The sequence below is a fragment of the Hippoglossus stenolepis genome, chromosome 10 (genome assembly GCF_022539355.2).
Source record: "Hippoglossus stenolepis isolate QCI-W04-F060 chromosome 10, HSTE1.2, whole genome shotgun sequence".
Lineage (NCBI taxonomy): Eukaryota > Metazoa > Chordata > Actinopteri > Pleuronectiformes > Pleuronectidae > Hippoglossus > Hippoglossus stenolepis.
The window spans coordinates 10,389,634-10,460,808 of NC_061492.1; the positions used below are offsets into that span (position 1 = coordinate 10,389,634).

Here is a 71,175-nt window from a genome sequence, read left to right on the forward strand (position 1 = left end):
AGGGTATCTTAAAAAGTCTTTAATCCAAAATCCATATTTTAGGAGAAAAAATGTCTGAAACACATTTTGACAAGTCTTAAACATTGATTGGATTATTTATTAGGAAGTTATTAAGTTATTACCCTGTAGATAACCTGTGAAGAACTGAGCACCTTCACTGGAGGGTTAAATCTCTCTTCTGGTCCGTCTCCTAATGTGCCTTTTGTTTGCGTCTCAGCTCCAAAGTCTCCAGGTGAGCGGACGCGGTACGACACCTCCCTGGGCCTGCTGACCAAGAAGTTTGTGGGTCTGATCGCGGAGTCTCCCGATGGAGTTCTTGACCTGAACTGGGCCACCGAGGTTCTGGAGGTCCAGAAGAGACGCATCTATGACATCACCAACGTCCTGGAGGGAGTGCAGCTGATCAGAAAGAAATCAAAGAATAACATCCAGTGGCTGTGAGTAGAAATAAATCAACAGAGATTTAGTTTTGGAATTGCAGCTAATAAAAGACGTGTAGAGAAAAGACCAGAAATTAAAATGCATTTACTTTCTGTAGTCTGATTGGCTCTTTTAATATATCCATCAACGTCTAAATTTTATAAATATTTGAAATAGTTGAATCAACCACTCTGACAAATAAAACTACAGTTCACAGTTGTAACTGCAACTCAACTCAACTGTATGTATTCCTGCTCACACTTAGCTTATCAGCCCCCTAGTGGCTTTAGCTAGACACTACAATAGAGTCTCCACCATGTGGAATGCTTACTACCCATTACACTCTCTGCCCTTGTTTTTGAGTCGTTACGACAGCTACCTCACTTATTTTAATGCCATCAAATCCTCACTGGTTTCTGTTTTTTGTCTCTTTATATGCTTTGTGCTGGGATTGGCTCCGTCTCCCCCCACGTTCCTACAAAGAAAAAGCAGTATAGATAATGTGGATGTAAACTGTGTGATGTTGCAGGGTTGGAGACGTATTTGAAGGCGGTGCAGGCGGAGGAGAGAAGGCGTGTGCCCTGAGGAAAGAGCTGGGAGACCTGGAGAGGGCGGAGCGGTCTCTGGACGAGCTCATCCAGTCCAGCACCACGCAGCTCAAACAGCTCACTGAATATAAAGACAATCAGAGATATCCTTCACATGCATCTTTGTGTTTCACTACATTTCTATTGCAACTCGTCTGTGTTTGCTTATACATAAAAATATCCGCTTGATACCTGCTGCTGCTGCTGCTGTTGTTACCCTTGACCCCACACGGCACGCTAGGGTACGTGACGTACCAGGACATCCGCTCCATCGGCAGTCTCCGAGACCAGACGGTCATCGCTGTCAAGGCCCCGGCTGAGACCAAGCTGGAGGTGCCAGACACAGCAGGGGTGAGAGAGCATCTTTGTATTCATTTTACACTGTGTTCCTGTTTCCTCCATCTCGCCTGTTTCAGGCTACATCCACATTTTAACGTCTTAGTTTTAAAATGTAAACGATCTCTGTCAAGACATGCGTTCTAGTCCAGTATCGCAAGTAATTGCTGTCCATACTGAAACATGTAGATTCATGCATTCATGGCGTGTGCGTGCCGGTGTAAACCGAAAGCAGTTGGTTGCTTATTTACAGATAATGCAACAAATAAGAAACACAGCAACGGTGAAAAGTAAGAAGAGCAGGGTTTTCTATTTTAGGACCTACAACGAGGTTAGTTTATGCCCGTCAGCACCGAAGTTAAAGAACAGCTTTAGGTGCTCCAAAACTCTGGAGAAGTCTGGACACCAGGTGAAGACGTAGCATCAGTGATTTAAAAATTAAATGTAGTTGTGTGAATTGAGCCTTTATAGACCACTGCTCTCCCATGTACATTTTTATCATGTGTCAATATTGCTGTCAGATGGAGGTTAAATCTTTTGGCAAATTAGTTTGTCAAGGAAACAGTAACTAGTGACTGACAGTACTCTGTTTCTGTGTCCTTCTCTCCCCACAGCAGGGGTCATTACAGATCTACTTAAAGAGTAAAAACGGCCCCATCGAAGTCTACCTGTGTCCGGAGGAGGGTCTAGAAGATGCCAGCCCCGTTAAGAGCCTTGTCACCCCCAAGGAGGAGTTTCCTCTGCCGCTCGGTCCTCCAGCTGCAACACCGATGGCACAAACAAGTTACAGCATCAAGGAGGAGCCTGTTGAATGTAAGATGGGGTTTCAGATACGTACTGTGCTGTGGATTCAGACTTTACCACAAACTGCATTATTTTAGGTGTAAATTTATAAGCTTTATGTGCTTTAAAGATTAAAATAACATTTTATCATCTTGCAAAATGCACTTGTTTAATTTCTTGCAGAAGATAAGAAGGTCATGCATTAGCCAGGAGGTAATTAGATGCGCTCAAGATGAAGAGTGGAAGTAGCAGTGAACAGCTAGTTCAAATATATACTTTGCAGAACCCCTAACACTCAAACCTACCAAGCAACTTTTTGTAGAAATGTTGAACTATTCCATTAAGATGGGTAGTAAATCAACTAGTCCAAACTTTATTTAAACTTTATTTATATAGCAAAATAGGTTAATTTATACACAAAAATAAAAACAAATCGCAAGGGTGGAGTTTTCGAAAGGTTTTGAACTTAAAAAGAAAAGTTAAAGCAACAATCCAGAGGTTTATGTTGTGCTAAGTTCAGCTTAGTTCAGTAAGAACCCACAGATCAAATTAAACTGGAATCTCTCCTCTTCTCTGTCCTCTCCTATAAAACAGCCAACCTGTCGACAGCTGCAGTTCCCGCCGCCTCCTCGGCTTCAGCCTCCACTTCCTCTCTGCTGGACGTAGAGAGGCTGTTGGGTTTGCCCCCCAGCCTGCTGCAGATCACCGAGGACCAGCTCCCCGGCACCTCGTTCGCCCCAGATCCCAACACGCCCTTTGTCAGTTTCTCGCCACCCTTGGACCACGACGATTACCTCTGGAGCCTGGACGATGGCGAGGGAGTGTCTGATTTCTTTGACACCTACGACCTCGGGGATCTGTTGAAGAGCTGAGGTATCAATGAAGGAAGGGGGGGAAAGAAATGTAGGCAGAGGAGGGGGGGAATATTTAATCGAATGCCTTCTCAAAGTAGGAAATATTACACTATGAAGCCATCTCTCTTTTTTGCCATGCCTGTTTTAATGTCAGTGATTCCAAAGGGTGATTTAAACCCTATGTCAATGTTAATTAATTAAAAATCCCAATTGTACATATTGTTGTAAAAAATCTCTCAGTCTGGGAGGAAGTTTGAGACTGAGATTGGCACTGATGTGTGTGTGTGTGTGTGTGTGTGTGTGTGTCATCTCCGACCGTAAAGAAACACTGTTTAAAAAGCAGGGACTTTTTCACATTGTGCTGCAAAGATAAAACATTTGTAGTCTCACACAAATCTGTGAGTTACTATGCATCTTACCAGCAAAAGATCTGGTAGACGTTTGGGTGCCAAGCCGGTGTTTACAGTGTGACAACTCAGGAAATGTGCTTTTCTTCCTTGTTTCCAAAGTCTAAATAATTGTGCCACTCTTTGGCCCATAGGGGGCAGCCTTGTATTAAGTCAGCTTTAACTGCCGTGCAGCTTTTCCAGGATTCAATCAAAGTGGATGAGAGTAAGCTAAAGCCACCAAGAACCTCACACAGGGTCCTAGTATCTTCAACCTGCATCAAATGAAACTGTGAATGACATGTCCTCGTAGATCCACTGGCATCTACAGCTCGTATGTACTGTCCCGTGAAATCTGAGCGTAGATATTGGACGAGCAGCTGATTTGAAATGTTGGGTCTGTCTAATCAAGTTCGCTCTTCTACTGCCTCAAGCTTTTTGTCAGGCCTTGTCACCTGTTTGGTGTTCGCATCGTGTGCCAAACCTCACAGGCTGCGGAGGCCGGTTCTGGACTCGGAGCCGGAGATTGTGAGCGATGAATTGGTGCTAATCACACGCTTCCGTCGTAGGTTCGGCAGCATTGTTTCAAATCCAGTTGCTCCTGTGAAATAGCTGATTTTAACCGATGCGTGTTTTTTTATGAAGTGGTGTCAAACTACTGTTGTATTTCTGAGGAAATAACCCAAAAGAATGAAATATAGCATCTGTGTTGCAGATGTGATGGAAGGTTGGTTAATTTATGTAATTAAGGTTTCATTAGATGAGCAATTTCTTTCGTCTCCATTTGTTCTGAAATGGAGTTTGTTGATTAAATAGAAGCAGAGACCATGAGGAATTTAACTGTTTGGATTTCAGGCCTTTGAATTTTTTCCCCCCTCGTGTTTTGGTGCAGCCCCTTTTTAAATAGTGCACCAGAACCAGAAGAGCAGCTGTGACTTTTACCTGTTAAAGAAATTTGAATTTCACGCCGATGCATTTTTGGCTTTCCCTCTACGTCGCAGAGATAAGCTAACTGTCCTGTCCTAACAAAACTTGAAAAACGTGTGCTTGTGTGTGTATTTGATAGTTTGGGAAGTGGGTGTTTACAGTGTGTTTCGTGTGTGTGTGGTTTTACAAATGTAGGTTAGAGAATGTAAATTCAGAATTTGTAGGGTGTTTTTTTTCAATGAACATTATTTTTCTGGTATTTGTACATAAGTTCTTTTTGTATTTATACCTATTTTTTTCCCTGAATTTGTATTTGGATGTTGATACTGGCCTTTCTGCAGAGGCCACAACTGTTTTTGTATGACATGCAGCACTTAATATTTTATAATATTGTGTGGTCTGTTTGAAATAATAATAAATAAATTGAAGCCATGGTTTACACCTTGAATTGTGCCCTGTTTTTTATTTTGATCACTTTTTAAGTCAAGAACCTTCAAGTTTCTGTTGTAATTTAGACAAAACTGTAGTGGCTCTATCCTCACATCAATAAATGGTAGAATGGTTATCCAAGCCAGTTTGACCTGACCCTGAAAATCAATATTAATCAATATTAAGGCCTAAGTGAATCACCCCGGCTCAAATGAAAATATTTTTTCTGTGTAAAAGCAGCGAGGGAACGACCACTGACGACGCTGATCTAATAAGAATTGACTTTCCCTCAGGAGGGAGAATGCGTTGACACGAAGAGCGACAATGACACGGAGGGAGTCATTAACACGTTCGGACAAGTGGACAAAAGCCAGCTATCATTCTTTGTGAGTTGGTTGCTTTGGAAACAAGCTCACAAAGGGCAGGGGTCACAGGGTCAAGGTTCAGGGGGTCACCGTGGAATGTGTGTCAACGAAGGACATGTTTAAGGAAATAAAGCACTAGTCAATATAAAGAAAATGTGTGTATAGGTTTGCATTTCTGTTTTTAAATCTTTGAAATCAGTCTCTTGAAATAAAAGGTGAAGATGAAGGAGCAGGGTTCGCTGACCTCTCTTTGGTAATAATAATAAAACTTTTTATTTATATCGCCCTTTGAACAATGCTACACTTTACATAGGTTAAAAAAAGCAAATCAATGGAAATACCCTTAAAATATAAAATACACGTCACACAAAAATATAAAGTATATGTCATAACATAATATATAAAAAATGTCATAATCAGACATTAAATTATAAAAATTACAAATAGTATTCCATTTAAGAAATCCTACAACACACTTCGTAGTCACACATTAAAATGTAAAATATGCATCATATTCACATATTGAAATATAAAATACACCTTGTAATGTCCCATGGCCTTCATAGTACTGCTATACAAGCCAGTAGCCAATCAGATTTGCCTTTAGCGTTCCCTCAAGATCGGCCTGTATCATTGATTACACGGCCAAAAGACAGTTCTGATGAGATGCATTTTTCGTAATTTTTTGGAGCTCATGTCTCTTTTCCCTAAGGAACTTTCAAAAACTCTTTGTTTGCCTAGTCCTTCATGCAAATGTATTAAACGTTCAGCACTGATTTCAAATATTGTCAATGGCTGTTGAGTGAGAAAAGGAGACACTTCAGCTTGTGCAAGTGAAATAAACTCCTCATGCTCATCTGCACCAGTTCTACATGCAAACTCAGGCATCTGCTTCTGAACATCAGGTGTGTATTAGCCTTAAGTGTCTATAAACAGATGTTGCGCACAACAGCTCATGTGTTTAACAAGATGTCGTAAAGCTGGAATACCACACGCACACACACGCACGCACACACACACACACACACACACGCACACACACGTAGCCTGTGACTGGGTGCTTTTTAATTCTGTCTAAACAACAGATCAGTTCTGTTTCATCACACCTTCAGACCAACTGCTGTGACAACAAGAAACTGAAGTAATTATCGTTGTAGCTGAACGCTGACTTTGGCAAAAAGGGAAAATGCCTCCCTGTGTTCGGCCTTCACATAAAATAAGGTGACAGCTCGTCCATGAGCAGTGGTCAGAACATTGCATGTCATTGTTGAAGGCCGCAGCACACAGAGAGCTCCTATAGCTTTTACTAAGGGTGGAAACGATTTCGTGACAATAGTTGGTGTGTTTAAGGCAACACGCAAACTCGTTAACAGGTACAGAATGTCTTGAACCGACAGACTGCCACAATATTTGATTATAGATGTCTGAACAGACTGTGTTTGCACAAAATGTATGCACTTCTTTTATTCGTCTGGGAGGTTGAGAAGCTTTTTTATGTGCTACCAATAGATATTGATAGATTCAGCAGGTGGGAGGAAAAGTTCCAGGAAAGTATGACTTTAACTGATTGTGAATCCTACGTAATGTTGGATTTATTATGAACAATGAATCACAAACAAGTTTGACTGTCACCAGTCTGGAAAACGTTTAGTTGCTATACCAACTGTGTTGACGCGCTGTAGGAGATGTCTGTCTCAGGGTGGGGTTGATGGGCAGGTATGTTGTCAGCTGAGACCAAGCAAGCAAGCAAAATGTATCTACGCAGCAGTGGTGGGATGTAACAAAGTACATTTACTGAAATTACTGTACTCAAGCACATTTTTCATGTATTTGTACTTTACTCATGTAGACTTATTTGGGGTATTTTTAACTTTTACGCCTGGATTTACATTTAACATCCTGCTTTAACATTTATATTTAACATTGATATTAAACATTCTGATTCAACATTTATATTTAACAATTAGATTTAGATTTTATATTTAGCTTAAATTACTTAGATTTAATACTCAGGTTTAAAATGTAAAATGTAGGTTATAAATTGATAAATAAATATTCAATTAAAAACCTTAAAAATACACACCACATTTAAAAAACGTTTTGGAGCTAAATGAAGTGGCAGCTTTACAATCAGAGTCTCATTTGATATGTATCAGCAAATATCTGTACTTTCTACTCCCCTACTTTGCTTACTTTCCATTTTTACAATGTGTTGTGGCACAAGTTCACATTGTTTCTATATATTTTAAAAACATATCAATAAGGGGAATGGATTTGGTCCAATGAGAGCAGGCGGGTAACTTTAGAGCCCGCCTCCAGCAGCACAGGTGAAGAAGAAACATAAAATCGATGGATGAAGAGGCCACTGCAGAGACTCGGTCATTAATATGACAATGTGTTTTCAGTAGCATCATCTGCAGCATTATTTTATTAATATGTCAGAGTCTGTATTATTCCAGTATTAAAAATAATGTATAGTAGGTAAATATGATGTAGTAAGCTAAACTCAGCAAGTACTTTTAATAATTTTAATGTATTTAAAGGCAGCAATTTACTTACTTTTACTCAAGTAGAAAAGTTGATGTGGTACGTGTACCTTTACTTGAATACATGCCAGTCTATTTATTTGTACTTGTATTAGAGTCAAAGTAGGATGTACTTCCTCCACCACTGCATGCAGGACACAGGTCTGATGCTGCTCTGTCAGCGAGTCAGGGTTGAAGTATTTTTCTCAAGAACAAGCTGTCAATAAAATGTCACAGCTCCTTTTGACATCACAGGTGTTTCCCAGGAAGTATCCTTGGTGCAGTGGTTGAGGGTTCCCGGGGTCAGTGGTTTTCTATAGAGGCCCTAACCCGAGACACTTCATATGCCTATTCCAGTGGGAAGTCCGGTGTTCAACAATAAATCAAACCCCCTCTCTCTATCTCTCCTTCTCCCTCCAGTCCTCCCATTTTCAGTCATCCGTGTCGAACCAGGAGAGGGGGTTGTTACGGTAAGCCAGGGCCTCATGGCTTGACAAGGGTAGTAAATTGATAGCAGAACTAGTGGAGCTGAGTCAACATGCACAGTGGTGAGGGAGAGGAGGGAAGTACTTTTTTTTCTTTCTGAGCGGACCTTGTGCTACTCGTCTGTGCTGCTGGGAAGCAGCGAGGAAATCCTGGCAGCCTAATCTTTACTGGAAGATGTCGGTGTACGGCCTCTGTGTGGCTGTGTGCGTCAGAAGAGAGATGGTGCATTTGGTGTAAACCTCACTTCTACCGAGAGCCAAAAACGTCACCGCTCACCGGCTGAGCAGGAGAGTTTGCTCTAAAATATGAGGTGAAGGAAGACAAAAGACCATGTTCGTGGCATAAAGACAGAAAGAAAATGAAAAGGCTCAGAGGCGGGAGACAGTGTGTTGATGTAAGTGACAAGTGAAAAGGTGCAGCGTGTGGTGTTTAGGAAGGAAAGGGGTGGCGGCGAGGAGGGAAGACATTAAGTGAGTCACTCCACTGTGTTTGAGACAATAAAGTGTCTATCTCTTTCTCCTCTCTCTCTGTCCTTCCACCTTTGTCCTCTCCACCCTCCCACTCTCCCCTCCACCTTCCAAAACTATTTTCCTCTGTCAGTTCCCCCCATTCCTCCTCTCCACTCTCCCTCCCTCCCTCCCTCCCTGTCCTCGGACGTGTGCTCTCCACTATATGTTTAGTTCACTGCTCGAGCAGACCGGTTTGCTCAGTTTTACAGCAGGGCCCGAGCCAGAAGGCTGGCAGACGCACAAAGGCTCTGCTTCTTTAACTAGGGGGCTGCAAAGGAAACTGAAGGAGGGTATTGTTGGGACATGGCGAGCTTCTGCATTACATCAGCTCTGACATGCAGGCCCACAAAAAAAAAAAAATGAATGTGTGCAAAATGAGTTCACATATGTTGCACACACAAAACAATGATATATACCGACATTTATCTGTGCAAACTTGTCTTCACTTTTCTCCTCCTCTCACTGACGTTCTTTTGTATGCAGGCAGACAACAGAAACAATAAGGAATGAGGCCCTGGGAAACTGGGTCACCGAGCCTATTTACGTGGCTCTGGACTGTTTGGCGTTTGTCGCGTGCTCCTCACTTCCTTATGGGAGTAGAGATCTTTTCTTAATGATTAATAGGGTAGAGAGTTTGTTTCCTCTGCAGGGAGTTTTACATTACATGTGGAATACTTGCAGTCGTGAGAGGCCTTTGTTTCATCCCCAGCGAATTTTCACTTTGTGCTTTCAGAGGGTCACATTTGAAGCCTTTTCAGTGGGTCTGGAGTTATTTGCTAAGTGTGGCACAAAAAGGAGTTTGTCCGTCTCTGTGAACGTAAACACAGCAGCAGTGTGAGCGTGCACAAAGTTCAGATGCGACGTCCATTCTGCTCTATTCACTGAGTGGCAGTAATAAGCAGTTTCAGAGAACAGAAAAAACCCGTTCACCACAAAGTGCAGTTTTATGTTTTTTGGCTGAATGTGTTTAAAATGACCTCAAGTTGTCTGAAGAGCTGGGACTAATTTCTCCTTTTATGCAGCTAATGCAGCTTTGGTTTTGTGGTGCACGACCAAAGGGAGCCAGTGTATTTGATGCTGCTTGTGAAAACCACCCATCTGCACTTCATAGTGTATCGTATCGCCGCTCTCCCCTGAGGCTAAGTTCAGTGATACTCTTCTCTTTGCATTGTGACAGGCTTGACAATGCTCGGCATGCAGGAGTTATGTCCTACACGCAGCTCTCGCAGGTTTGCCCCCCCCCCTCCCCCCCCTCTCTTTGCTTTCACTTTGTCAGATGATTTCTGGAGAAGGTCGGCGAGGAGGAGGGACTGACGAAATCCTCGCTGAATGAAAAATTCCTTTTCATGAGATGAAAAGGCAGCAGAAGGAGCTTTGGAGCCTCAGCCAAGCAGAGGGAGCAAAGAGTTTACACACATCTAAACTAATGATACATTAGCTTTACAGTTGTGTTTTGTGCAAAAGCCCCGAATCAGTCTTTGAAATGGGTGTTTTCATCTCTCACACAAGTTTTTGCTTATCGAGTGGATAAGCCTCACAGCAGTTCTGCGCCTTGACAACATCACCTCATCCATTGAAATTCCTCTCCTTCAGCTCAGTCTGTGAATGAGGCTTTCTGCATTACCATGGCGACCACACTGCAGATTCTCTGGAGTCTGCATAGAAATGAGAAGTGACAATGAAAGAGAGGAGGGCACAGACACACACACACACACACACACACACACACACACACACACACACACACACACACACACACACACACACACACACACACACACACACACACACACACACACACACACACACACACACACACACACACACACACACATTGTTGTACTTCTATCTTAGTGAGGACAGCTTTTGGCATAATGCATTCCCCAGCCCCTCATCCTAACTTTAACCATCGCAACGGAATGCCCAACCTGAACTCTTAGAACTCGTATCCTAAACCTGACAGATTGTATATGAACCCATTCATTTTCATTTTTCACTTTTTAATTCTACATCCTAACCCATTGCCTTGTCCACTAACCCAAAACCTAACCCCAGTGGTCTCTACGTAACAGGGTGTCAAATATAGATCTGTGCCTGCGCCTACTGAAGACCTGCGGGTGTTTGGATGTATCGTCCCCCAACCTTAACCAAAACTAATTTGAACCCAAACAAAAAAGCAAGTTGTCAGGGTCTTAACCCTCAAACAGCCCGTTGAGGAAGTGAGGACCAGCCAAAATGTCCTCACTTAGTGTCTGTGGTCCACACAAACACACACACACAGACACATAATGCATTCCCTAGATCCTTATCCTAACCTCAACCATCACAAATAAATGCCTGGTCCTAACCCTGCACACACAAACAAACCTAATTCTTACTCCAAAGTCAAGTCTTCAAACAGCCAATTGAAAGTCGGTCAGATAGTGAGGACCGACCACAAGTGTCCTCACTTTCCCAAAATGTCCAAAACTATTTTTATTAGAACTTTGCATCAACTTCCACATATTGTGGACGGTTTAATCCAAAGCTTATCCATAACCTTGACTATTACCAATTCAGTCCGAACTCTAACCACAATTCACATCTTACCACCAAGCCAGGACCTCAGAAACTAGGTTTTGCCTCGTTAGGACCAGGCTATGGTCCTGACAAGGTGTCAGGGTTTATCCTGGAAAAGGTCCTGCAGAAGTAAAGAATACACAGGTTTGTGCAGCCATCATTATTAGGACTTTGCATTGACTTCCATTCATTGAGGACAGCCTAAACTAAACTGTGTCCCTAACCTAAACCTTGACCAATTCATAACTAACCCCAAACTGAACCTGATCACTATTAACCCAAAGAGGAAACAAAAATGAGCACACACGCACACGCACACACACGCACACACACACACACACACACAGAGCACCAACATTCCCACGTGATGCTGGAGTTTGCTCCCTCCCTCACTGGGCGCACAATAGCGCGCTGATTCACCTCCACGCTCTCAGATTGGCTGAGCTCTCTCACAACTCAGGTCTGTTCTTTAGGAAACTTTCCCCCTCAAACCCACTTTTCAGACGACCCACACCGAGAGGACCGGACCTCAGCCTCCCTTCACTCCCCGCTCTGTGCGCAATGGAGGATTAAACTGTCCCTGCTTCTTCAAATGGGGATTTACTGGCGCGCGTAAAACTTTGCCTCACTTTTCTCGCCAGGGATTCTCTGGATCCGTCTTCGCCCAGAAAACATGCCGGAGCGGATCAGCATTTCCGACTTTGTGGTTCTGACGAACGAGGATCTGTCTTCACCGGGGACCTCGAGCTTCCAGTCGAAGATGAGCGACTGTCGCAGCACCGTGTCCACCGTGGAGGAGGTGAGGGGGGGTGGTGCAGGGTCGTGCGCCTTTTCTGTTGTTTACCTGTACAGCTGCGCTATTTATTGTGCTTCTCACTGCCTCACCTGTGGAGCAGGCTTCTCTTAGAACACTGCAGAGGAACCTTCTTCTTTGTCCAACTATATGTACACATGCAATGGTACAATGACCCACTGCTCCTGCAAAAACCTTATAATAATAATATGCACATACTGCTGCTAGACTATTTACAGTGGGACAAGTGCACATACTGGTCAGGGCTGGACAATATGGCCAAAAATTACATTTAGATAGAAATTTAATATCAGTCGATATCGATAATTATCACGATAAATGCCATATTATTATTTATTTTAAGTTTGAAGACATTTTGCATAGTAATGCATGTCTGTAGGGTTGAAATATGGTGTCATGTGGTTCTGAACAGTGTGTTTAGACCATTTCAAATAAAATCTGGGACATAGAAACCCTTTCATGGCTTTTGCTCTCCTTGTCAGAACAACAACACACACACAATGGGTGTGTATGTGTGTTCTGTTTGTGGCGAGAGCTTCATTTGCAGTCATTCCATGCATTCAGGCTTGGTTCAGCAGAGAAGTAAAGGTTACTCAAGGTAAGGTTGCAAACAGAAGGTTTAGGTCTGATGGGAGTCAGACTCAAGATGGGACACACACAGAACACACATAACACAGCCAACATCTTTTGACGGAGTAAGATATTGTTTTTGTGAGTATGTACACACACATGTTTGACCATGCTTGCAGGGCCTGTCTGTGAAGGCCAGCTTGTGACTGCTTTGTTTGAAATTGTACTTTGGCTCAAAGCTTGTTTGAGGTCTCTCCATATATGTGTGTGTGTGCGCGCACGTTTGCTAGTGTTTGTTTGAAATCTGCTCCCTCTAAGCTCGCATATGAGGAAACGGAGGGAGGCTGCACATGAACTCTGCCATAAAACAAATAATCCAAGTGTGCACACAGGGTTTTCCTTCCTTGCACGTCGACTTGTGACAAAAACATCATAGCTCACTGATGTAGTGTGACCCAAGGTGGAGTTTTCCTGCTCTCAGACAGAGCTCACATTAGTTTGAATCAACAAACTGTGGCTTATTTTTATTTTTATACTGAGACATTTTTTTTATGTCATATGGGAAAGTGATACAGTTTCCTATGCAAGGGGTTTTTGACTGCAGAACCTTCAAATATATGGAGCCTATGAAAGATGAAAGGTTCTTATTAAAACTTTCCTGGCTTGAATCTGTGACAAGTGATCAGAGATGGAGACAGCAGATTTCAGGATTTACTCACAGACAGCTGTCTGATGTATTTATCTTGGCCTAATGTCCCTTTTTTATGGCTATGACACACTGGAAAAAATAGCTTGAATAGCTGCCTTGGGGAGGGTCATGCTGGAATCTTACACATGTACAGACAGACAGGCGGACGCACACACAGATGCAATAGCCCCTTTATAGATAGATCTATGGTTATAATGTTTAGGCAGCTCAGCGGGGATAGGCTTGATTAATGGCCAGTGTAATGTGTGGGCATGTGTGTGGGTTATGGCAGCAGCCAGGGAGACACAGACACCATTTAGCCGCACACACACTCAGCTGATTGTTACTTATTACTCCTGATTATAGATGAAGATAAACGAGGAAAGACGGGGGGGATGAGGAACGGTTTAAATTCCTACAGCTGGAAGCCTCAGGGTTTTTCTTCAGAACAGAGCTAACGTTTTCTCCTAGTTCAAGTGAACATGATGAAATTGAATATTGTTGCTTGTCCTGCAGCTGAGTCTGTCATCATGTCTTGTTAATGCGGTAAATAAGTATCAGGTATCAGTTAGGCGTGAAATATCATGCTCTGCTGCCTGCTGACGCACACACACAGACAACAGGTGTATGCTGCCCTGTTTTCAGTCACAATAACGTGATGTAAAGACACAGTAGGTTCTCAGTATCACTTCACTCAATGGGCGGAGCCACTGAGTGAAGGGATGTGTGTGTGTGGTTCTTAGATAGTTTGGCTAAATATAAAGATGGCCGACATCACAGCTCCCCAAAAGTGAAGCCAAAGCATCTCAATTGTCACCTGGTGGCTGGCGGCAGTATAGGTCATAAATCCTGCCACCTCCATATTATTATTATTGGATGTGACATGGATCAAACTTAAAAAGTCAAAATACACATCAAATGTTTTTCTGAAAGAAGGTCTCTGTCATTTTCGGTATATCACACAGATGTTTGTTCAAGTCCTCATGTTTTAATTGCCAGCTGAGACGGACTTGTGATTGGTCGGGTGGGCGTATCGGCCGCACATGGACACAGCCGGTTCCGTCCCCCGATCAGTAAAGTGCAGACTTGAGCTGTGTCCCAGTTCAGGGGCCCACACGGCCCACGAAGGAGGAGGTCTTTGTGATGGCGTTCGGATCTGGATAGTGGGAGGAAGTGGAGACACATTGTCCCTCTTTATGTACAGTCTATAATTCCGACTGATGGATGAATTGTTGATGTGCCCTGATGTATTTCACAAAATTGGATAAACACAACCTGTTTTCATTGACCTGCAGCAGCTTGTTTCCACTGATTATCTAATTTACCAAGCTGAGGAAACTACAGCAGCAGCAGCGACTCCCATCTCCAGCCTCCACTAAATCACTTTCCTATTCACTGTCTGAAAAGCCACATTACACAACACCCACAGCGCCTCTTTAATTAGTGTACTAACACTTGGGGAGTGGACTGGACCAGGAAGGACTGAGGACTGTAAACATCCCAACAAGGCGGAGTGTCTGTTAAGTCTAGATCACTGGCTCATTAAAGCTATTTCTGGTGGCATGTAGGTGGAGTACCGCGTGTCTTAACTTCACGAAACAACCGGCCTGTGTAGGGAGAATAAATAGGATGTAGTTCAAACCTTGTTGGTGTGGAAAAGGTTGATCGTCCAAATACAATGGCGCCGGTTGACGATGTGCGTCTTGTCTGTATCATGTGTCGTGGAAAGACTTAATTTCCTGCAGAAGAAGCCTGGTCTGGTTTTGATGTGTCAGTGTTCAGACAGGTGAAGTTAGCGCGGTGACATCATTCCGTGACGGTGTAAGATTGATGATTGTTTTGTGGGCAAGCGGTGACTCACCTCTTCGTCTCACTCACACAGCGTGAGAAAAGCAAGCATAATTTATCACACGAAAATAGTGACTGTCAAACCTCAAGCAGCAAGAGAGCACGGCCGAGTGCTTTCTTTCATGAAAGGTTGCAACCCTTAACCTACACGATGGGGAGAGACGATGGGAGTAGAGATGGATGATAAGATGATGAAACTGCAACTGACAAAGTTATTCCCTTTAAATCAATGTGTCAAATTAGGCTGTTTGGGGAAATCAGTCAATACTATATACTTTAGTATGGTAGTATTGGATTTACAGGATTTTTGCATCAATGTGTCTTGCTCTAACTCAGTTATTTGGGTCACCAGCTAAAACATCACAAAAACCTTAGAACATTTACGCTACATGTCAATATCAACAGGATTTTATCTATTTTCCACAAACCTAGGATGTAGACATTGTCAATTTTTTCTTGATTTATTTTTAGATTTTATTTCACACATCTCTCTGTCTCATTGTTTTGTTGCAGTCTCTGGAGATGGACCACACGACTCTGCAGAAGATGAAGAAGATGATCAAAGCTATACACGCATCTGGACTCTGTAAGTGTCAAATGACGACAGTACACGGCTAGTTTGAAAAAAAACCTGTCTGCCAGCTCTTCGTCAGTGGACGTGGTTTAAAATGTCGTGGTGATAAATCCTTTGACATGCAAAGCTCAGTAGCTGTTTTTGAACTCCTGACATTTCCCTGAAATTTTCCTGAGGGGTTGCGTGTGACTAAGCAAATATCCAAGTCAGGTGCTGCAGGCATTATTCGGAACGTTTCCTGTCAGCCCCCTAGTAAAATGTCCGGAACATGTCTGAGCGGTGCCGGCCAGGGAACTTTCTGATGACGTTTCTAACACGTGATGGACACAAAACTGAGAGATTGCAAATATCACAAGATGAAAAAGAGGTGCCGTACATGATGAAGACGCCGACGAAGATGTGCATTCATTGCGCAATTCTTTTTCATGTCGAAGTATGTCTCCTTAGCTCAGCAATGAGTTTTTCAGATAAAGGTCAGTTTCTATGACGATAGGATGAGGAGTTCAGTGCAAAGTGGAGCCTCCGTATAATTCACTGTACAAGCCTGGTCCAGATGACATCATCGGGCTCGTGCGGGCAGTGTTGTTTATGAGGGAGGCCCCTTGTTATGGGAATGGGTTTGTAGGATGATGAGTGATTGTGTTTACATCTATGCAGAGTGTATGCATTTGTGGTGTGTATCTGTGTTAAGGTAAATGGTATGTGCGGTTTCGGCAACAACAAGCCGCTCAGCTCACAGTGACCCGACAGATCCACGGGGTCGCTAAGTTCTTGCTTTGTGAGTATGTGTCACGAACTCTCAGGATTGGACGCGCATAGGATGTGAGTGTTCACCTCAAAAATGCGCGGGAGAAAGCGAGAAACTGCGCAACATATCCTGAAGTTGTTTTTCTGAGCTCGCTTTCAAGTCTGCTTCCCATTTCGACTCATGGTTTTTAGTAAAAGTGAGTCAGAGCGGCAGCTGCCCAGGATTAGGCAACCAGATCCCGTCAGCAGCGCAGAGACCTGCTCCATGATTATTCTGCTTTTTCGCTATTTCTTCCTTTGCATCTAAGTAGAATCATATGTGTTCGCTGCGGTTGTTGAACCTCTTAATCAGGCCTGATGGTAAGCACTGATTGACGGTCTGACTCAGCATACATATAAAGACACAGTCCCCCATGCTGCGCTAACGGCCCCTCGCTGTGTCGCGCTTACACACACACACACACACACACACACACACACACACACACACACACACACACACACACACACACACACACACACACACATATGGCGAGATGTTCTCTTCTTCAGTTCTCTGTTCCCATAAACCGCTGAGCACCGTTTTTCTCTGCCAAGATGCTGAGGCCTGTGAGTCCCTGTGTGTTCTGGCAGAGGAGTCAAAGAGTTGAGTTGCTCTGCTGGTGTCTGGTAAAGGTCAGCGGTAAACTCATCCTCCTCGCTCCTCTGTGACTAAGCTGTTTATGGTTTGATGGATGCACGTGTGTTGTTTGTTAGACATGTGACGCTTCACAGATCTACTTTCCTCTGGCGTGTTGTATATTTTTCGCAAATGCAAAAAGTCTGGAAATCAAACAAAGTCGGTGGTAGAGGAAGCTCCTCTCCCGCAAAGAAGATCCTGAAACATCTCGTCACAAGAGCCGATGCCGACATTTCCTTCCCGAGCTGAAAGCGGTTGACCAACCACAATAGAGTGGGGCCAGCTGGCCAATCAGAGCAGACTGGGCTTTATCCGGACCAATTAAAACCAAGCGTTTCAGACAGAGGCTGAAAAGAAGAGCTGCAGCAGCAATGGACAGGATGAGGAAGCTGATGTGTTTTCTTAACATTAGAGCATGTAAACCTTTTCAAGGAAGTCTCATTAAAGACCACGCAGCCTCAACAGCTCAGATTCCCTGCTCCCCTTGATTCAGCCTCCTCCGTCCTGCAGTGTCTCATTCTTTGCTTAAATAAATAGTTTGGCCTTCAGTTAAAATGTTCCATTTTTGCTTTACAGCCACTTAGTAAAACTGTGTCTGTCCCTCTACGCTCAGTCTGTTTTATATTTTTCTGGAAAACTGGAGCATGAACTCTTCTGCCTTTTTCTGCTTTTGTGTGTTTAGTCTGCTATGGGCACTGATTCCATTTGTTCCTTTACTTCTTTGTTAAATTGTTAGTGTGAAACCACCAGTGAAGGATTTCCTTTTCCCCTGCGCCAGATAAGGTATTTCTGGACGACTGCGGCGACACACATTTGTTTATAACTGTTCGTCAGGTGGCCATCTTTGTTGATTGAATATGACGACCTCAGTGGCTTGAATTGTGCCTTGTGTTTATTTGAAGTCGTCGTCTAAGCCTCACGTCCAAATAGCTTTAGGGTAAAAGCTCGTCGAGCACAATGTAAACTGGAGCGGTGCCGGCCAGACTTCAGATTCCTTTCCATCAGCCTTTTTCCACAGACTGAGGTCATGACACTTGGGAAAGTGACCTATAACATTAGACACTGACCTATAATCCGAAGAAAAGCATGGCTCTCTCTCTATATGTGTGTCTGTCTCCTGTTCCAGGATGGGTGGAAACCAGGACTAATTTGTCCCACATGTTTGTCTTGTTCAAAAAACTCTCCCTTCTTCAGACTTTCTGCACATGTCACTTTAGCTTTTCCGCGTCTGTACTCATTATGTGTGTGCATGCGTGTTGTTTTTCAGCCCACGTGGAAAACAAAGAGCAGTACACCGAGGTGCTGGAGAACCTGGGGAACAGCCACCTGACCCAGGACAACAACGAGGTCTCCACAGGTTTCCTCAACCTGGCTGTGTTCACCAGAGAGGTCACCGCCCTCTTCAAAAACCTGGTGAGGAAGGAGGACGGGGAGAGAGAGGGTGGAAGAATGGAAAAGGGGGATGTTTCTTCAAACAAGCTGTCTTTACCAGAGGGTTCAAGCAAAACCTTTTGAGGAGCGAGGAAAGAGAGGTGGAAAATGAAAAGAGGAAAGAGAAGCTGCTCTCACATGCGTCCAAATCCAAAAATGATGGCGTAAGCTGAAAACGTAAACAGATAAAATAAAGTAAATCAGCCAAATTTGTAAATTATTTTAATGTTAAGCAGCAATAGATGGCAGAACCCCAAAACTGAGACTTTGGATGTACAGTATGTTTGGTGTGTGTGTGTGTGTGTGTGTGTGTGTGTGTGTGTGTGTGTGTGTGTGTGTGTGTGTGTGTGTGTGTGTGTGTGTGTGTGTGTGTGTGTGTGTGTGTGTGTGTGTGTGTGTGTGTGTGTGTGTGTGTGTGTGTGTGTGAGTGTGTGAGAGAGAGTGAGACTGAATGCATGGGAGAAAGGGAGTTTTCACCAGCTGCAGGCTTCTTAACGCTCAAGACTGTAAAATACGGGGCAGTCCGGAACCCTCCCACTGATAGTTTCTATGACGATGATAATTCATCCCAGACCTCCATGTGTGAGCGCACACACACACACACACACACACCCTGTCTGACAGAGTCCCTCCCACGTGTCAATCAAAGCCTCACAGGGGAGACTGGGCCTTACAGATGTTAAAAGTAAGTGGGTCCAAAAAACTAACAAGAGGGTGATATACTACAAAGTCAACCTCAGCGCGTCCCTTAATGCCTCGTGTGAGGGATCATTGCACGTCCCCCTGCCTGCCTGCACACAGGCGCGCGTGCATCGATCCATCCATCACACGCTGATGCATGTGTTGACTCTGGGAGTTGGTATTTCCCTCTGTCAGAATGCCATGTATTACCTATTAGTTACCTCAGCTCCTGGATGCCAACCAAAACAATCTGCAGGCCTCTTGTGTCAATACATCGAGGTCATCCCATGGAGGCGTTCAGCTCAGGGAAGAGTTAGGACAGTATTTTGTCAAGAGAATGGCTGTAGTCCACCAGGAGCCATGAAAGAGCAGGAGGAACATTTACCCCCAGACTTGAAGAGTGGTCGGCGGGAGACACGTGGACAGGAGCTGACATATAAATGTAGCCCTGCTGCATATTCATGGGGGAATTGTATAGTTTAAATGATGCTCTGCTGTAACATGCAACCTGTTGAGCTTGTGCTGTTTGTTTTGTGACTCATTTTCACTGGAAACCTGATGGAAGCAAGTTTAATCTTAAATCTACAAACATCAAATTAAACTCAACTTCACCATGTTGGAGATATGCACTCTACTGAGGGCCATTCTAGTTTGTTTGCTTTTGATGAGTCACCAGTTCAAAATGACCAAATCTCTGTGTTTCATTAATTCCCAGAAATGTTAGTCTGTAGGGAGATAACCTAAGTGTGTTTGCTCATATTGAAGGATATATGATCCGTCTGTTGTGTATTTTTGACTTTCTTTACTCATTTCCTCTGCTCTTGTGTTTTTCAGGTACAAAACCTCAACAACATCATGGCTTTTCCTTTGGAAAACGTTCTGAAGTCCGAGCTCCGCGACAGCAGAATAGTGAGTCTGAGATGTTCTTTCGAATTTAATAATAAATTAAACTTGTGCCGGCTGAGCTGATGCATACACGCCATGATGATTTCCTTTTATTTCCTTGTTCTAACACAGAGAGATGATTCCTGATTCAATGGAAGCTTAACCCTAAAGTTTACTGAATTATTTTCAGAATATTGTCCAAATCTGTAACATTATACAGTTCAGCTTTAATTTTTGAATTTGAACAGCCTCTAGTTGTGCTTGTTTCTAAAGAGAACTCAATATTTTACTGTTAGTGTGAGAGAATTGTTTAATAAGCGCCATGAAGCGTCACTAGTGCACGACAGACCGAGTTATTGCTGTGCGCGTTAATTACACAAAGTTGTATTATATCAAGTTATTTTCAAACCCTTTGGGGAATCGAAATCTTTTTAAACAGTTCAGATGTAATAAGTCACAGATACATTTTTTAACCAGGCACTTGTTGATGTGGTAGGAGCCAACAAACAGAGCCCTGTGAGGTCATGTGCTCAAGATGAAGTGATTTGCAGCTGAGGAAGACGGATATCTGTGTTTATGCGTGTTGGCTTTACGGTGCAAAATTAATCAAATATTGGATAATATGGATTTCCTCTTGGAGCAGATAATACCGTCTGACTGTCTGTGCTGCAGACGCTGAGTCTACTAAGATGTTACAGTGGATAAGATAAGGCTGTTTATGCAGATTAACGCGTAAGACAGAGCTACACTCCCCACACTGAACCAGTCTGTCCCAGGCAGCGCTCGACCTTTTTTCCGATTTGCCAATGCAGCCGACAGACGCGTGAGTAATAACAGGCGAATGCTTCTGTAAGCTGCCGTCAGTGCCCTGGGTTTTCAAACAGCTGATTCCACAGCTGAAGAATAGATTCACTGTGACCGTGAAGGACGTCACCGCGATACTGAAATCCTGTTAGGTCAGATTGCAAACTAGTTAGCTTCATGTGAGTAATCGTGTGTCTGTGGATCAACTGTCTCGATCTACCCCTCGGATTATCACCAGTAAACCCACACCTTCAAATATTGCACCGATTCTGTGTGTGCCTGGGGCATAATTTATGGGGGGGGGGGCATCAAAACCGGCCTGTATGATGTTTCAGAGTATTTAATTGATCATTTAGTGTCATATACATAAACAGTGACAGCACTCTTCTTCTTCTCTTCTGCAGGAGCTCAAGAAACAGATGGAGAAGAGCTGGAAGGACTACGACATAAAAATGTAATTACCTTTACTCTTACTACTTGGCTGCGTCCAGTGTTTGATTACAGTCTCGCTCTTCATCTTCAAGCCTCTTCGCTTTCAAGAGAGAAGAGAAACTGAAGCCCGACGTAGACGTTATTGCCTGAGGAGAATCATGTCACACGTTTGCATTTCTAGTTCTTTCTCATGGTGGGTTATAGAGGTTAATGCAGCAGCAGAGGTAAATGTGATAAACACTTCATTCCCCCACGGTCATTCTCCATTACATTACTATGGTGGTTTAAATTGTTTTATAATGTTGTTGAGAGATTCCACATCTCCGCTTTCATCCAATTTCCCGATATCTCTCTCACTCGAGCTGCTTTTAGAAATGCACTTGAAGTCTGGAAATCTACCAGAGGGGATGTATGTGAGAACACAACTGGTCAGTTGCTCCAGATATGTTCTGGAACACAGGTGAAAAATAGGTGTCATACATGTGGAAGAAGCCGACGACGATGTCAACTAGAAAACACAACGAGATTGAAAAGCTGTCAACGTGCTGCAAACAAAAACCCCTGAATTTCTACAGCGCTATTTATACATCACATCCATCCTCCTGTATGCTCTATTTTCCTGTTGTGGACATTTTCCTGTTGTTGTGAACATATCCGACCCGGACAATCTCCTGCTGCGTTCTTCATATACGAAAGGGAAAATATCCAGACATTTTAAGCAGATCATGTCTGAAAATGGCTCACGGGGAAAGTGAAGGTCGCTCAGTTTGTGACGGAAAAAGAAGCAACATGAAATGTTCCAATAGTTAATCATTACAGAGAGAGAATTGATTAGACTGTCAGGTAAAAGCTGGCACACACACTGTGGTTATAAATGATACAGGGATAACATTCTTTCTTCCTTTCCCTCACACTACCAGAGGGAAGCTGGAGAAGGAGCGCAAGGAGAAGACCCGGCAGCTGGGGCTGATCAGGACGGAGGGATCAGACGGCGGGGAGGACATGGAGAGAGAGAGGAGGTCCTTTCAGCTGCAAATGTGTGAGGTGGGGGGATGCGTGCCAGTCAAAACACCAGACACCTTTCACATACCTGGGGCGGGCTAGATTTAGCACATACGGGTGGTCTGCCTCGTGGATTCCATATTCCGTGCATGGTCAACTGGATGGCCGGGGTTGATCCCTCGCCTGTGTCTCTCCAGGACGAATATATGCTGCAGAAAGTCAAACAACAGCTTCAGTTGGTTGAGTTGCAGTAGAGCCGCGTCGTAAACATTAGAGGCTGCAGTTCAAAGGCAGATTAAACAGCTTTATGGCCCACACCTGAAAGCCAAATTGGGGGGAGTTATTGTGGAAGATACTGGCGGTGCTGTTACAGACAGGAGGTGTGGTCCCGGCTCCTAGTGCACATGTAGCAGGAGAAAAACCCTGAGAGGAAAAAAAAAAGGTCCAACTCTGACTGAGACCAGCTGTTGAGACAAAGAGGAGAGGCAGGGACAATGGAATTTCCACTTGCTGCAGCCTCTCCACCGCCCTGCGTCTCTTTGTCTGTTCTTCTTTCCCCTCCACGCAGACAAAGAGTCTTAAAAACCCTGTAGTTTAATGTTAATGCCCTTTAAAACCAAGAATAGTCTGATAATATCTGTAATAAAGCCTAAACTAAAGTACGCCTGTGTTTTAAATGAAGAGTCTTTTTCCAGTGTCTGTCTACAAGGTTCAGTGATTGGCTCCAGTGTTGAAATATAGTGTGTGACCTCTGAGACAATGTGGAGCAAACTTTATATAAACCTACTCAAAGTAGGATATGTGAAAAGCATCAGAGGGACGACGCACCGCCTGCCCACGCTGTACACACCCCAATCACATAATGCTAACTTTTCTATAATACTGCCATTTCTGATGATGTCATGAAGTGTTTTTCATCCCTGTCTGGTTGTTTGTATATTTGTTTGTAAGCAAAATTACTCCCCCAAAAAAAACCATTTTCTTTCATTGGGAGGCATGTTTCAACATTTTTACAATTTTACCAGCGAATAATTCATGGATCTTGATGAAAATTTGCTTTTCAGACCATATTTTGTCGACCTTGATCTTTCACAGATTAACTCCAAAAGTGAATCATCTGGAGATGCTCTCTCCCAAGTTCAACTAATATTTCCACCAAGTTTAATGAGTGTTTTTTAGTCATTTTGTTGACACGCACAGTGTAGGGGGGGGGGGAATACCCAGCCTATGCCGACATGGAGGGTGAAAATCTAGGATGAGCCTTGAATGATGTTTACATTTGAATATTCAGACTTTTCCGTGGACAGCTGCTGTTTCTGGAGCTGTTTTTGAACTTTCTGTGTCTGTGCTTCTAGTATCTTCTGAAGATCCAGGAGCTGAAGGTGCGTCAGGGTCCTGATCTTCTCCAGAGCCTCGTCAAATATTTCCAGGCTCAGCTCAGGTCTGTCCCGGCACTGCTCCGCCTTTTTTGGGTCTTGTCCATTTGGTTTCTAGGTGTGAAATAAGAACAAGATTATGTTTTTCTTCTTTGAACTTAAAAGAAATTGGATTGGATTTCTGCCCCTGGGTGCAGGCAGGGCTTTTGAATAGCAGCGGGAGGTTCTTTGGTTTTTCTCTTCCTTCTGCAAGCTATTATTACTGGTGTTAACCATTTACCCATTTAAATCATACCAAGGGTTTTATGTGGGAACGGATTTGCTTACACAGCTTCAGCATGTGATGTTTTGGTTGGTATGAAATGGGATGTTTGGACTTCAGTACCATCATGACTCAGCATTTGCTCTTTTTTTTCTTCTGATCTCAGTTTTTTTCAGGACGGCCTGAAAGCTGCCGAGAATCTCGCTCCCTTCATCGAGAAGCTCGCCGCCTCTGTGCACACGGTAATCACAGAAACTGCAGCCGGTTTGTCTGAACCTGCATCAGTCAGTGTTTATAGGGGTTAAAAAACACATTTTGATGTTATCATACCCCAAAACCACCCACACACATTTGTCATCCATTGCTCATTGACAACATCAGGCAAGACTATGTCCAAGGAGACACTTGCAGTAAAGCTCTGGCTGTAAATCACTTGGTGTTTTAGTGCCTCCTGCAGCACTCTTTCATTCTTTCACAACGGCCAAAACTCTCCTCTGAAAATTTCCCCCCGGCTGAACCCACAGGCAGGAGATTGTTATTGGTGTCGATTCCCAGAAATCACCCCCCCCACGTTTCCACAGATGAAACCGAAAGCATCCCTCATTTTAATTTTTTCCCTGCTGCACACCTTTTTCTCCAACCGCTCTGACTGGTTTCCAGGCTGCACAACGTTTGCCTTCTTCCCTCTTTTTTTTCTTCTTCCTTCGGAGCACTGGAAACAGACTGTTAACTGTGGTGCTGGAACGTTAGAGGTTTTTCTGGTTCTTCAGGGGCAGAGCGCGGACCCGCTCAGACATGCCAGACCTCGAGAAGGCTGTTCAGATTGAATCATGCCTTTTGGTTCCCAGGAAGGAAATGCTTGAATATTTTATTTAAATTAAGTTGTGCTGGATACAAGACTGGTCACTCTGCTTATAGAAATAAAAAACACAACTTCTTGGGACTGCACACACCCCAGTACAGAGCTCTGTTCTGCATTATTCAAACCATCGCACAAAGCTCTCGTGTGTTGTCATTCCGCACCCAACTCTCGGAACAAATCACACGAACAAAACATTGTAAATGAGCTGAGGGAAAACAAACATCAGCTGTTCTTCCAAATAATTACATTTCATTTAACATCACTTAAATAAACTGACTGTGTGTCTCTGTGTGTGTGTATTGTGTGTATTGTAGGTGCGTCTGGACCAGGACGAGGAAGTAAAACAACTCACTCAGTTGAGGGATTCTCTCAGATTACTTCTCCAAGTGGAGGGGAAAGAGGTAAACTTCCTCATAATCTATCATTCTCATTTCCTATAACCTAAGTACATTGAGCTGACTTTTCTACATCTGCACACTAAAGCTGTTTTCAGATATGAACTCTGGAAAATGTGGGTCAAGACTTTTTTCAGACTTGGCCTTTCACATATAAACAAAGCAGCAGGAGTTTTTCCGGGTCAGACACGTTCACAACAACAGGAAAATCTCCAGGAGATTGAGGCGAGGGCCGGTGTCTGGGTGGAGCATGATGTTGAAATTCCACTGCGGAAATCACATGTTTTTGTTTATAGCACATCAACACCAGCATCAGTTATTATCAGCAAAAGCTCTTGAATCTTATCGTCTTTCCAAGTTGACGGCTCCTCCCTCATCCTGAGATATTAGTATTCTTTTTGATTTGTTAGTTTTTTCGGTTTTGTGTCTGTCGCATGCTAGAATCGTCATCAACTCACTTGCTGTGAATTCTCAAAACTCCAGAGATTTCAGGAAAATATCCGGATTTCCGTGTCCAATGTCTAAGAGCAGCTTTACTGTGTCGATGCCTACAACAGTACTTGTGCTCTAAGTTTGATACGAGCTGATTTCTTGAGTTTCATATTGTTTTAAATTTCCTTAAACGTTTGAAGTTAATTCCTAAATCCCTGTTTGTGTCGCAGGAGTATCTGAACAGGAAGAACTCTGGCAATGGATACAGCATCCACCAGCCACAGGGCAACAAAACGTATGGGACGGAGAAATCTGGTTTTCTGCTCAAGAAGAGTGACGGGTGTGTAAAAGCATTTGCTACTGTCTGCATCTCTGATTAGGTTACAAGCATCGTGTCGTAGAAATGAAAAATACTGTGCAACAAAAAAATAATGTTTAAATGTTTTACATCTATATAATAACATTATTAAAAAGTGGACATTTCATGTGCCCTGGCTCACTGACAAACCTAACTTATGCAGAACCTGTAAAGTATTTTAGCTGTTCATCCATCCATTATCTATACTGCTTATCCTTTGAGTGTTGCAGGGGGAGCTAGAGCCAATCCCAGTTGACATTGGGTAAGAGATGGGGTAGACCAGGGTATCACATGGCCGACATTTACAAACAACCACTCCATTCACATCTATGGGCCAATTTAGAGTCTCCAGTTAACCTAACCCCAATCTGCATGTCTTTGGACTGTGGGACGAAGCCGGAGTAGCTTGAGAAAACTCATGCAGACATGGGGAGAACATGCAAACTCCACGCAGAAAAACCCCGGCCACGTTTTTAGTGGTTCAAATTACAGTAAAATGTATTTTTAAAGTGAAAAACACAGCTTATTAAAACTGTCCACTGCAGAGCTGGGGGTAAGAAGTTCGGAGAGAGAAAGAGAGGGGGAACTCAAACTTTGTCGACCCCAGCTGGTCTTCATTATCGTGAGATGAAGATTCAGGCAGGGGCCCCTCATGTGGAACTTCTTGGCAGACTCGCTCAGTGAGCAGATCCAACTTTTGAGTCATGCACACACACACACACACACTGCTAGATTGCTGTGATAAGGACAGGGGATGTGGTTCAGTAGGGCGAATGTGAGACGGGAGTAAACTTTCCTCAGGCCGCCGACACAAAACGGAAGGTTCTCAGCCATTTTACCTGATTCAGTCAAGATAATGAAGATTGAAACACTGTGAACAAGGAGTAAGCTGAGCGGGCACAGTGTGTTCCATCATCACTATTCACACCCAGGGTTTCTCGTTGATGACCTGCACTGAACCCATCCACACATCAAAATGAATGGCATCATGTGCACAAAGTGTAATTGGGCCTTTTGTGTTGACATTCAAACCTGCAGGATCAGGAAGGTGTGGCAGAAGAGAAAGTGCGGCGTCAAATTTGGCTGCCTGACAATTTCCCACAGCACGGTGAGGACACACAACAAAGTGTCAGTTGAATTCTGTCCAATATTTATTTTAACGCACACTGACATAAGTGTGTGTTTGTGTGTTTTAATGCCATCAGATCAATCGCCCTCCCGCCAAGCTGAACCTCCTGACCTGTCAGGTGCGGCCCAACCCAGAGGACAGGAGGACCTTTGACCTGGTCACTCGTAGGTTCACTCCTAAGCTTTGACCTTTACCCTCGACATATTATCACTGCAGTCGTCTGCTGTGCAGCTGTGTGAACATATTTCTATTCGCTCCCCCACGATATAAATTGAGAACAGAACTCATTTAGCTTGGGGTAGAAGCCAGAGATGCCGTATGGTGAAGGTACACAGTTGTGACGTGAAACAGATGATTGTGTGCATGGGGTTTGTTTTATGCCAATTCTGGAAATGCAGACTTGGTTTCCACATTTTAAACCCCCCCTCTCATTTCTCCTTCTCTGCAGATAATCGGACGTACCATTTCCAGGCAGAAGACGAGCAGGAATGTTTAATGTAAGCATTGTAGCTGCATGTTAGCTTTATGTTTTCGTTTTGCTTTGTCTATTACTTGCGCAGGATTACGCAAAAACTACTGATCGGATTCCCGCGAAACGCCGGGAAAGAAACATTTGAATAAATTGGCAGATCCAGGAATTTTGTTCCACTCTGCCTGCAGCGTTTCCCATAGAATTCATTCACTCTGTGGTGGTTGCACATACACAAACGTTGCTCTCATGCGCAGCAGATTCTGACCGACAGGTACACAGACTAAAGAGTTAAAGACAAGTCCTCGCTTGAGGGAGAGAACTGCATTGCCAACCCCTCGTGAGTGCATCTGACTGTCTGCCGGGACGGTAAAAATGTTACGGACGAAACTGCTGCATGCAGCTATACAATGCAACAACTGCGCAAAAAAAACAAGTTAGAGATCAAATGTGTTGGGATAAAAAAGTGTGGGTATTGTGCCAGGGCAAATTAGATTAAGGTGGGCTGCCACAGTCTAGATAATTAATGTCGCTGCTTTGTCATGACGAGAAAGGGCATTAACCTTGGCTGACATATGGGCTCCCAAGCCCCTTGTCCATTGTTTAAAAACCCCACTAACACCTGCTAACATCTGGCTTTTGTCAGCAATGGGAATGGATACGATCAGCATTCACTCCCGGGTCAAATGACTCTAGAGTAGACATGGGTTTTTCTCGGCGCTGGCTCCAATCGGCAGTGATGGAAACATGACACCTGGCTGAAAGCGCTAATTTGGTAAGACAGTGAGGTCAGAGGGATTCGGTTGTCGAGACGTCGAAAAGAACAGAAATGCAAACTCCTGTGCTGAGTTAATCAGCGGTATCAGAGTGCCCTTCTAGTTCGCTGTGTACGTTTTGGCATATCAAACACCTTTATGTGAGCTTAGGCCCGTAATGGAAAGATAACTCCACTTGAAAGAGAGCTGCACAAAGGTAGGAGTTAAATAGAAAGACAAAGGTTGTGCAGTGAGGTGGTGTAAAGCGTTCTGATCCTGACGGAGCTGAAGGAACAAGCAGAGCAGATTAAGGACAAAAAGGGAGAGAAACTAAAGTAAAAGCTGCCCTCCAGCAGACCCCAGCCCAGCTGCTGCGGGGTGGGACCTCTCTTTCCAGCCACAGACAGCAAGCGAGCAAACTCAGTGTGTTATTTTGTGTTGTGATGTGGTTGCGTGTGGAGGTTTTCTGTCCCCTGCCCTGCCCTGTGTGTGTGTGTGTGGGCCTCCTGGCAGATTTTTTGATGTGATGTGCTGTGTGAGGGACGGAATAGAAGAGGTTTGGAGGAAGTACCAAAGCTTCAGATATGAAAGAATTGTTTGAATCACATGAAAGCCGAGAAAGTGAGAGTGATGATGACAAAAAAAACACATACAACATTGTGTAATGCTTTCAATCTTCAGGAGATGAGAGTGAAAAGATTTCCTTGATGCGGCGAACTCTGTGTGAACAATGTTTTTCTGTGTGTGTCTGTACTGAAGCTGGGTGTCAGTGCTGCAGAACAGTAAGGAGGAGGCCCTGAACACAGCGCTCGGAGGAGACCAGCTCCACCTCCAGGACAGCGGGCTGCAGGAACTGTCCCGAGCCATCATCGCCGAGCTGAGACACATGCCTGGCAATGAGGCGTGTGCCGACTGCGGAGCTCCAGGTCAGTCCCCTCTCTGCTGTTGAAGATATTTGCAGAATTGAATGTGGAAATTTATGTTCATAAGCTGCTTTCAGACATGCACTGAAGTCTGGACACTCCTGACATTTTCCAGAGGGGCTGTAAGCGAGAACGCAAATGTCCGAATCATTTGCTCCGGACATTCTCTGGAACGTTTCCTGCCAGAGTCCCAGTAAAATATCTGAGTGACAATAAGTTTCCAACCAACTGAAAAAAAATAAACCCGAGAAGAATACAAATATCGCAGGTTGAAAAAGAGGTGTCATACACGTAGCAGACACAGACAAAGATGTCAATTTGGAAAGATTTAAGAGATTTTGCCGATAAGGACCCGTGCAGGTGTCGATGTGCTGTAAATACAAACATGTGATTTGCACAGCGGAATTTTAACGTCATGTTCTCCCTCCTGCATGATCTATGCAGACGCCAACTCTCGTCTGGCCGTACCGGACATTTTCCTGTTGTTGTGAACGCATTTCACCCAGACAATGTCTTGCTCATATGGACCCAATTTTCCAGATATTTTCCTAAGTTCATGTCTGAAAATGGCTGTAACCAACAATTCGAGCTGTGTTTTTCGGAGAGTTGTGCGTTCCTCACGGTCTGCTCTTTTTGCTCGGTGTATCTTAGATCCAACATGGCTGTCCACGAATCTGGGCATCCTGACCTGTATCGAGTGCTCCGGGATCCACAGAGAGCTGGGTGTCCACTACTCCAGGATCCAGTCTCTCACTCTGGACCTGCTGAGCACCTCTGAGCTCCTGGTACTAACTGCACACATGGAAACACACACAGAACCCTGATGGATTCTCTGTTGTCAGGATTTCCTAATTACACACATAATGTAACCATCTGCCTGTCATTGAAATTCCTTTCTGTCACGTCTTTGTGGCTGCGTTGTGTTTTCTCTCCAGTTGGCCGTCAGTATTGGCAACACCAGATTCAATGACATCATGGAGGCGGGCCTTCCAAACGACTCCGTCAAACCGCTGCCAATAAGTGACATGTGAGTCCCTGATTTCATTTAAACCCAAAATCTGATTCTTCACAAGGCATGTACTTTATTTTTCATCAATCCTTGTATTAAACAACCAGGAACGCCAGAAAGGAGTACATTGTGTCGAAGTACGCCGAGCGGCGGTACGTCCTGTGCAGGGAAGAAGCCGACCCCGGCCGGATGCACGACGCCGTGAAGAGCCGTGACCTCACTTCTCTTCTTCAGCTCTACGCCGAGGGGGCGGACCTGGCCAAACCGCACACGCCACCTGACGGACAGGTTGGGATCATTCACAGTCGCACATGGATTCACACGTTATTGAGCACACGGCATTTCTTGCTAAAAATGTATCCTGTCAGGGAGGGAGTGCACGTCATGAACCTGAATTGAAACTCTTAAAGATTCTCACATATGTGGTGGATTTAGTGTGAATGACAGCAACTTCCTGACGAGGCCGCCCTCCCTGCTCGCTTAAAGCAACACACACACATTTATGAGATGCTTTACAAAACTTGCCACTGACACTGAAGAAGTGACTAAAAATAGAAATCCCCACAGTGTTAAACAATGACACGTAGGTGGTGTGTGGATAGTTACAGTATGTGAAGCATGTGTTAATTGTCCTCTTGTGTGCATGGTTCATGTGGGTGTGTAGTCCGAGGCCGTTCCATTTCTTTTGGCCTCTAATTCAGTCTTTTCCTCCCTTTTTCCTCTCATCTTCAGCTGCGTCTCTCCAACCCCTCGTTTTCTTCTTTAATCACATCCTAGCCTCTTGTCACAGACTTCCTGTTCAGCATAAGTGCGTAACACCACCGTCATCTCTCTCTGTGTGTGTGTGTGTGTGTGTGTGTGTGTGTGTGTGTGTGTGTGTGTGTGTGTGTGTGTGTGTGTGTGTGTGTGTGTGTGTGTGTGTGTGTGTGTGTGTGTGTGTGTGTGTGTGTGTGTGTGTGTGTGTTTGTTTATTTTGGTTGGTGCTCACTTATTGTTTCAGCTTTTAGGTCAAAGCTCATGTCCCAAGTGAGACAAGCTCATTGAATTACACATGCACTCCTCTGTCTTTCTTATGCGCTTCCTTTTTCACTTCACATAGACAAATCATCCTTAAATTTTTTAACACACAAACCAGAACGGCTCTCAGTGGACCGGACCCCTCTGCCAAGGCCCAACAGTCCTTTTAAATTCAATCAAGCTGCACCAAATTGTAGACACTCGTAAAATATCAGTCCACAAAAAATGTGCCTGATTGTTTTATGAGAGATCAGTGAATTATTCCTTGGGAAAATGGTGTTTATGTTAAAAAAAGGCCTTTCTGACCCATTCCGACTCCTTTCCACCAAGTTTTGTGGAAATCTTTTCGGTGGTTTTTGTGTGATCTTGGTCACGAACAAACAAAATCAACAAACAAATGCACATGGGTGAAATAAATACTAATAAATAGTTGTTATTCTGCCAGCATGTCAGGAGACCTGATCGTCAATAACGTGATGCAATTGACCGATAGTGACCTTGACCTAAAAAACTATGCTGCGCACAGATGGATAATCTCTTGAGGGTCAACAGCGTGATCTTATTTGTTTGTCTTCTTCTTCCTGTTGAAGGGGATCAAAGAGACGGCCCTTCATCTCGCTGTGCGTCTGGAGGAGAGAAGCTCTCTGTCGCTGGTGGATTTCCTTTGTCAGAACAGGTCAGACAATGATGAACATTCAAGTGTGATTTGTAGCTCCCTAGAATAAAGAGGATTAAGTTTTATTAGAAGCTGGGGACGTACAGCAGCATCTGTACTGAACTGTATGTTCACTTTACAGCAACTGTCTGGAGAAGAGAACAGCAGAAGGGAACACGGCTCTGCATTACAGCGTCCTGCACCACAAGCCTGAGTCTCTCAAGTTACTGCTCAAAGCAAAAGCAGTTCTACACACAGGTACATTATACAGTCTACTTAAACCTCTTTGTGTTTTATATAAAGAAGCCTGTGCACTCACAAACTATTTCACTTCAGCAACTACAATCTTTTTTACTCGCACAATTTATTCATATAAATATACGTATTTCTTTTGTAACATTTCCATACTACTATCTATACTCTGTGCAATGATTCAGTTTATATTGCGTTGTCGTATGTCTTTGTTTTTATTTATATATTTAAAATAAATAAAGAGAAATTATACTAACAAGTTTAATTATTATCTTGTACTTAATCAGCTTCCTATATATTTAAATAGGTTGTTTCGCTGTGCTCTATATTGTATATAATGTACAAAAAAGATAGGTAATTATAAATACAATATAAATAATGAAAATAAGGCTATATATATATATTTATACTTATATACAAACTCATACACCTACATACCCCAAATCAAATATAAACAAATCTGCATTGTTTTTTATTGCAAAAAGAGAGGAAGATAAACATTGTGTGCTATGTGTGAGTGCACCATGATTTGCTACTAATTTTGTCGTAAGAATCAATCAATCTATCAAATGGTTTAACAATTTCTTTTTTCTGTAGTGAATTCAGCAGGAGAGACGGCTCTCGATATCGCTCGCAGGCTGCAGCACATACAATGCATCGACCTGGTGAGAACTCAGTCCTCTTTTAGTTTCAATTACAATTCATATTTTCAAAGAACAAACAACAGAGAAATCGGAGCTGCAACATTAAGAAACCGACCACAAAGTCAACTCCAGAAACAAACCAAGACAATCTCCCCGGCTCGAGACACAACCTTGAAATAACTCCCCGTGCAGCAGAGCTCAGGACTCAGGTCTCGCTCCCAGGACGAGGAATCTTATCCTCATCTGGTCCCACTGTGCATCATTCATAAACTGGTTTTATTTTCTTACCGGGCCATCTGCCCTGCTGACTCAGACCTGCTTTGTGTAATATCCTGTTTGATTGTGCACATCCTTGTCTCGCAGGCCTACTGTTTAACAATAAAAAAAAAGGTTACGCCAGGAAAGTGCCTCATTTTGGCTCATCGGGCGTATTGAGCTCAAGTTGCTGGAGCCAGGAGATTTTATTTCAGTTATTTCATTTAACCCTCTCAGCTCCTAGCTCCTCTGTAAAGATTTTTCCGTCAACTGATTTCCCCAAAATAGTTTTTATGTCATTTATACTCTTCCTTATTCTTTTATAATAATCACAGAACCTCGTGAGTGCCTGTACAGAAAAGTTAAAAATATTTGTGTTCCTTTAACGTTCCTACAGCCAAGAGGCAAATACCCAGTACGCTGTTATCTTTTCTGTTTTCCTTGATTCGTGCATCAGTATTCAGAGTGTTTGTGATTGTGTGTGTTTTAGTTGGAGCTGGCCCAGAGTGGGAAGTTCAACTCTCAGATCCATGTGGAGTTCATGTGGGAGACTCAGTCTCAGGAGCTGTATGACAGTGAGGATGACCTGGATGAGAGGGTAAACAACACACACACACACACACGCACGCGCGCACACACACACACACACACACACACACACACACACACACACACACACACACACACACACACACACACCTGGCAGGACACACCCCCCCCCCTGCCAAAAAGCCGTTACAAAGAATCAACAAAAACATTACAGGGGTTTTCCACCTCACTCTGCTCATGTGGAAGGATCAAAAAAGTTATCTATGGGTGTAACGATTCTCTTAAACCACAGTTTGGTTCCGACCTTGATTTTTAAGCCACGGTTTAGTTTCGTACCTGCACCAACCAGCATCTGACCACGCTGCTGACGTGAATGATCCTGTGTGGGTCTAAAATCTCAGGGTTATTATCATCTTGTGCCAATTAAAGTAGCCTAGCTTATGTGTCATGTGAAACATTTACAAAATATACAGCTTGCCCTAACTTACCATTAAACATCTTAACATGTGTTAGTGTCTATTGCCAAAGTAAAATGGATTTTGTTTTTGGGTTGCAGCTGTGTTGGCAGGTTGGGGTGTCCCAGTTCACAACATCCTGTATCATGAAGTTTCTAGACATTTATAACCCAGCCTCTGTTTCAGAATCCCTCACACCTAGAATTAACCAAAGAAACCACAAAATTCAACCCTGTGCTCGTTTCCTCTTTCCTCCAGGTGAGCCCGTTGCCCAAAAATCGATCTCCGCTGGCTTCGAATGGAAGCGGTGGAACCTCCTTTTCCCGCTGGAGTCTGGCCTACACGAGTACAGGCAGCCGGCCTTGTCAGACTTACGAGAATCTAGACTTCCTGTACAAAAATCCACCTGCCAACAGTGCCCCCTCTGGAGCATCAGGGCCCCCACCGCTGCCAGCGAAGTCCATCCAGAGAGGTGAGCTGCTGTAAATACTCCTGTCAAGACTTTAAACTTCATATTTATTCATCAAGAACGATAAGTAACTTTCAGTCATAAGAAATCATGTCTCAACAATGTAAGTCTTACAGTAATTCAACATTTAGATGAAGCTTGCGTTCTACCAAAGGGCTGGAATACTCTCATTTTGTGAAATAGCTGTTAATCACTGTAGATCGCTGCCACCAAGTCGGAGCAATTTTCCAAATGAAGCCACACAACAGCTGTTGTTGTACAGTTTAGTGACTCTTTTGTAGCCTGTAATAAAATCGCACAATGAAAGCTGTCAAAAATGTCACTGCCAGTAGTTCTTGGCTTGTTTGCATCATCTGAATGGATGATGGTTTCAATTACATTTTTTTACAACAAACTTGTTTCTTTATTAGTTCAAATAAGAAATTCATAGTTTCATTTTAGATCTTGGCAACTCATTTGAATCATTGAATAACTCAATGAACTATTTAATGTTGCTTTTATTAACAGATCCAAAGCACAGTGTGGTTTTGTTCTACTTTTTGACCCCATTTCCCTCCGCAGGTCGCTCAGACCCCCAGATATCGGTCACAACACAGGAAGGAAACGGCATCCTGAGACGTTGCTCTAACCCGGCTTACCAATCGACAAGTCCCCAGATGCAGGCGAGACACAGCACTGCTTCACCCAACACAGAGAACCCAGGCCAAGGTGGGAGGCCCTCTAGGTCTGGAGGTCTGCTCAGGGGGCAGAGGCAGACGTCGGAGGGCCAACCTGGTGCCGGCTCTGGGTCTCAGAGCAGTGTCGCGTCGACGTCCTCTCAGAACCACATAGGGCCTGTCAGGTAAGACGGCAACTGGTGTATACATTTCATTTGACACACTTTTATAAACTTGACATTATCAGGTGTAAAGAGGGACACTTGGAGCATCCAATCCAAGCTGACACTTTGTCTAAATGTTGTAATTTCTTGATCATTCTCCAGCTCAGAGAAGACCACGTCGTATCGCCGGACCAGCAGTGGAGGTGGCAGCCAGGGGAAATGTGGCGTGTCGTCTCCGAGCTGCGTGGGCAGCCAGGAGGAGCTGTACTGCAGTTTAGTGGGCCTCACCCCGGCTCCTGCTCCAGCCCCTTCATCATCCTCATCATCCTCATCATCATCATCACCAACCGTGACCTGTGCCCCTCGACGCCGCAGGAACGCTATGGTAACAGCCACACACACGCAGAAACCTCCAGCTGTCGTATTCAGGCCCCATGTCGCGGCCTTCACTCTCCTCTCTCCGGAGAATCAGAAAAAGGCCTGTGAGATTTCTCAGTCAATATAAATGTGACATGTCTCCTGCAGGTCTCAGGCAGCCGGCCAAATCACAAGCGTGTCAAGGCTTTAGTGGACTGTCGAGCAGTCAGCGCCGAGCAGCTCGCCTTCTTCAAAGATGAGGTCATTGTGGTGACGGCCACCAATGACCCCCACTGGTGGGTAAGTGCAACTACAACTTTTTCAGTCTGTCAGTTTTAGCTGCGAATCAGAGGATTTTGCTTGAGCTTATACAGTGAAATATGAACTATATATTATGAATTTTCAGTTAGATCATAAATGTTTTTTTTTCCTATTCTATCAGGTCGGTCACATAGAGGGGGAACCATCCAGGGCCGGGACCTTTCCTGTCAACTACGTACACAAGCTGACAGACTGAGGGACGTGGGAGCTTGAAAACATTGTATAGTAACATACTAGAAGAACTGAACCAGAATAGGATGCTCGCCAGAACCTAATCATCCCACAGCGGATTTAATCCACAGGAGAGGACAGTGTTATTCTCCTGCATCCAACTCCAACGAAGGGACACCTGAGGATTTAAAGGACTGTTTAAAGGATTATACATTTTAACATGTTCTCATTCTGGGAACTAAAAAGGGAACATCAGGGTTTTACAGCCCCATTAAGCCTTTTATTACAATGACTTGCAGAAGTGCTTTTCCCCCCTGTTGGTCTATGTGTTTCTACAGTCGTCTAAACCATGAACCACTACTATTAGGTACAAGATCATTTGTGGCTGGGAAACTGCTCTAATATCCATTTAACCTTTAATTACACAGTATACTGCAAGTGTTTTAAGATGTCTAGGATCGGTACCTACAGGCAAAACTTAAGTATAGGGCACAACCCTTTCAGGCACTTTAAACCCAGGGCGAAGAAATCTTCTGAAGAGCTGGCAGAGCTGTGTGTGTTCACCAAGTCGGCTACTGAGCACGGATAAAGCTGCTCTTTTAGTTTTGAGCGGAAACTCGTCTCATCCTCTACATCACAGGATACTGAGAACTCGGACGTGCGGTTCAGACCTGCCCGGTGTCTGTTGCAGCCTGCCTGCCCCGGGACGCTAAAAGTGGCCTCGCCAGCCAGTCTCCAAACAGAACGCCAGCCGTCCGGGCAGCCCGGAGGAGAGATCTGAAACTTTAGCTCAGCCATCTTGACTGTGCAGGGGCACGGCTCGCAGCCTGCGCGCAGAGGAGGAGGAGGAGGAGGAGGAGGAGGATCCAGTTTCTTCTGGCTCCAGCCATCTGTCTCTATGAAGGACCTGGGATAACGTTGGTGTGTTAGGGGGGGAAAGGAAAAAGGAAAAGACTCTCTGCTCTACCAGGAGATGGCACTTAGAGAGGGCTTGTTAGTAACTGCATGTCCACTGAACACACAGTTACTTACTGTAGGCATCACACCAGCCACACAAGCTCACTTGCACTTACTGTACACACACGGTAGCGTTGTTAGTTAGAGACCTTAAGGGAACAAAGAAAAAGAAAAGGAGACGTGTAACTGCTCCATTTTGTTTTTTTAAACCAGTGACAAATATCCACATGTAACATTTCACTGCAGATCTACACAATGTGTTTGTACATATTTGTCTAAAATGTTAACCGATGTGTATAGTGTATAGCACCTGTTTTCTAAAATGTTGTGCATCATAAACAGTTGTATCATTACAGTCAGTGTTACTTCGTGTGGCCGTCTCCTGATTTGATGCCGTGTGTCTTCTGTTGTATTTGTCAGAGGGAGGAGGAGGAGAAGAAGAAGAAGAAGGGAAGCGACACAGTTGCGTAATTGGTTTTCAGAAAGGTTCCTGTCCCTCTTGCTTTGAATCAAACACTGACAGGGATGAGTAAAGGTGGGCAGGCGGCAGGCGTTCACTTCCGTTTGAATCATTCCTGAGATTTAGCAAAGTGGCCAGGAGTCTTATCGCTCGTCACTGTTTCTGCTGACGTCGTCTTGTCACAGTATTGATGATGAGGCAAACCAATAATGAGAGAGACGTGTCAGCTGACTGGTCATTTAGATTCACTAGATCCCTGCTTCTATTTGGATCTGCACCAAATTCCACACACTCGTAAATATTAGTTCCCTGAATTCAATAACCTCTGCTTGTAACACAGCACATTCACACTTCAATATAATATGACACGCTAAAAGTTTCTCCAGTACCACTACAGACTGCATATAAAGATGGACAACACGTTCTCCCATTGTACAAAAATTACGTAAAAATATCCCAAATACATGTTTGCTTTTGATGTCATTTGGAGCCAGAGTCTGTGCATTAATGATAGTGGAGTGGTGTTAGGGTATTAAGGTTTTATAGCATCAAATAACTAACTAGAGCCCAACAGTCCCCTTAAACTCAACCCAGCATCAGTCCCCTTAAATATATTTTCCATCAAGATCCATGAATTAATTATTCTCTGGGAAATCAACGAAAAAGTTGCAAAACACCCTCATCTCACAATGTTTGAGGAAAAACAATCTTTCATCCGCCGCCTGATCTGAAACTGCAACTAAATTAAATGTGTTCTTTCCTGAGGCATATCGCATCCTTCCATCAACTTTCATGAAAATCTGTTCAGTTGTTTTGTGTAATGCTGCTGGGGTGAAAACATTATTAGTCAACTTCAGTGAGTATATTTCCAACAAGTCTGATAAAGTACAGTCTTTAATAGTGTGGACGAGGCCTGAGTCCAGTGGACTAATGTAGTGTGGTTGGATGAAAGCCAGGAAGCTAATGCAGACCAAAGGTACCGAGCTCTTTATGCGCAGTGCAACCACACATTGTTTAAATTATTTAGTTAGTGTGGGTCCATGCACCACTTCCTATGCCAGGGCTTTAATGGCCATCACTTCCTCCTGCACCTACTATAGCACAATATGTTGAAAAGCACACATAGTATTATAGAATATTGCACAGTTTTTGTTGCCAATCAAATGAATTGAACTTTAGCATCTAATACCTGGAAATCATAGACCCAAACTAGTTTAGTTACATAAAGGTAGAAGGTAAGATGAGCAGAAAAAGTTCTCGAAAATGTAAGTATATACTTAGAGGCTTTTATATATATACTTATACTTGTAAAATGTGTGCAGTTTCATGCAGCTTGAATGAATTTAAGGGGTCTGTTGTTGGGCCTTGGTGGAGGTATGTCCTCCACAAGTTTTGGTCTACAATAAAATACATTTTCAATCAAATTCCAAAAATATGAGTTTGAAAAGAGACCACTGATGTCCTTCAGTGTTTTCTGGCTAAATAATCTGTCTACAACTAAATTTCTCCCCGCCATTGTCTGCCATCCTCATAGCTTACTTTTCTGCCTCCCAAAGCCAAAATGTCTCCATCTATCCATTCATCTCTCTCTTGGCAGTTTTCCCTGCACCTCTCCACCCGTCTAGCCTCATTTCGCCTCCATCCGGATGTTACTTAGCCCTGACCCCCCCGTCCCAAAGCCTGGATGATGAAATTCCAACCTGTCACTTACATAACGGGCCACCTCTAACAGCCAGGATAATGACGCTGCCCGCCGCAGCTTACTCTCCTCTGTCCACTCAGTAGACCCCCCCCCCCACACACACATTCTCCCATTAGGCCGGCCTGCCTGTACAATTGCACACAATACGATGTATGCACTCTGAGAAAGTTTATTACGCATACTGTGTAGTAAATGTATTCATTCACTCATCTGTTTTATATGTATTTATACATAAACACTACACATACAAAAATAATTTAATACATGCAGTGGAATATAATATTAATCCATGAAATGCAGAGTAAAGCCGGCACTAATCTCTAGGTTTCTATCTTTCCTGGGGGGAGAAGAGAAGTGTGGCTTGGTTCCATTATTAACTTTCTTTGAATAAGTTTATATGCATCAGAGTCTGTAATCTCTAGAAATAATAGAGGATGTTCAAATGCTCTAATACCCCGTATACTGGGATGTGCCCACTTAAAAGCCATCTACGTGGGTGCAGCCCTTTCATTAAGTGAGCAGCAGCAAAAACCATCGGCTTAATGCAACTTCACAAATCCTGTCTCTCAGTAATGAGCACTTGGAAGTGGGATATACATTTCCAGTAATTCTGTGCTTTTAATGTGAACGAGGGGTTATCTAACATCCATTTAAGTAAATCATCAACCGAGGGAGAAAGGCTCTAATCGACAAGCAAATGACTGAGTGCAGGAATAATTCATGTTTAATGTATGTGCACCAAAGCAGCTCTGTCACAGTCTGTTCTTCTCTGGCCTGCGGCGTCCTGCTTCACGTCAAAGAGCAGTTTTCTGCTGAACAGGCGCAAGCTGTGCTGCTGCAAGGTGACCCAACAGCTCCCAGGCCTCCCACATAACTGCAAAAGATGTAATATTTAGAGATCCCACCTTTTAGAAATTAATATTTTATACAAGCGATTTGCAGCAGGAGAGTCTGCAGCCCGTTTAGAGGAAAGAATCAATTCTCTGCAACATTTCAGTCATTTATTCATTTTTATTCTAATAATTCAGCCTATCATACAAAACCTGATGATGTCGCAAATGAAATCTATCTTTAAACATTTACTAGTCTTGTACATTGTAGCTCTGTTCTCAAGTAAATGATAATGTCAAGAAAATAAAACAAGTGGTAAAACTTACATTCATTCACTGCAGAGAGCAAACGCCTTTTTCAGACACAGTGCTGATACATGAGGGAGGTTTGGGGACAAATTACTTTCCATCCAGCTGTTTTTAAAATATATTTGAAGATTACTATAACCATTAATTGTCAAATTAATGATTCTACATTAAGGCTATGTAATTACACAAATAACTGTTTCAGTTAACATTTGGAAATGAAAGTAAATTGACTCCAAACCTGTTTTTTACAATTAAGCATATGACATTTTAACTTAACATTCATTCTGAAGTAGAATATCATTTTTCAATTATAGTGTGAATAAAAGCTAAGAAACACCTGATTTAAGGAAACATTAAAAGTTCTGTGCTTAGTTCACCAGAGCGTAAAATTCAAAACACATCACAGGAACAAACACAAAACATTCAAACATTCAGAAAAGAATAAATACATATTAGAAAGGTAATTTTTGGACATGTGGTTGGTCAGTGTTTACTCGCTGATCATTGAAACTTATATTAAATTCCACTCCATTTATCAACCACAGGTTCAAACAGTTGGATATTTAGTCTTTAGGAAAAAAAAAATGAAACACTTGAGTAACATATTACATTCTTTCTGCAAGTGGGCCCAGAGGTCTTTGGGAAACGTAGTTTTCATTCATAGAAAAACACAAAAGGTGCAGTGCCACAACAGTGTATGACTTGTTTGTTTTTCTTTCTTTTAATTTTTTTTTCTTCTGACCAGATAATGAGTGAGTTCACCTATTTACCATCACCCTCATCACTGGTTCCATTCTAAGTGTAGACAGACATTGCATAAGGCATATTAAAAAGCAATATATAGGCCAGCTGTATATTCAGTTGTAGCTCTAGCTGTACACATACATTAGGATTAATGAAGACATGTTTAAGGCCTAAAAGACCTTTTTATTCTGCACTTGCTTGACCTCAGCTGAATATTGTTTGGTATAGATGTGCACAAAGACAGAAAGCAGTAGTTCCCTTGGCCGTGTATATGTGTGGAATGTTTAAAGTGAGTCAACATTCAATAATTAGTCACCATGGCGATCAGAAATCTGAACGTCAGAAACACTGCACCACTTAAAGGGGGAACTCAGGGGCGAGATACCCAACAACAGATTCCCTGAATATTCAAGTCTATTTTTTAAGTCAAGCTTCAGATCAATAGGAACCTATATTTCCCATGATGCACTAGAATTTCATTCATGTGTCTCCAATGACCAATTTTGCAGAGGTACTGTTTAAATGTCCTTGAGCTTATATAACCTTTTATTATTTGTATTTATTATTATTATTATTATCACTGATATTTTTGTAAAAAAATTGGTTGAGTAACCCTTTAACTGTGCTTAAAAAAAAAACTATAAGTCGTTGAAGCCCTTATAGTCAAATTGGAAAATAACCAAAATGAACCTGTGGCCTGGTTGATTTGCATCAACTTACTGTACATTACTAAACTTAATTTGTTGTTTAGATATTTTCAGTTTTTATTCTCACTTTGCCTCAGAACAAGCGGCCTGGTCTTAGAGCAATACATCACTGTCTTCTTTTGCCCTTGTCGGTTTTACATGATTCTCGAATGCGTCTCAAATGACGCAGTAGCGTTTGCCCATCATGCCCGTCTCTCCATCCAGGGAGCAATTAAAACTGGAATATATAATTGCACAGAAACCTACAGTGAGCAATTATATATCTGAGCATATGCCTGTCTTGTAAACAGCCTTCCGCCTTTGTTCTTTCAGGGGTCATTTATATAGAAGAGCAAACAACACAGAAGAAGAAGAAGAAGAAGAAGAAGAAGAAGAAGAAGAGAAGCACAATCTGGGATTCATGCTCTGCAGAAATCCCTTTTTCATTCTTTTGGAAAGTAGCACACACATAAAGATGGATGCTGAGATGCACTCACATTGCTGCACCAAGATTGAATGCCTGCCTCTGTGCAATAACCTTTGAACGCCAAAAATAGATATCTCTGGTGTACTGGCTGTGCTTTCTACACACACACACACACAAAGCTGAAGCAAAGGGATTGGTGGAATAGATACGTAGTCATCCCCTAATCCAAACACAAGAGGAACGGTAGGAAGGAAAAGAAGAATTAGGCCAAAAAAACAGAGTGATCTATAAGTAGAAATTAGGTCATCCACTGCATATGGGACAGATACGTCTGTGCGTGAACAAGTGCAACACAATTATCAACCGATCTATTAAAGTGACCTAACAAATGAAAACGTGTCGTCTAGCTTCCAAAACTGTGCCTCAAAAAACGGATTAAAATCACGTAATAGTGGTGAAGCTGTTACCGTGCAAACTACAAAACCGGTGACGTTCGGGGGTGCCAACCACTTGCCATTGTCACATTCAACACCAACACACAATCAGTGATGGTTAGCTCTCCTTGCTAATGTATGCATGGCTTAACTTAAGTGCAACCACAAGTAAAAGATCAGGTCCAACAAGCTTGAATCAGAAATATCCACCATAATATTCAAATTTATTTAAATAAACGCAACAGAAACGTATAGATCCTAAGTCCTGCAGCGCTGGAGCAGTGTTGTGGTTACGGTGCTCTGCCGGATACGTTTGGAGGTTTTGTGGAAGCGTATTTAGGGTCGAGAGACGAGCGGTTGCTAGGTGACTGGGTAAAAAAAGAGGCCACAGGTGGAATCGTCCCAGTGTGAACTCCTCTCTCGCTCTCCCAATTGTTCAATGCCGCCTAAAAAAACTGTGTGTGCGACCGGTGGTGGACGAATGGTCGCAGAGAAGCCAAGGCACGATTAACGGAAACGTCTCAGCCCTCTAAAGTACACACTACATTTTCTTCTTTTCCTAACTCCTTCCTGCGTCCTTGGTTTTATAACAATGCAGCAATCCCTACCAAAGCTTCATCTCTTGTCCACTTCCACTGCCCTTCTCCTCTGGTTCAATGCTTCCCTCGTTCTCATCCCTTTTTCTTTCCCTCTCACTGTTGAACAGGTTGACTTCCTCATTGGCTTTTTGTCCGTTGCTGCATACATAAAGAGATGCACAGCAAAGCTCCTGGTACCTCACCTGAACATGACTCATCCATGCACCATGGTTTCTATCTCAATGTCCAATCCCTCCTATTCAAGTCAATGCAAGCAGCAAAGTATCGGTGGTAAACAAGAAAAACAAAATGACATGCTGTACACATAGCACTGGTTGAAGTTGGTCAGAAACGCACCTAACAGGAAGCTCCTTACTAGCATTTGTGATAGGCACTCTAAAGACCTGGAGGACCAGCCTCAGGATATAATAGCAGAGAGGTGGAAACTGTAGAGCAGCCGTGACAATGTGTGATCTCTAAAGAATGGAAGTCTGTCCTCCTGTTTATGTAAAGCACATTTCTAAAGCAAAAGTTGAAAAAGGTGGAAAGTCCTATTTGAGCTTCACAGGCCAGGGCAGGCACGTGCGGAGTCCAAGCATGGAGGAGAAGACGATGGTGGGTCGGTGCTTCTTGAACCTCAGGCCTTTCTTCAGCCGCTGGCTGTTCTCCGCCACACACACCTCCCCCTGCTGGGCCCCGCTAGATATCCTCGACACCACCTCCCCGTGAACCACTACCTCCTGTTCCGAGCGCACATACACCTCCCTGAGCTCCTCCAGCCGTCGCTCCATCTCTCTGATGACCCGCTGGCGCTCCTCAACCTCCAGGAGGCGCCGTCGAGCCGCCTCGAAGTCCATGCTGCAGCTGGGGGTGACGTGCTTGGACGAGGGGGCCGTGGCTGAGGTGGACGGGGGGTCGGACCTGGTTAGGAGAGCCCCTGCCACCCTCCGGAAGTCTCCCATGGAAATGGAGCGCCTGGTGGCCGGTGAGGCCAGAGCCAGGAGAGCGGAGGCAGATGTGGAAGGTGGCAGGGCCATCGGGAGAAGAGGTGGAGAAGATGATGATGATGGAGAAGGTAAACCCGGTGGTTGAAGATCTGGATGTGGGTCCTTGTTTTTAATAGCTGCTGCCATGTTCTCGGTTGTGTCCTCATCGTGGGAGTCTGTGTTTCTTTGTCGTCGCTTCATGGCCGGTGTTCAGCTCCTCCTGTGCTGCTGCTGCTGCCGTCTGTGTTGTCCCTCTGTCTTCCTGTGTCGGAGCGGTGAGCAGCCGAGCAGACGGAGCGGAGATGTGCAGTGATGCAGCCGGGCAACTGCTCCATTCATTAATAAGAGATCCCAGGCAGGCTTGTGCTGTCTCTGCATCTGAGTGGTTGTGCTGGGGAGGAGCCTGCTGACAACTCATTGGCTGCTGAAATCCTGGGTACGTCAGCCGATGATTGGGCAGCTTCGCCTCTGTGCTGCTGATGCTGGCAGACGGTCGTGTCCTCTGCTTGACTGTTTTGCTTCGTCGTCGTGCGGAGCTCTGCTTTGATCAGCTCTGCTCAGTCAAGCGAGGCAGAGTGAGGCGAGAGATGCAGGAGTATCAGGGTTTTCTCCCCTTTGCTGAGGCCATTTTGGCTCAGTTTCTGTTCTCCCAGCCTCTCTGCCGCCATCCCTCCTACCGGCTGCTCTCTCCATCTCCCTCTCTATTCCTTTTTCTCGCTCAGATAGTTGCCCCTAGCAACACAGCCTCAACATCAGATGGCGAAAGCGGGGGTGTGTGTGTGTGTATCACTTTCCTGCTTAGCTTTATCACCATTTCCCGGTTTTCATTCTTTCCCAAATTTCCCTCTTTTGACCTCCATGGCAGTTCAAAGCTTTAAGTCACATGTGACACGCGACACACATACACATAATAACACACATAATATCATGTGAACACGATATCTCAAGAAGGCCTTAAGGGAACTTCTTCAAATTTGCTACAAATGTTCAGTTAGACTCAAGGATGAACTGTTGATATTTTTGGGGGCAAAGGTCAAAGGTCAAGGTCATTGGGACCTCACTGAACTCATTGTTTTGCCTTGTGAACGCGATATCACATGAACACCTCCAGGGAATCCTTCTCACTTGGATCTTACAGATGAAGAATTTGGTGGTCAAAGGTCAAGGTCACTGTACTCACGGTTATTCCATGGCAGTTTTAAGCAGCATTTAACAGAATGGAAAAGATCCTCGTGCTCACAGGGTCTGGTGAGTCTGGTAGTCCACCTTTTCAGAGCATATCACCCAAATTAAAGCTCTTCTGCTGTGTTTAATCCTCAATCTACCAATTCACCTAGTTTAAAAACTGACACCCGAACTCATGTTTCAGATTTGACAAGTAACATCAACTTAAAATAATATGGATTTTCTTACAGTGTTCTTCTTCTGATAGCTGTAATGTCGCCTCCCCTAACATCTAAGCTTATCCTGTCCGTCTAGACATATATCGACTGGTTCTGCAGCCGCCTGGCAGACGTGATAGGATCAGAGAAGTTAACACACAGGATAAGTTCACTCCAATACCCTCAGAAGTAATAACACACACACACAAACACAAACCCATGATCAAAAAATGGTTTGTGGTGCGTTTGGAGCACTGAGAAGTGATGTTTTAAATATTTGCCTTCAGCGAGAGTGAGTCAAAACTATGAGGCTTTTAGCAGGTCAGAGGTGTGTGTGCATGCGCCGGCGTATTAAAGTGTTCACTTAACTCTTTGTTTTTCATCTCAGCACTGACGCTGTACTCTCTCCGTGCTTTTAGCTTTAGTGATCTCCAGAGAGGAGAGAGAGAGAGAGAGAGAGAGAGAGAGAGAGAGACTTACAAAGACAGAGACGGAAAACAAGAAAGAAGAGCTTGTACTCTATGTACCTATAGGATGAATAAATGACAGGAAGGTGCTCTTCAGGTCTTTAACCTGCTTTTCAAAAAGCCAGAAAAATAAGAACGACTGCAAAAGTATTATAATCATAAAGAGGATACCAAGACAACTGTGCTGGCAGATTTATAGAGATACTGAGAAAGATGTAGAGATATCGAGAGAGAGAGATAGGGAGAGAGATAAAGAAATAAAGAGAGATATAGAGATAGAAAGAGACAGAGTTATACAAGGAGTTATATATATATATATATATATACAGTATATATAGTGTGAGACAAAAAGAGAGATTGAAACAGATAAAGTTATACAGGGAGATATAGTGATAGAGGGTGATAAATATATAGATATATATAGAGAGAGAGAAAGAGAGAGATATAAAGATAGAAATAGAGAGGGATATATATAGGTATATAGAGATATGTAGCGAGATATGTAGAGATAGTGATAGATAGATCTTTTTTGAATGATCAAAAGTTTAAGAGGCTTTAATTTCCCTTAATATTAAACAATGCACAACTATTCTGTATACATTTCAGGATATCCACTGAAAGTTTTACTTTGGTAACATGGTGCAGGATACGGAAACATGAGCATTTACTTGCATGTGTTGCACAGTTTCCCTCAGATTTACACAGTAGCTCAGTATAAACATCCCGGCTCTTAAGTAACGATTTCAGGGATCAAGACAAGATGCTTGAGTGGTTTCTTTTATTTTTAATTTTTTACATGATGCCTATTTTTGGATGAGACTATTGGTTGTGCAACATGCCACAGTCAAAATCCACTCACACACTCTGACCCCACGTGGAGCCTTCACTGCTGCACGCACAGACTGCCATCATCGTTGGCAAACATCTTGAGCAGCAGGACTTGGCCCCGCCTGCTGCAAACACAGCAGTGCTTCACCAAAAAACGGTTTTGTTGTGACACAGTCAAACACGAGTACTTGGACGCATTGTTTCGCTTACAGCAGACGCCCACACACAATGTCAAAGATGTCTCTGCATCAAGTGTGTGGAAATAATACAAGTGTGCAAATCCTTTAAATATCTCAAACCCAGTCCATCATCCCTCTCTGTACATTTCTTTCTCTTTTAGCTCCAATTTTATTGAAACCTCTCAGTCTCTCACGCTGAACCCTCTGGTCCAGATTTATTTAATCTGTGTGCGTGCATGTCGAACCTAAGGATTTATACATGTACTGTCGTGTTGTTTATAAATGCATTTAGTACAACTGAATGAAAACTGCGATTTGAAGTCAAATAGATTTATTTTTAAATCTTTATTTTAGAGCTCCAGTCCGTCTAGGAAACATTCAACGTCACTATTAATATTTTTGCAACTGTTTTGTCACATTTCCCTGTTAACTTATGATATGAACAGGATAATTTAGGGTGTGTTTGGCTTTGGTTTAGACACTCATCTGTTAAAGATGGCCGTAAAAGAGGCCTTACAGTTAAAAAGTTAAAAAATGGCCAAGAAGAAAGATAAGCCTCTTGTATATAAAGGCCTGAAAAATTGAAACCTCACCAGAGCATTGGGATCTTATTGGTCCTATGATAAATGATGTGTCAGATGTGACCTAGATATTTTCACACACGTCTTTCATTATTGTCTTATACTGAGCAGCAGCAGGGCCGTTGCTCCATGTCTGGTGCTGCTCCTGTTATATACTGTGCAGTGCATGTGACATGTCATACCTGTATATCAGTATCCAGTATCAATTGTGCAGTGTTTGTTGTGTGTAGAAAAGCTATCACAGTGTACGTGTGCAGGGTGAGAATGAATTATGTGTGACCATTTTGTTTCCATAAAAATGATAAATTACTTTAGAGACACGTGCCGGGGAGAGAGCAAGAGCGAGATACAGTGTCAGTCAGGTTTTTTGTGCTTGCATTTGCCATTAAACAGAACCTGATGGAATGTTATGAGCATCACTTCACAACTGACAACAGCCAGAAAAAGACACACACACACAAGCTCTTAAACTAGAGAGGCACATCTAGTGATTTATTCAGGCCTGGACGGTATCCTTCTATAGATAGGACAGGGATCTGCCTCCTCTCTCACATGCACTGTATGTTCAAACCCTGTCACTCTTATCAGAAAACAAAGACGATTCAACCTCCGATAGAACAGAACAGCTTCAGCTGACAGCTGCAGAGATGGACAACAGACGATGGTGATGATGCCGGCTTTCTGCTTTTTTGTAATCAATATCAGTCTGCTGCGGGCTGAGTCAGTCCATCTGTGTGTGTGTGTGTGTGTGTGTGTGTGTGTGTGTGTGTGTGTGTGTGTGTGTGTGTGTGTGTGTGTGTGTCCGTGTCCGTGTGTCTGACTGACCCTTTCCAGCATAAACACTGACCTTGTCAGGACCAGATCTCATGGGGACCAAAGTCCTAATGAGGTAAAACACAATCAGCTCCTAAGTGGTAAGATGTGAATTGTGGTTAGGTTAAGGTTAGTGTTAGGTCTGAATCCATCATGGTTAAAGTGAGGGGAAAAAACCCTGGATCCAGACCAACATTTTTAATGGGTTCTTCATGGTTCATGTCTCACCCCTCCAAAAAATGTCATAGAGCGGTGGAGTAGTTTTTGTGTAATCCTGCTCGCAAACAAATAATAAACAAACATACACAGATGTAACAAAAGCATAACCTCTGCAGAGTAAATAAGGGTAGCTGCACAAACCTGTGTGTGTCTGTGTGTGAGGAGCGTCAGTTGAGAACTGGGGGGGGAGTTAGACATTGATTTGTGTCAGTACAGCTTGCATGTGCATTCAAGAGCAGGAAGTCATTAATTCCAGTGAATTACTGTTACGATAACATCACAGCACAGTGAGCAAAGCCCTTTGGAAAATGCTGCATATATATATATATATATAGTGTATAAGTGTGTGTCTGTATAAATAAGTTAAGACTTAAGCATTTCTCTCGGACATGGCGGTGCACAGCACGTCAGTGGAATGCAGATGCAGCCCCACAGCAGGAGCAGCAGGAGCAGCAGCAGCTTCTGTGTGGCTGTTATGTAAGCGTGTGCTGCTGTGCATACAGTATGTGTTGATGCTACGGGTTGATACTGTAAAGCAGGACCTGCTGTGATGTGTTCATGGTGCAGGAAAGAAAGAACACGAGGGAGAGCAGGAGGAGAAGATGGAGTGAGATGACAGGATCCTACAGGCAGGAAGAAACAGATGGAGAGGTGCTGAAGCAGGAAGTCATTTGCATGCAGATGTTGTAGGTTTTCAACAGTGTGCATGTTTAACTATTGATTTGCATTTAAAAGACAGTTGCAGACACAGAGTACTTCCTGTCCCTTTTTTCAAAACGGCTCAGATTTTTGTGTGAAGCTGTGATATTTGTTTTCCTGATACATTAAGATATTTAAGAGCAACAAGTAAGACCCTGGATAAATGACTGATTGAGATGAGTCGACAGCATGTGATGTCGTCTCTGACAGAAACGCATTCAACTCTGGGCCTGGATCCATTTGGCTCTTAACATGAAAACATTCTTACACTTTGACTCCCCCCAGTGCCCGGCAGAGGAACCACACCAGGCTGAGGACCCACAAGAAGGCAGGAGCTGAAGGTCAGATAACCAGGTGCATTATGGGGATGCACCAGTGCACCATTTTCTGTTCTGAGATCAGTTTCGATACCGGGCTCTCTGATGGATCTAGATATAATCAGTGTGAAGGTAAGGAATTGCTGTGGTACTTAAGTCTGCAGAACCCCTTGACTGAATGTGACCAGTGGACTTTATAATATCTGTTAACCACATTACCTTAAAATCACGAATCAAATACTTATATGTGCAAGATAGAAAGTCTCAGAGCATCAGACTCATTTCATTGTTAGTTGACAAATTAAAACTGCTCCTGTAGTAAAATGTTGTATGTGATGTACTCAAAGACAATATGTAAGTATGCGCGAAGTAACAGCTCCCCAAAACCAAATCATCTTGATCGCCCCCTGGTGGCTGGCTGCAGTATGGATCACAATCACCCCTTCCTCCATGTTAGCAGATGGGAAAGGGAGCAAACTAACAACTCAAAGTACACCTCAAATACCTTTTCTCTAATATGGTTTATGAAATGTTAGATAATTTGTTCACACTGATGATTGTTCAAGTGTTTATTTATCTGGGAAGTTTCAAAGTTTGACTAAAAGGAAGAAAACATTGAAAGAGAAGCTGCTGTTGGTTGCATTATGGGAAATGTAGGCTCTAGCTCTTCTTTAGCTGAGTAATGTCTTTTTTATTTCTAATCTGTCATCTTTGGGTCCCTAAACTTAATAGAAGTGTAATAAAAAACAGTGGAGAACTCATTTTTACACAGAACAAGAGACACAGTTTGTCGTAGCAACTGAATTTTTAATATTCGTAAGATATAAAAATCTTCATCTTTATCATACAATAACATCTTACCATCAATTTAGTCAAAGGAGGGAGAGTTTTGCCACCAAACAATAATTATAATAGAACTTTGATCCCTTTTGAGGTAAGACAGCTGGTTCATATGTTAATTCAGCCGCAGCACAGGTCTGCCCTCCTACACGTGCACAGTATCTTCTGGCTGCATGGCTCGGGGTTCACGTGTTTTCCCATGTAAGACATTCTGCCTCACCTGTAGGCCGAGGCACCGAGCTGAAAGCAGGACCTACGCTCTGAGGCTACTTACAGTGACACATGCTCGTTAGGATTTCTCAAATTCACTGGGAGGAAAAGTCGGATAATTAACAGTCGGGTGTTAATCAATTAACACCAGACGGGTGAAGATACTCCACACTGAGAGGAGGCCCGTGTATGATTAACAACCAGTGACTTGACAGAGAATCTAAGGGAGGAGAGCGGCTGCGTCCGAGTGCTCGATTCCGTAAAGACGACGGTCCGCTCGTCCTCCCTACGTTTCCAAAACAGAAGAAGAGACCTGTGACGGCTTTGAGTCCACAGACTGTGATGTGCCCAGCATGTCTTTCACTATTTTAAATCAACACTTTCTTTGGACAAAAAGAAGAAAGAAACAACAACAAAAGCAGCCAACACAGGAAAACAGCATCCAATACGCATCATCCAAGAAACGAAATGGAGAAAACGAGAAAAGCAAGATAGCAAATATAGAGTTTTAACATGCCACACAGTTCCTTGGGCAAGTTTTCTTTCACAGAAAGCCACCTATTTTACTAGTTTTTGTAGTAATAAAAAATAACAGACAGTTGCCAGCGGGAGGACCAAGCAGAGTAAAGGGAGCGGAGAAACATGAAGCCACACGACGTCATCACATCACATGCACATGACCCTGCAGCATCCCGCAAGACTGTACACACTCATACACACACACAGCAAGTCATGCAACTGACACACACACGCGCTCTCTGTAAAACAAAACAAAAGCATTGATTGACATTAACCAAAACATCAGCATTTGACATTTCCCAGAATCCCTGCGTTCTGTCTGTACCAAAGCCAAAGAGGCATTTATGGCAGAAATGTTTCATTTTCATATTAATAATGCTCTTTGAAAATAAACATTTAACAGCAGCTGGACAGTACTGTGGTGCGTGTGCCGTCGGCACAGGTTTGATTTGGCAGCACGACCGGTAATATAAAGCTCATCAACGTGACAGAAAAAAAGGACAAGAAGACGAACAACGGAACAGGCGGACGGACAGGCGTGCAGCAAGCTGAATGACAACCAATCACAGCAACGATGACGAGAGGAAAACTTTCATTGTCGCAATCGAAGAAGTGGCTGCACCACACACACACATACACACACGCACACATTCACACACAGCCACTTATACGTCTGCCAAAAACCCGCACACATTTTTTTGCCCTCATCACCCCCCCATCCATCTTTTCTTGTCCAAGGAGACTGACTAACGGCAGCTGATGAGCCCGAACAAGGAGGATGATAGCAGGAGCGGGACAACTGAGGTCACAAGGATGGAGGGGGGGCGAGGGATCAGGACCACAGTCGGTGTTCCTTGGCTGGTAAGTGACGTGTGGACAGTGAGTTCCCCCCCCCCCGAGCAAGCTGACTGGGTGGTGCGGTTTTTGGTCAGTCTCCAGTGAGATGACTGGTGGTTTGGAGTCTCTACAGGGAGGTAGAGGGAAGCTTCTTGACGCGCCTCTGAGCCAGGAAGGAGCTCTCGATGGGCTTGAGCTCTGGAGTTGGTTGGGAGTTCTTCAGGGCGGAGTAGGTGGCAGCCATTGCACCCTGTGGATAAAAAAGGTGGTACATGAAATGGTTACTATCCAGAATGTGGGTTAGAAAAAGGAAGCCATTCAGTAATATAAAGACAGGCTGACCACTAGAGAATAAACCACCACGGAGGTTTTCACTTCCTTTCCAGATGAAAAAAAGAAAATCTGTCATGTTTAGGAGACTGGTATCTTTTTCAATGTATTACATAATGGAACATTTAAAAAAGTTGTAAATATTAACAATGTCGGCAAAGGGAACATTTTTAACTTTCAGTGCAACATAAATCATGTGGCAGCAGTGTAGGCTAATTCAAAAATCTTAAGTGGTGGTCACAGTTTTTTGTTTCTACAAACTATACATTGTATTTTTTATTCTTTTTGCCATATTAAAAATAAAACATATTTACGTATTAGCCAAACCACTGTGATTAATTAAGATATTAAAACTGTCAAGCACTTTGTAATATTGTATTTGTAGAACAACTAAATATGTGAAATATCTACTCTGATCAGCCACAGGCTCGGGCCCCCTCTACATTTTCAGAGAATGCTCTCAGCCGTTACCTTGACCAGTTTGGGGTCCTGGTGTGGGAGCTGGCTGTTGGGTAGTTTGTCCCTCTGGACGATCCAGGGGTGCTTGAGGACCTGCTTGGCAGTCAGTCTCTGATGAGGGTCCACATGAAGCATCTTGGACACGAGCTCCTACAGGGAAAAGACACATTAACTGTGGCACTGATGGGCAGACATGCTCCTGTCTGACTGAGCTACAGAAACAAAGCAAATTTGGAGTTTAACCTTGGCAGCATCAGACACAGTGTCCCAGTTTCCGCCGATCAGGCTGAAGCGGCCGCTGCCTATCCTGCTCAGAATCTCATTGGGGGTGTCCTCTGGTCCGTTGGCAAATGGAGTGAAACTGGAGGAAGTTAAAGTTAGACAGATGATATGGACAGATGATAGATTGAGTATGAAGAGCAGTGAGAAATAGAGTTTCAGTTTCAGTTTCATACGAGAGTGTTTTTATTTACCCAGCCAGCATGGTGTAGAGTAAGACTCCCAGACTCCAGATGTCGCATCCTTCATCGTAGCCCTGACGCTTCAACACCTGTAACGTAGTCCGAGACAGTCACGCGTTGTATTTCAGGGTCTAACACAGTTAACAGTTTAAATCCACATCAAGACACGGACACAGCCTCGACTCCTATAAGGGAGGAGAGATGGTCTACATGTGACCCGCTCACCTCGGGGGCCACAAAGTTAGCGGTGTAGCAGGGCGTCATCAGCAGGCCGTTGTTGGCCCGCAGCTGCTTTGCGAAGCCGAAGTCACAGATCCTGATTGACTCTGGATTCCCCGACTCGTCCACATAGAGGATGTTACTGGGCTTCAGGTCTCTGTGCACCACCTGGAGGACAAGAGGACACAGGACAGGGGGTGGGGAGATAATCAGGATTTGTATTTCTTAAAGAACCAGATTTGATATCCACATTCATCCGAAAAGCTTTGATTTCTGAAAAGTGAATGCACCTACAAGTAAAAAACAATAAATTATGAAAACAAAGAGAAGGGAAAATAATATTTTGCAATTGTTCTTTTTGCTTTTGACTTTTGTATTATTTTCATTTTAAATCAGATGATACTCGTTTTCTTAAAACTCAAACCGGCATTGAATCTAAAACCTAAAATCATGGATTCATATTTTATAATTATTTCATAAATTATAAAATTAAAAAAATATATAAAAATGTATATAAAGCTTTTCCAGTCTTAGCCTTCAGGGAAAATAGAATGCAGATTACAGGAGCCGAGAATCGAACCACCGACCTTCTGGTCAACCCTCTCTCTCCATTTTTCCCCCCAAATAGCCGACATAAATAATAGTTTTATTCAATTTGATTTGTTGCCCTTGGTATGTTGAGGAATCACAATGTGCAAACTGGATGTGTGGTAAAGAAAGAGTAAAGGGGCACAGGGGTTCAGCGCTGTGTTGGTGCTCACCCCCTGTGAGTGCAGGTACTCCGCGGTCTTGGTGATGGTGTGAAGCACAGCGCTGGCCTCTCGCTCCGAGAAGAACTTCTGTTTGAGGATCCGATCGAGCAGCTCGCCACCGCGCATCAGCTCCGTCACCAGGAACACCTGCTTACCGTTGTCGTACACCTGGGACGGAAAACGCACAAGCGATGATATCACCAACTGTGACATTCAGAGCACTCCAGGGAAATAATACTGTGACATAAATGCTTCTATCCTCACATCCTTCAGTGTAATGATGTTGGGGTGTTGTCCATATCGAAGCAGAATCTCTATCTCCTCAGAGGGGTCTGTGCTGGTCTTGTCAATCATCTGTCAATCAAGGAAAAAACAGCCACATTAATAAAGAATAACAAAGGTCTAGTATTCTGTACATAACATCTTTCATGAAGTGGTACACCAGACATAGAGTTGTGATGGTTTTCTGTTTGTGCGTTTGTACCTTGACGGCGTATTCTGTGTTGGTGGCTTTGTGAACGCAGCGTTTGCAAACGGAGAAGGAGCCCATGCCGATATCTTCCTTTAGTACGTAGCCGTCGCTGAACAGCAGGTTCTTCCCGTGTAGCTGCTGCAAGAGGACGAGTAGATAGAAGAGCGGTGGTGAGGGGGGGGAGGCGTGACCGACTGACAGAGCTGACAAGGTAGAAGGATGTTGATGGGTGTTGGCAAAGGAGCTGGATCTATTTCTGGCAACCCCTCTCTCTTTGTAAAACGGTGTCTGTCAGTCTAACACAGTTAATCAGTGATCCTGTCAGGCGTGAAACAGTCATCTGGAGTCGCTTCACTCCTCCATACCTCCTATCTGCCTCACACGCACCTCACACATTGTATCTGCCCTTTTCTCCCTCCTCCATCACGTCTTCATTCACAGAAACTGCTATCTAACACGTCTAACTGTGTCGTTTGTGAAACAGCCGCAGTCTGACCTGGACCACCGGATGTGGCGGCGGCTGCACTGGCTCCACCAAACCCTCCTCGTCCAACAGAGTCGACGCGATGAAACTGAAGCCTCTGAAAAGCTGGTGCGCTCCGGCACTTGGGGGCACGCCAGGCGAGTCTGTAATACAGTAATGCAACAAGGTCAAGTGTTAGGGAGAAAAGGGGAGACTGGAGTTGTTAATGTTCATAAAGGCCACTGCAATAAACCACACTTATAGCTCATTTATTCTTTACGAGCATCGTAATAATTAAGTATTACTGCGTTTTAATGGCGCTGTAAGTGCAACTGTCTCCTTTAAATGAAGTCCTGTATTGATTTGTGTTTTCAGCTGAGGGGGGGAAATTGCTGCCGCTCCCGGGGAGGAAATCCTGATAGGAAATAGACATGGATGGAGCTTTGACCTCTGACCTTTAGGGGTGCGGGAGGTGAACTCGGAGTCAAAGTAGAATGTGTCGTCTGGTCGCGCCACCGCCGGCCTGAATGGAGGCTTTGCTTCTCTCCTGAAGAGTTTCTGAAAAGAATAAAAAGGACCTTTACTCTCACCATACAACCGAGTAGAGAATATCACTGAAAACCCTCCCATTGTAGTTTTTCAATGTGCGTATATTAAAATATTCTCACATTCCAGTCTATGGTGGAGTAGAAACCGTGTCGTTTGATCTCCTCTGCACCGTCAGCACCAGATCCTGTGAATGAAACATCAACATTTAGCAGCAGGAATCTCAACCAAGGACTAATAAGATGTTTCTGAAGAAAGACAAGGACAGTTTGACCCCTTTTCTCAAAAAAAAAGCATATGTTGTGTTTTTTTTCCCCTTTCAATATTCAAGAGCGTTGTGTTTCAGTTTAATTTCAGGTTCTGTAACGCTCTCACTTGAAACCCTGCGCTCACACTCAAATATACCATGCTTGTGCTTAGATTTCCTGCTGGACTCCCACTCTATGAGGGTATCGTTGTTTTTCTTCAAGCACACAGATGAGAAGCCGGTGAAATACGTGGAGGACAGGAGTACATGAACCCAATTAAAGTACCCACCCGTACGGGACTCTCAAAGACATAAAGCCAGCGCACCCACAACGAGGGCAGTACAATTCCCCCTATATATGAATGTATGAGCGCAAGTGAAGGGTTTTGAGTGAGAGCGTTACAAAATCTAAACATTAAACTCCCCCTTTAACTGAAAGACCAACGCTCTTGAGTAAAGAAAGGAAAAATAACCTCATAACATGCTGCCCTCTGCGATAATCATGTTCCTGATATGAAACTAACCCAGTCTGTTGCAAGGGTTCCTCTTGAACAAAGACCTTAGCAGCGACTGGGCCTCTGAACTCAGGAACTGAGGCATTCCCAGACGCGCCCTGCAGAGAGAGACAGACGACACACAGCTTACGTTATGACACTTGAAATTGAGCGGAGGCGTTTTTAAAAAGCTTCTGGCTTCTGTGTGATGATTCCTCCCTGCAGAGGACGCTCACTTCAGAATGAGGCTCATCGTTTCTTTGCGGTCCTTCCCTTGAAATGGCAGCGCTCCTGTCAACATCTCAAACTGGAGGAGACAATACACAACACACATTTACGATCTAGAGCTCTGACTCGCACACAAACACATAAACACGTTAAAGATTGTTTTATTTTTTTTACCATCAGTACTCCGTATGACCACCAGTCTGCGCTGTGGGTGTGTCCCTGCCTGTTCACAACCTCCGGTGCCATGTACTCCACAGTGCCACAGAAGGAATATGCTTTCTTCTCATGATCGATGGCTTCTTTACACAAACCAAAATCTGGGGAAAGAAAACACATCACACAGTCAGTCTCCCTCTCCCACTCTCTCTCTTCTTTCATCCCCCTTTTAGCCCAGCTCTCCTCTCTCCCCCATGTCTCTCCTCTCTCCCCCATGTCTCTCCTCTCTCCTCTCATTCAAACCGGTTGTGGCAGATGTCCGCCCATCATGGGACTGGTTTTGCTCATGGCTTCTCCCCTTGAAAAGTGTTTTTCTCCACAGTCGTGTGGGAACTGGGTTTCTCGATAATATTGTACAGTCCAGACCTTAATCTATAAAGTGAGATACCTTGAGATAGTGTATGTTGGGATTTAGAGCTACACAAATTAAGTTATCATTCTGAATAGGCTATAGATTTCTTTTGTGTCTAATTTAACAGCACCTTTCCCCACAATATTTTAACTACCAATAAACTGAAATTGAATCTGCAATGTAAAAGCAGGAGGATATTTCATCTCACAACACTTTCTACTTTGCCTCTGACCCTTGTGACTTGTTGTATTGCTTCTCTAAAACCTCCCAAGTTCACCTTTGGTTCAATGGCGGATAAATAAACGGCTGCGATTATGGTCGACAGTGAGATAATGTGTAATAATTAACTTGGGTATACAGGCCCATGTGCAGGAATCATGAGTCACTGTGATAAAGCTGCCACCACACTGTGAGTAATGGAGGTCAACGAGTTGGACCAGGAAGGTAGAGGTGTGTGTGTGTGTGTGTGTGTGTGTGTGTGTGTAGGAGGAGACTCACCTGTGAGTTTGATATGTCCCTCCTCATCCAGGAGAATACTGGAAGAAAATATTGTTAAATATTAGAAAATGAACGTCTGAGAAGATGTGAACATTTCTCTTCTTGTGAAATGACACGCTGGACACTGGTATCAATTTAGTCTAAATTCATCCAGCTTCGTTTTAATGTAGTCTTGAGTTATCATGGACAAAATGTAATAAACACTAACTTCATTTATAGAGCACTTTTCAACATAAAATACAAAGTTTTGCACAACAAGAAAACAAAACAATAAAATACAGAAGGATGTACATAAATAATAATGGTAATAATGATAATAGAGATAAAGAGCAATAATAACCTGCGTCACAAGTAAATGTAGGAATATGTCTTATGAAAAAGTATATTTTTAAAAGAAGACACTGTCTCAGACAACCTAATTTCCTCAGGCAGTTCCTTCCAGAGCCCTGAGGCCCTGATGGCAAGGGCTCTGTCGCCCCTTTAGTTTTCAGCCTAGAATCAGAAAATGACAGCAGACTTTTGCCCTAGATCGAAAGCTGCGCAGGAGTAAATTGGGAATTTAAAGATCAGAGATCCAGACCATGAAGACCATACAATTTCTGTATCAATCCGATAACCTATGTAAATAAAAATCAGGTGTGATGTGATGTCTTACTGTAGAAAACTGTTTGATAACTGCGTTTATATCCTGTTCTACTGCAAACATGAGGGTGTGCGTACAGGCTACAAGCTGCAGAGGTTGGGGAGTGAATATCCGCAGCTGGCGGATCTAATGTGCCATAAAGAAAAGCAATTAAAATGTAGAGAAGAAGACAACAAGCTGCTGTAAACAACGCAAGGTCCAAAACAAAAAAGGGCTTCACAAGCGTTTAATGAGGTAGGTTTGCATTCATAATGCTCGTTAGTGAGGAATGATAATTCCATATGTTCAAAATGCTAATTAAAAAACCCACCAGGTGAAGTTAGAGTAGAATAACAAGAAAATAATTTTGATACAAATCGAAACACTGAATAAAAACCTCATCACGGTTTGTCCAGGTTATTGGATTCATTTATTAGATTAATCCAAATAAAAAAGATTTTCCACAAGGATTATAAGAATGTTTTTGACTTGAGTTGAATAGATGCGGATGTATTCTCCGGATATTTGACTCTATAAAGGTAAAACTTGATGATCGGTGAAGTTTAAACCTGTCTGCACTCATGTGGATATTTAGCATATTTGGCCTCGTCGACGCTCAATCAGCATTTTAAGTCACTAAAATAGAGATTTTTTAAAAACACCATCTGAAGAGCAGATAAGCAAAATCTTTCTGTGAATCCGTGTGCACATGTAAAACACAGCATTTGGGAAATGATGGTGTCACAGCTTACTTTGTGCATGCCCACTGTTGCTTTGTGTAGTGAACATGCACCAGGAACAACGATGATGGCGGCTGATACAGGTTTCACTACCTTTGCTTATCACTGGTAGGTCCAATTACAAGATTGCCACTAAATTTAGCACCACTGCACCACGTCGACATTCACAGGCGTACAAGAGACATTAAAATATGCATTCGCTTGTGTGTGTGTGTGTGTGTGTGTGTGTGTGTGTTTTCAGTTTGTCTACTTTGTTCTTACTTCTCAGGCTTCAGGTCTCTGTAAATGATGCCCAGGCTGTGGAGATGGTCCAGTCCTAAGGCCAGCTCTGCCAGATAAAACTTCACATCCTCCTCTGTGAACATCACCTGGGAGCCGCACCAGCATGAAACAAGGAAAAAGAATAAAAGCACAAGAGTGAGAGAATGCGGGGATATTTACATGTTTATTATCAAGTGAGATAAATGCCTGCAGAAAAAAAAAAGCCTGTAAAAACATCACGATCTAAATGGCTCTCACCTCTTTAGAGAGTCTCGTGAAGAGGTCTCCTCCTCTGAGGAAGTCCAGGATCAAGTACAACTTTCCTTCGGTTTGGAATGCTGCAAATATATAAAAGTCTCATTCAGAAACGTGACAAAACAGAATCAGTAGATCCATTATAATGTTTTCGAGGTGTAGGAGGTAAAAATAAATGAACCTTCAGGCCGACTCACCATAGTGCAGTTTGACGACAAACGGATGGTTGACGTCTGCCAGAATGTCTCTCTCCATCTTGGTCCTCACACGGTCTCTCACTGAGGGATAAGAATACTGTTTAGTGTGTGTGTGGTTTTAGTGAGTGCGAGTTCAAATTGAACACAAACTTTATTATTTCAAAGACAGAGCATAACGATCCTCTGGTAATTGTTGTCATTAGAGCCCAACTGATGTTTTTTAATAAAATACAGTCCGTGTTAAATTTATACTCATATATATCAACTTTAATAAATTTACAAAGTTTATTATAAATGAAAAGAAAGCACAAATACAACCAAATATAAGAACTTTAATTAATTAAAATAAAAGTTATCATACCAGTAAATCAGTACGGCTCTTGTCATTTTGGGATAAATGGATTTTTTAAAAATCAAAACAGGTGGTCGAGCATTTCTCAATGAAGTAAAAGTACAAAAAACAGGTTGAGTGATTCATTGCTGTGTGAGTCATCGTTGCTGTTTCCCAGCAAATTATCGTGTTCATTACACTGTGTTCTAACTAAATGTTGAGTAAAGTGGATTCAACACAATAAACCAAATGTTCACGTCAACAAAAACTGAGCTTGAGAGATGATGCAAATAAAATGTGTAAATCCGCTCAACTGAAACTAACCACATACATTTGGTTGAACTATGTGAACAAATCCTCATGTTTATCAGGAAGACGACTGAGACCACACCTCTGTGCAATGTCACAAAGAGCTGCGGTGGTCTACAACATATGCTTCACAACATAGCACTGAGAGTGTGTGTCTTTGAGTTACAGGAAAAGCACACACCCTCCAATGTGAAACTGAGGGTATCGTCTCCTGAAGAAGAAAAATCAATGAACGCACCAGCCAAAAAGAAAGAGCTTTACTGATGATTATCTGGACTATGCATTCATCTATTTAAGAGATCACGATGTCAGAAAATTGTTTAAAACGCTCATCGCAATTTCTTTCAACTGACCCAAATCCCAAAATATTTTAATTGCGAAGATATAAGAATGAGAAATGCAGCAAATTTTGACACTGACAAACCTAGAATCTGTGAATTATTTGGTTCAGAATCCTTTTTTTTGACATTCAATTGTCTCGCAACACGAAATAAAGACAAACACGGGGCTTTAATCACAGCAATTATAATGAAATGTTTGTTATTTCATCTGCTCCCCTCTAAACGGAGATGTGTCCCATCAACCTTCTGCACACGATGATGGGTTCAGACAGGTTTAGAAGGTCGTCAGCTGGGGTCATGAAAATCCCCCTTCTGGGAAATGTCATGACCACAAAGCCAGCATTTCATACTGCCCCCCCAGCATTTCATACTGCCCCCTGCGATGACACCATTCAGTCACCTCCCACGCTGCCGTACCTTTGAGTGTGGCCTTCTTCAGGACCTTCATGGCATAGAGCTGGTTGTCATCTGGAGGGGTCACCTTTCGCACCAGGAACACCTGCAACATGCACCACAAAACAAAAAAACCCTGGTTATATCAGATTCAGGATTTAGAGGCTGAGAAAACAAAAGGGAGCCGCAGAAAGAGCAGGACAGATTCATTTGAATGGTCATTTTTATACACGTGTATAAAAACTAAGGAGACATTACAGTTGGTAGTAAATAAATAAAGAAGTACAAGAAAATGAAAGCTTGTGTTACCTTGCCAAAAGACCCCTGTCCCAACACTTTGAGCAGCTCAAACTGAGAGGCGTCGGCCTTCTCGGATCCCTCTTTGACCACATGAGTAATGTTGATCTCCTTGATGTCGCCATCTTCCTGAAGAGTGCAAAACAAAAACCGTTGGAACGTAAAACAGTCAGCGACCACAGAACGAATGACTAAGATACTGTGTGCGTTTGTTAGCGTGTGTGAAGAAGCTGTAAATAGCAGTTCATCAAAATAAAACTTGTCAGAAAGAGGAAGCACAGTAACGTGTCGATTGCACCCTGTGGGTAAAGTGTGACTTTTCTTTAAAGAGCTTACTGGAAATAAAGATGACTGTACAATAAAATGGAAGTATATAAATGCTGCACTCTATAAAAAGGTGCAATGCAAAAGGCCTACAACTTTTCAGGTTCTTGCACTGGGGTGGAGCAGCTGATCTGAGACTCACAGGTCATCAGCAACCCCCCAACAGAAACGCAGCAAAGCATCAGCAGCAGCAAACCTCATCTACAACAACAACATCAAGTCACTTTCTGGAGACGGAGTTCTCAGCATTCATAATCCTGGCCGACACTGAGGCAACAACATTATTCTTACCCTGCAGACAGCATTTTAAATTTAACAGTGTGGTTAGAAGGGAAACTGCTTTTCAGCTTCTACCTGCTACTTGCAGGGTTTAACTTCAAAATGTGTGGCTAGAAAGTGGGACATCTTCCCTGTTCTACAGTTTATCCCTTGAGTTTGTCCTTTGCAGACCTTCATGTGTGGTTTTATAATAGTAGCTGAATAGCTGAGAAAATGTTAAAGTAGACTTTAAAATGTTATGTTAAAACAGTGTTGAATTGAAGAGCTGACTTGACGGATAACGTGATAGTGAATAGTCTTTCACAGCATTTATCAAGGAAAAGCATCACAAATGTGAAGTTGCAGAACATTAAAAAAAAAAGGGCAGGGCAATAAAACAGTATGGACAATTACCGCAATATCATTTCCATCAATAGTTGGTATATTGATCATCCATTATGTGAGTGAGGAGGTATACATAGTGTTTGTAGAATTAAGAAAAATAAAGTTATGTAATTATGACATGTAATAAAAAGATGAAGCCGTGTAATTTTAAAGACAGATTCACCAATGATGACATGATAAAAAGATTTGACAACACACTGTCAGCAACCAACACTACAGACCACTATTTGACAACAGGAAACCAGAGCGGGTTGAGCTCAAAGGCGTTCAGCTGCAGCAGCTTTTTTTTTCTGTAACGACCACAAAAAGAACAGTAAAGTTGTTTTTGCACTTTGCAGCGTTAATAAATCCCAGTTCCCTGCCTCTACCGTTACAAATTACCGAGCTTAAAAGGATTAAAAAAACGGCTCTCTGGAGACGACAGCCTGACAAAGTGTCACTTTACCGTCCAGGGGTTCCCCGGTGCAGGTAAAGTGTCGGTGCTGATGCCTGTTGCAGCTGTTGAAGTGGAGTGAGAAGGGCTGCTGGTCAGAGCCTTGTTCCTTCTGGACAGGTAGAGGGTCAGCAGGTTGAACAGGTTGAACTTCCTCTTGTCCTTCTCCATCTCAGCATTTCCCAGACTGTTTTATCATCCTCACCGTGTCCAAGGCAAACACCGTACCTCGCGTATAAATCAACTCAAACCTCACCTCATCTCGCCAAGCGCTCACTTTACACCCATGTTAGGGTTAGTTCTGTGGACCGCAGGTAAATATGGAGGAGTCCCTCAGGCTGTGACCTTTCTCTACTCTCTCTGCAGGGCCAGGGGCCTCCTGCGATATTTCTTTATTAACTCTTCATCTTCATTTTATCTTCCACTATCCCTCCTGTCCTCCGTCTGTCTCTCTCTCTCTCTCTGTTGGTCGGATGAGCCTGGTGTGCCCCCTGTGACTGAGTGCATCTGTAGTGAACTGGAACCAAAGCATGCAGGAAGGAAGAGCCTGTGCTTATTCTCACAGTCTTGCACCCAACCAGGCCCACACACAAACACACATCTGCGGCAGAGAGAGAGAGAGAGAGAGAGAGAGAGAGAGAGAGAGAGAGAGAGAGAGAGAGAGAGAGAAAGAAAGAGAGAGAGAGAAAGAAAAAAATAGAGAGAGAGAGAGAGAGAGACTACAACAACAAAACAGAGAACTAGAATGGAACTTAATAGAGCGCATGCCTCTGGCGCAACAGTCCCCTTAAATTCAATCAAGCTGCACACACTCAGTCGCCTAAATATGCCAGATTATATTCATCAAGATTCATGAATTATTCTCTAAGAAAATGGTGAAAATGTCCCAAAAACTCCTTTTATCTCACAATATCAAAGAAAGTGATAAATTCAGCCCTTTGTCCAGATCCGTGCCAAAATGTAACGGGTTCTTCCTCGGCCCATGTCCCTTAATGACACATAGTTTCATGGATATGTCTTTAGGAGTTTTTGCATAATCCTGCTGACAAATAAATATACCAACAAGAATAGAACTAAGTAGAGTACATACCTCTGCCAAGGTCCAACAGTCCCCTTAAATTCAATCAAGTCCCCTAAATATGCCAGATTTTATTTGTCAAGATCGATGAATTATTTCTTTTCACACAATTCCCAAAAAACAAAAAATAGCCTATTTTGCAATGTTAAAGAAAGTGCCAAAAAAATAATCCTGGATCCACCCCCTTGTTGGGATCCTCAGCAAAATTTAGTGGGTTCTTCCCTGACCCATAATGCATCCTTCCAAAATGTTCGTGGAAATCTGTCGAGTAGTTTTTGCATAATCTTGCTTACACACAAACAACCAGAAAGTGGTGAAAACATAACCACAGGTAAAGATCGGTTGAAATTGATTATTTCATATTATCTATACTATTTATCATACTTATCTACATCAGTCAACTTTGTTGTTGTTGCTCACTTTTGTATCTTTGCATATTGAGGAAGACATAACTTGGTCGTGCTTGCACAATGACAATAAAGTTCTTGAATTTCAAGTTTTCTCTGCTCCAATGAGTGAAGATAACACATCATCATCACATGTTTCTGTGTCATCAAGAACTGCCTCGACTCCAAAACCCAACTCTGTGTCACTGCCCTTTACCCACAATTCAACAGAGAAAGAGGCTGAAAGGAGGAGGAGGCGGGGAAAGCGTGGATGAGGTGTCCCCTCTCTGTGTCAACATGGTTAAAGACGACTCCATCGGCCTGCGGATGATGGAGATTTTCCTGCCTCTGGTCAGGCACATCCCTCTCTCTTCCCTCTCAAAATAGTCTATTTTTGTCCATCCTGCCTCTTAAAACACCCCTCACCGGTCCTGAAGAGCCCTCTCACCCTTTTCCTTCCCTCCATCTCTCACTTTATTGCTCTTTACAAATACTGTTTTTTAACAAGAGAGAATAGGCCATTGCACAACCAATTAAATACAGAGCACGAGTCCACCTTTCTTCACCAAACAGTGTCCTCTTCAAGCTTCCAGCAGACGTACAGACAAAGTTGATTGTAACAGTTTTGCGATTGCAGAATTAAATTTCCAAGGGGCGAAAATGAAAAAAGTGCATTAGGCTGAAGTGCATAAAGTGCAGACATTGCTCATGTAAGCAACAGAAAGCTGGAGTGGGTTTTTCTAGCCATGGAGGAGCTGCATATTGGCCTGTAATAAAGCAGCTGCACATGGTCGGAGCTTACCTGGTGTCTAATACTGGCATAATCCTTCTCAATCCAGGTAATACGAGACTCATTCTATAGGATGGGAGCAGTGGTTGTGTTAGAATGGAGACGTTACAGAGAAAACATCAGTTTTTCTCAACACAAAAGTATCCTTGCAGGTGCACCACACACACACACACACACACACACACACACACACACACACACACACACACACACACACACACACACACACACACACACACACACACACACACACCCACACACACACACACACACACACACACACACACACACACACACACACACAGGTCGCAAGGGGCAAGATTCACACTAGTAACTAAAAAGCGTCTCTTCCCTCCTACTTCTCACTTCCTCTTTTATCAAGCCAATCTCACTTCCTTCCTGCTCGGTGACTCCAAAGCGGCAGCAGCGGGGAGCTGAGGTTCCCGGCGTAACTGCTGCTAGAGATTCTGACGACTGATCACACACACAAAGGAAGTATCTAGAATTTAAAGTGTCCAGTTATTAGCTCGTACAGCACATGTTCATTAGACTGTGTCAAACTGAATGGAGTCACTGCATTGTGTTACAATTCAATGGCCTCAGCATGTTAAGTTGATATGATTATTTGGTGTGACAATAAATGGGCCGGACACGTGCACCTCCATTAGCGACGACTTTAAAATCTGTTGCACTTGTAGATTGAAAGGACAGAGGTTGGCGTTTCAGTGTACCAGCACAACTAAGCACTTATGAGTCGGGGGTGACAGGAGGTGGGAGAGAAACACGTTCCTGTCACTTCACAGCCGAGAAGATGAGAGCTCAGCTTCACGTCCACCCTCGCAGATGAAATCCCCTCCACTAATCGCAAAATATCACACACACACACACACACACACACACACACACACACACACACACACACACACACACACACACACACACACACACACACACACACACACACACACACTCGCCCCATTCTTTAGGAAAGTCCCCAGGCCCAATCACATCCATCAGTGCACGAAAAATGTCCACTCCACACCATTGGTGCGCATGAGAAAGCAGCCACTTGCCTCGTGTATGCGGGTTTTGGTTCGGAACAAGAGCCTCCACATGTCTGTGTGCAGATATTTCCATGTCACTGGTGCTGTCACTGGTGTAACAGACTCTAACCGTCTTACAAACGCCTCTTTGTCAGAATTAGCAAACACTGTCTGTACGCAATACGATCTGCAAGCACACACATGCAGCAAAAATGGGAAGTGAGGTTATAAACTGGCGGTAAACTTGTTGGGGGATGTAGAGCAGAAGGGACAGGAAGCGGCTGCTACAGACGGGAAGTGGTGGACTGAAAGAAGGAAAGATGGTGTTGCGGGAACACAGAGCAGCTTCCAACAAGTCAAACAAGACACAGATTCACTTTGCGTATGTGAGCCCTCTTTGTGATGCAACGTTTTTTTTGTTTGCAGCGGCAGAAGGTCGCAGTGGAGAGGGGAAAATTGGCGTCATGCTGATGCGCACTTCTGAGAGGTTCTGCAGAGAACGATAATCCAGGATGCAATTTCCATTTGGACTCACATCGGGCAAAACTCCAACCAAACCTTGAAGTACTGTACAATAAAACCTTTCACGACAGGGTACTTGCATCCTGTCGCTGTCAAATCAAAGCTAAAACAAACCAAACAGGAGCACACAGCTCCGCCAAGGCCAAACAAGATAGACTAAATTGGATCAAGTTCCATCAGTGAAAATGTTAAAAAAAACACCCTCTCACAATTTTAATGAAAGTGGAAAACGATTTGTGGATCCACCCCCTGATCTCAATCCCCACCAAAATTTTATGGATTCTCCCTTTTAATGGTAATCCCTCCAGTAGTTTTAGCATAATCGTGCTCATAAATAGGGCTGCAACTAACCGCTAATTTGATTATCAATTAATCTCTTCATTATCTTTTCGATTCATTGATTATTAAATCAGATAAAAAGACAAAAGCTGCATTTGATCCTTTCCAGCAGTTAATTCGAAATGCAACACATGTATTAACATAATTATGACTATAGTTGTGACTTAAGAATTTTATGTAAGATATCATTCATCATTCTTTTTTGACTTGTCGAAACTCAAATTTATCTGTATTTACATTTTGAACTATAATTGTTAATCACACGTGTGTGGCTTTTCATTATAGATATCTACGATTCCGTTGAATTATCACTGTCTTTAAGTCCAGTTTCAGATATCTACAATTTAATCTTGTCTAGTCATGATACAAGTTCATGACATCTACAACACCATTCTGACTAGTTCAAACTTAGTATAAGGTATCTTGAATTAAGGCATATTAAAGATATAAAAATAAATCCCTTTTGACAACTTTGATGTACATTTGGAACTTCTGTCTTCCTGAGAGCAAGAAAGCAGATGCACTGCACCTTCTGTCCGACACACACCATGTAATGCTCTTTGGTAAACACAAGGGGCCAGTGCAAGTCTATACGGCCCAGCTGGTGGTGATGGTGGCTGGGGGGGAGTGCACCAGAGAAGTGTGTTCTGAGATGGAGCTTTAGCCAAGTAAGGGCATGTTCACATTTCTAGCTCGTGCCTCCTCCAAATCTCAGTGTTGCTTCTGACATCCATTACACTGGGGGGGGAGAAAGTGGGACAGAGCGGGAACATGTGGGAGATGGCCTAGGCTGAAAAACTGTCCAATCACAGCAGAGAAGTTCCCACAGGTTGAAGCCCTGCAGCAGTCTTGCAGCAAAGTGTCTCAAAGCAATTCACCAAAGCTCTAAACGGCTCAATGTGAAAGTAAGCGTTTAGAGAATAGAGTCTGAAGAAAGAAGAGTGGATGTGGTAAAAGGAGAGAAAACTGAAAGAGAGAATTAGCAGACGAAAGTGTGAGGAATGTGAAAAAAGCACAAGACTGTCACAGTGTTCATCTCCGTGTCTCTCACTGAGGCCTCTCCTTTTCCTGGAAAACGGGGGCAGCAGCACCTGCAGGATTTCAAACACATGACAGCTCAGAATGCCCGACCAGAGAGAGAGAGAGAGTTCAGGGTGAGAGACAATGTAAATGACTAGTGGACATGGACAGAGACAGACAGTCTAAACATCCATCCAACCCACCATGGTTCAGTCTCATTACTGGGAAAAACTGTCCTACAGTAGGACTTTGTCTGTGTGAGTGCGCACACACACACACACACACACACACACACACACACGGTACTGTACTCTGCAGCGCTACTTTGAAGACTGTGATTATACAATGCGAGTTGAAGAGAATAATAAACTAATATTGTAAACTTCACATCCATATAGAGAAATGTATGAATAGAGACATGAATAGAGAGAGAGAGAGAGAGAGAGTGATGCATAGATAGAGCAACAGATAGAGGGATAGAGAGAGATTTAATCACATTGAGAATATGCATCATATTTATAGGTACCACTTTATAATACAAACATTTTAACGACCAGCATTATCAATATTGAATATATAATTTTGTCATTTTCCACCTATTAGTTATTGATTATTGATACACTTGTGCGTTTTATCCCTTGAGTTCCTCTGTAAGACCAGTACGATGGACTCCAGGAAAATAATCCAAACCAAAAGCGCTTTATAAACATTTAACATTTGGAACTACACACTCGATGGAAGCACTGAAACAAATGCAAATTAAATCACCAGTTCAGCTCAATTCAGTGACCTCGGTGTATTGGGTGCACATTTGGCCCACAGGTCCCATTGCCATAAAGAAGACCCTCCATTGTGCTTGTTCACACTGAACCAGTCACGTCGGCATAATGTCGCAACGTGTGATTTTAGATAACATGTCAGCGTTGCAGAATGAGAGGCGTGGCATGTGACACATCAGCGCGGGCGTCTGTCTGTCCCGCCATAGCAGCTCTTCCTTTTACACGGACAGCGACGCGGCTCGGTGACAACCTCCGCCGTCGACAGAAAAGCAGCTAAACATGCACGGCTTTTGACTGTATGTGCACTGATGTAGGACAAAAGTTTTGTGTGTGTTTTTTTTGTGCGTGAAAGTTCAGACATGACTGCAGGCAGGCGCACAAATCTGTCAGGTGAGAGACAGTAATAGTCTTTATCAGTCTGAGACTCTGTCCCCTCTCCTCCGTCATAAACGCTGAATACATGAAGTGTGTGCTGCAAGATTTTGGAGGGCAGGTCTGACTCATTCATTCAGATTCTCTCTCATTCATCATCGTTCTGTCCCCTGTGGTTAACATCATCCTCATTTATTTTCACTTTGGCCAACAGCTTCTCCATCTGTCCACGTTCTTTTTGTCCTTTTCCCCCTGACCCATCCGTTATCTCTCTCTTTCTCTTTCCTTCACACCTGCTGTGATAGATTTGCTAAAGTACTGAAGCGGGAGTTAGAGGTGGCAGCGCTACAGATGGAAATTAACCTGGTCTAAACACTATCCACAGACATCCCATCATAATGCTTTAATAGTAACTAAGCCTGGGGCACGCGGAAGAGAGCAGATTTGAAAAAATATAAAAAGTTAAGATGTTCGGGTTCTATTTTTTCCTTTCCCGATACCTGCACTTTGTTTATCGGTCGATACCAAGCACCGATCTAATATCAGTGCATTCAGAAAAATGGCAACTTCTATTACATTTCAACAGCTCTATGCTACTTCCCTGTATAAAGTGATAAATTACCATCACTGTTGTGTTGTTGTGGGCCTGGCTCAGGCGAAACCCTAAAATACACACAATTACTTCCTTTAAATAGGTCAAAACTGAAGTGTTGCATACTGTAAATGAAAGCTGCGGAGAAGACATGATTTCCAGAAAAAGAGAACTGCAGTTTTATCTGGGTGAAACTAACATACTTTAAAGAAGTGGTATTGGATCTGTACATGGATTTGACATGACACTGCATTTTCGGAAGAATCTGAGGAATGTCTGATGCTGGTATCTGTATCTCTTAGGAAAAAAAGAACGAATGGAAAAAACATAAAACATTTCTGTTCACGCTGGTAGAACAGAACAAAGAACTAGCAGCAGTGCACATACAGTACTTACAGTCCTAATCCCCCACTACTTAACGCGATTATCTCCGTCTTTGCCAGTGCGGCTGCTATTATCCACAGAAAGATGGAAGACAAGGGCTTTAAGAGAACAAGTCAAAAAAGAACAAAAAGAGAACAGTCAAAAAAGAACAAAAAGAGAACAGTCAAAAAAGAACAAAAAAAAATATTGAGGAACATTACAAACATTAAGAACGATTTGCCTCAGGTATCAATTATCAATTATATCTAAATATTTAGATATAGTGTTCCTTAGTTCATTTCATTTCACAAAAACTGTAGAAATAAAAAGGTAGATCAACAAAGTAGGTTTCGTGAGCGTCTGTCAAAGGTTGTCTGTCATTGTCGAGAGGCAACACATCTTCTGACTTCTGACCCTTCGGTGGAGAGCACTGCTGGGGTTAATACTCATCCTTCAGCGGACTGTGCCATCTGCCCCATCTTGTCATCCAGTTACATCCATGTTATCCACACTGGAGTGACGCTGGGCCCGCAAGTTTCTGTCCGAACACGCCCGAGCCAGAAGTTTTTGCAGATTACAGACACGTGCGGTGTAAAGAATTGTAGGTGAAGAGCCCAGGCAAGGTTAGCCAGCCCGACCCAAACACGAATATCATTTCACATTTTGGGGTGAAATGTTGGTTTCTATACAACCAGATTTGTGATTTAAAAGAAACCCCCACTGTAGAT

General features: G+C 43.2%; 4 protein-coding genes across 9 annotated transcripts in view; 2 read left to right on the forward strand and 2 right to left on the reverse strand.

Moving 5' to 3' along the window:
* The window catches only part of e2f2 (E2F transcription factor 2), a 13,341-nt gene extending 8,600 nt beyond the window's left edge, over positions 1-4,741 (forward strand). The window contains exons 3-7 of the mRNA XM_035168850.2: positions 218-437; positions 950-1,111; positions 1,244-1,358; positions 1,958-2,156; positions 2,721-4,741. Coding sequence (XP_035024741.1) covers positions 218-437; positions 950-1,111; positions 1,244-1,358; positions 1,958-2,156; positions 2,721-2,998 — 974 coding nt within the window. The 3' untranslated portion in view covers positions 2,999-4,741. The remainder of the gene's footprint in view (positions 1-217; positions 438-949; positions 1,112-1,243; positions 1,359-1,957; positions 2,157-2,720) is intronic.
* A 6,826-nt stretch (positions 4,742-11,567) lies between these two features.
* Positions 11,568-37,578, forward strand: asap3 (ArfGAP with SH3 domain, ankyrin repeat and PH domain 3). 2 transcript variants are annotated; one of them, XM_035167909.2, is made up of 26 exons: positions 11,568-11,965; positions 15,600-15,672; positions 18,354-18,499; positions 20,033-20,107; positions 21,292-21,341; positions 22,240-22,363; positions 23,677-23,762; positions 24,126-24,201; positions 25,136-25,222; positions 25,879-25,988; positions 27,045-27,114; positions 27,212-27,299; positions 27,584-27,632; positions 29,119-29,285; positions 29,934-30,067; positions 30,218-30,309; positions 30,399-30,579; positions 31,899-31,984; positions 32,106-32,221; positions 32,813-32,880; positions 33,605-33,712; positions 34,377-34,590; positions 35,149-35,428; positions 35,570-35,792; positions 35,933-36,060; positions 36,207-37,578. In XM_035167909.2, exons 1-26 carry the CDS (start codon positions 11,840-11,842, stop codon positions 36,217-36,219), a joined length of 2,970 nt encoding a protein of 989 aa, XP_035023800.1. In that variant the 5' UTR covers positions 11,568-11,839; the 3' UTR covers positions 36,220-37,578. The 2 variants fall into 2 exon arrangements, with proteins under 2 accessions (XP_035023800.1, XP_035023798.1); XM_035167907.2 differs by having other exon boundaries at positions 11,569-11,965; positions 35,933-36,064.
* A 2,793-nt stretch (positions 37,579-40,371) lies between these two features.
* Positions 40,372-45,067, reverse strand: LOC118115982. Its single transcript, XM_035167250.2, has one exon. The coding sequence runs from the start codon at positions 44,568-44,570 to the stop codon at positions 43,935-43,937; it is 636 nt and encodes a 211-aa protein (XP_035023141.1). The 5' UTR covers positions 44,571-45,067; the 3' UTR covers positions 40,372-43,934.
* A 5,573-nt stretch (positions 45,068-50,640) lies between these two features.
* The window catches only part of rps6ka1 (ribosomal protein S6 kinase a, polypeptide 1), a 57,051-nt gene continuing 36,516 nt past the window's right edge, over positions 50,641-71,175 (reverse strand). For 3 of the 5 annotated variants that reach the window (XM_047341744.1, XM_047341745.1, XM_047341747.1), the window contains exons 3-22: positions 61,756-61,872; positions 61,471-61,552; positions 60,073-60,153; positions 59,879-59,958; positions 59,621-59,727; positions 57,998-58,035; positions 57,106-57,248; positions 56,940-57,010; positions 56,734-56,822; positions 56,085-56,149; positions 55,872-55,974; positions 55,450-55,580; positions 54,966-55,091; positions 54,746-54,835; positions 54,491-54,649; positions 53,736-53,897; positions 53,523-53,599; positions 53,293-53,410; positions 53,062-53,199; positions 50,641-52,510 (exon numbers count right to left, since the gene is read on the reverse strand). In XM_047341744.1, the coding sequence (XP_047197700.1) occupies positions 52,388-52,510; positions 53,062-53,199; positions 53,293-53,410; positions 53,523-53,599; positions 53,736-53,897; positions 54,491-54,649; positions 54,746-54,835; positions 54,966-55,091; positions 55,450-55,580; positions 55,872-55,974; positions 56,085-56,149; positions 56,734-56,822; positions 56,940-57,010; positions 57,106-57,248; positions 57,998-58,035; positions 59,621-59,727; positions 59,879-59,958; positions 60,073-60,153; positions 61,471-61,552; positions 61,756-61,872 (2,100 nt within the window). In that variant the 3' untranslated portion in view covers positions 50,641-52,387. Of the gene's footprint in view, positions 52,511-53,061; positions 53,200-53,292; positions 53,411-53,522; positions 53,600-53,735; positions 53,898-54,490; positions 54,650-54,745; positions 54,836-54,965; positions 55,092-55,449; positions 55,581-55,871; positions 55,975-56,084; positions 56,150-56,733; positions 56,823-56,939; positions 57,011-57,105; positions 57,249-57,997; positions 58,036-59,620; positions 59,728-59,878; positions 59,959-60,072; positions 60,154-61,470; positions 61,553-61,755; positions 61,873-63,175; positions 63,773-65,429; positions 65,484-66,490; positions 66,586-71,175 lie in introns of those variants that run through there. The other 2 variants (XM_047341746.1, XM_035168713.2) reach the window with 2 other exon arrangements.

Excerpts from the sequence above, each read along its gene's own strand:
- asap3 (XM_035167907.2), top strand. The coding sequence starts at position 11,840 with ATGCCGGAGCGGATCAGCATTTCCGACTTTGTGGTTCTGACGAACGAG. Across the intron at positions 32,881-33,604 it reads ACATACAATGCATCGACCTG|TTGGAGCTGGCCCAGAGTGG; the intron begins GTGAGAACTCAG and ends TGTGTGTTTTAG. Across the intron at positions 36,065-36,206 it reads CCAATGACCCCCACTGGTGG|GTCGGTCACATAGAGGGGGA; the intron begins GTAAGTGCAACT and ends CTATTCTATCAG.
- LOC118115982 (XM_035167250.2), bottom strand. The coding sequence starts at position 44,570 with ATGAAGCGACGACAAAGAAACACAGACTCCCACGATGAGGACACAACC.